Source organism: Oncorhynchus mykiss, chromosome 17 (assembly GCF_013265735.2).
Source record: "Oncorhynchus mykiss isolate Arlee chromosome 17, USDA_OmykA_1.1, whole genome shotgun sequence".
In the NCBI taxonomy this organism is placed as follows: Eukaryota; Metazoa; Chordata; class Actinopteri; order Salmoniformes; family Salmonidae; genus Oncorhynchus; species Oncorhynchus mykiss.
In genome coordinates, this window is record NC_048581.1 from 41,756,351 (window position 1) to 41,820,958 (window position 64,608).

Below are 64,608 nucleotides of genomic sequence, written 5' to 3' on the forward strand. Positions count from 1 at the left end.
TGATTGCGTCATCCATGGATCTGTTGGAGAAGTATGCAAATTGTTGTGGGTCTAGGGTGTCAGGTAAGGTGAAGGTGAAATATTCTTTAAGTAGCCTCTCAAAGCACTTTATGATGACAGAAGTGAGTGCTTCGGGGCAATAGTAATTTATAGTTCAGTTACTTTTGCTTTCTTGGGTACAGGAACAATGGTGGACATCTTGAAGCAAGTGAGGACCACAGACAGATAGGATAGATTGAATATGTCCGTAAACATTCCAGCCAGCTGGTCTGCAAACTCGTTGAAATGAGTGCACACATACAATCAAGTAGGATATCAAATTGATAAAAACTAAACAAAGTTAAAATATAACAAAGATTGAAGTTCCAGTAGCCCATGGTTTTATTTCAGAATTGTCTAAATTAATTTTGACATTAACATCAAAGATCCTTCCTCTTCACATTCACGTAAGAAAAAAATAAATAGCATCGAACCATAAACTCCCTTTTATTAAAAGGTTAGAGCTTTTACAAAGAAAAATACAGTGAATACACTATCAACATGATTTACAACCCAATCATTAAAAGTTAAAGTATTAGTTAACACCTTCATATATCTATACATTTTATTCCACTATGATCTGGGAACAGCGGCAAAAAAAAAAGAACAAGTGGTTAATCAGCCGAGTAAGGTGCTATCGCTTGTTATTTGTTAAATCTTTCCATTGTTTTCTACATTTAATTCACAAATTATGATTTAAATAACAGCAATCTCTTCCCAAGGCAGTGCACTACGAAGTGGTGAGCCAGAATGGGTGCGTGTGGCAAAGGAGTCATGAGTAATGCAGTGAAGAAATGGGACAGAATCACCCTGACAAGTCACCCAGTTATATAAAACGGTTTCAGAGTCAAGACTGAGACCAGCCATACAATAACATGGCGATTTTAAAACATTTTAAAACAAAAAAATGTGTTTCTTATTGGACAAGCTCAAGGAGTACATCCGTTTCAAAACGTTTTCAAAGTACTGAACACGACCCAGATGCTCATAGCCAAGACAGCCTGGAGTTAACATACAATATTTGCGCCAAATATGTAAGTTGGTGTCCAGTGCATTAAAATAACACACTCAGGACAAGGTTGTGTGTGTCACTTGCATGTTTGATTTGACTGCAAATACACGTGACCTAAACATTTCATGAGTGAAAGCTATATTTCATCTAACTTTATTACACTTCCACTGTTCCTGTGAAGAAATCCTACCAAGATGCCTGTTAGAGATATGCCTGAGAAGCAGAGGACACAAAAAAGGTCAGAAGTGGCAGATCTCATTCAATGCCAATCAACAGGCTAGTGTTTATCAGGTCACGAGACAGAAAAGGTTTTGCAAAATTTTGCAATGAGAAACGAAAATGAAGTCCAGGTAGCCCCCCCCCCCCCCCCTCTATTTTCTTCCACGTGGTGCCTAACACAACCTGTTTGTTTTCTGGCAAGCCTTTTTCCCTCCTCCCCCCTCCTATCAGTCTGTCTGAAACTAAGCTTAGAACTTATATTGACTTGACTCTGGGCTTGTCTGTTTGGTGTCTAGATTTTTAAGATACAATGTTGCCTATTACCAAACATATTTTTCCTCAAAACACAGTGCTGACCATTTGCGGTTGTGCATGGACATGGTTCATATTTGACTTTTGATTCACAGTCGTTTTGCTACGCTCACTCGAGCGGTTTTAAAATATAGCGTTTTTTTATTTAGCATCAAACCTTTAACAAAATATCTAGAATGACAAAACTGAACCCTATAAAACTAGGGTCGCATTGGTGTTGAGTTAATTACGTTAACACCTACTTGTTATTGTAATTCTTACCCTCTTATTCACTTAACATGAATATACAGTATATTTCTTAGGGCTATGGGCCTGGGACATGACTATATACTGTATATTCGGATTCATTCAAACTTAGCTCTACTTAATAAGTACGCCATTTAAAAAAGTTCCCTGCATCATACTGTATATGGATGTATACACGCCGAGCATTCATTAAAATCAACTAGTTTGGACACTTAATCGTTTGATCTTTAATCACGGAGTTATTAGTTATTCTCTATATGACAAAAAAAAGGAAAGTGATACCTTTCAGAAGGAGTGATTCTCACAAGCCGGTGTCTTAGTTCACTTCCTAATTATCTCATTCTTAAAATGTACTCCTAAAATATACTCTTCACCTAGCCGCTGTCCTTGACACGCTGTGGACACTCCCACGTCATTAGTAACTCACTCGGTTTGCCATAAAAAATAAAAACAAAAGTTATTAGCGTATACATTTGAACCCCTATTCAGCTCCAATCAGTACTGTGCTGAGCCTGAATTTTTTGGGAAAGAAAAGGTCCGTCGAAATGACAACAAACCAGGGTCGACTTCAGTAGGCACAAAAACAAACAGTTTCAAACGGAAAACAAAAATGGCTTGAGCACTAAGACAAAAACGTTGTCACTTTTCTTCCATTTGAGGCCTAATGAATACGACCCTGTTTTAATACAATGATTCCAGGCTATTAAAAAAAGCATTCTCCATATTCTGAGCTGAAATCAATACAGAGACTTGATTAAAAACGGACTTATAAACAAAAACTTTGGATTGCAGTAAATAATTAATGTCTGGTTTATCTATATTAAGGGCATAAACAGCTGACTAGAAAACTATGCTATTGCACGTAAAAAATATAGCTTTTCATCTTTGCAACATTCACAAATACCTTTTGCTACAACACGGTGGAGTGCCAGCAAAGTAGATGCTTTAAGTGTCAATATTTCTTTCAGAAAGAGACTAAATCAGAAAGAGGTTAAATCAAGTAATACTGTAAATCTCTATATGTCAAATTGATGAGAGGTCAATGTCTTTTTGGAAGAATCCGCAGCACTCGATCCTAACATTAATTCATCCATCCATTCATTCACTTAACAAATCAGAGCTCAGGGAGAGGAAGGGAAGAAATGACGGCTGACATTGTACTGCATATTGAATAGTCACCGTGATTATTAACTACTGTGGTGCGGTGTGGAGATGAGACAGAGACAGACGTGAGTTGGGGAGGGAACATCCCCTCTTCCTCTCAATCCCTACCTCTTTCTTCCTCCATTCCCGGACACGTGGGCTGAATAAGGCAAGCTGCAACAGGGTCACACACAATTTAGGAGGTGAAAGGTAAATCAGTCAGTATTTTAAGGGTCATCACCATGGAGACGGACTGACTCCACCTTAGGTGCAGGGGGTGTGTCTGCAATGGGGCTCGGGACTGCAGAAAGGAGTGTTTGTCAGTTTCTGCCATTACAAAGAGAGCCAGGACCTGGGGAAAAGTGCTGTTGCCTAAAACCTAGACAGAACAAAGTGCTGGAGAGCGTAACGTCGTGTGGAAAACGGCTCTTCGTGGCGGCCATTTTGGCGTCCCCATGTTACTACTCCTGTCCGAAGCCCTCAGTTTCCTCAATGGCAAACATCAGTTTTTCCTTCAGCTGCTCGTAGCTCTTGTAAGGGGGCAGGTCCAGTCGATTAAAGCTTAAAAACACAAAAGGAACACAGAAAGAGACAATTACATTGTAAATAGACAAATGATACAGACTTCCCAGTTGGTAAGAGCATGGCACTAGAAACACAAAGATTGTGGGGTTCAATCCGGCGGGGATCACAGACACATAGTAAATATTTATGTTCTCACTGTACAGAGTTGCTTTTGATAAAAGTGGCATAAAATGTATTAGATATTTGATGACAAAATTCATTGAAGAAAGAGAGGAAAGGTTCTCTCTGGTTGAATTGAAAACAACAAAGTCGTCTTGTGTGGCAGGGCAAAATGTAATATTCAGTCAGTGAAAGTGCTGAAAAACTACCTGTGAGTAACTCCATGAAGGAACTTACCAAGTGTGACTTCTTGGAAGCCAGTTTTCTTTGCCCACCTTCTCAATGCAGAACTTCTGTGGGCCATTACTCCCTAAAAAACAAAAACAAAATTATTTGATACAACTCTCATCCACACAAGTAACATAAAATTCCTCAATGTCTGTAATTGGGCCTGGTCTAGCAGTCCATACTTGTTTGTCCATTTCCATCTACAGGTAACTGCCACAACAAAGGACACATTTGAGTAAATAAGGGATACAAAGTATATTGAAAGCAGGTGATTCCACACAGGTGTGGTTCCTGAGTTAATCAAGCAATTATCATCCCATGCTAAGGGTCATGTATACACATGCCCAGTTGCCCAGTATTTTGGCTATCATGACTAGAAGAGATCTCAGTGACTTTGAAAGATGGGACTTAAAAGGAGCATAGGGGGTTGAAAGGGTTGTGTGTGTGTGTCTCAAGTCACCAGATCTCAACCCAATTCAACACTTATGGGAGATTCTGGAGCGGCACCTGAGACAACGTTTTCCACTACCATCAACAAAACACTGGGTGATGGAATTTCTCATGGAAGAACGGCATCTCATCCTTCCAACAGAGTTCCAGAGAATCTATGCCAAGTCGCATTAAAGCTGTTCTGGTATCTCGTGGTGGTCCAACGCCCTATTAGGACACTTAATATTGGTGTTTCCTATATTTTGGCAGTTACCTGTATGTCTCCACTTCTGATTCAATGTCTATATCCATCCAAATCAATTTCCACCCAAAATATTTATTTGAATCCTCAACTTCAATGGAATACTTGCTCGGTATCCATAAACAATCCCTCTGGGTGTGAGTTAGTAGAATGAATAGAACAAAACATATCTTATATTGGGACGGCAGGGGTTAAGCCAGCCTTCTCTCTAACAGTTTCAAATACATGTATTATTTATTCTCCAACGTACCCATGAGGTCAGCGAAGCCACCCATGGGGAGCCGACAGGTGCCGGTGACAAACTGCAGCAGCCTCATACGTTTCTCATTGTCCATCTCCTTCACAAACTGGAATTAACATTTTCACATCAGAACATTCACGCGTCAAACTATGCCAAACACCCCTTCACAATATTCCATAATTCATGAATTAATGAACTGCTTCATTAAAACGGTAGAGCCATTCTGACCTGCCAGAACCAGAGGATCTGCTTGCTGCTGCGTGCGTAGTGCCTGTAGATGGTGTGCCTCTGCCAGTCCACCAGGTCTATCTCCTGCATGCCACACAGCATCACCTGGTGGTGGGACCGGATATCACTTTGGGAGATTTTTTTATTTTTTTTACCCGCTACCATGGTGATTGACCACTGCTGGTTTCCAAATTGACCCCGAGAATCAACAGTCTAGGGTCGAGGCACTCAATAATTCAGTGCAAGACATTAGCACTTGAAAGGAAAAGTTTAAATACTTAAGGTAGGTCTCTGTGTAACAGCCATACGGTTAGATTTAAAGGAGGCCTCTATTTGGGTAGTCCCCTTTCAGGTGGTCTAAAAAGCACAGTGGTTTTCACGTCACATTTCTTCATTACAGAAACTAATTTCACCAGTCTACGAATTAAGCCATTGTGTACCTCCAGTTCCTTGGCGTCGAAGTACTGCAGGTACTGCTGGGGAAGGACCTCATTGAAGCCCTCGAAGAAGGCCTGGGTCTGCTCCTCCACCCCTCTGGACAACCTCCACTCTGCCACCAGCCTGAAGGAAGGACACAGACACACAGGGGGACACAAAGAAAGACAGACACAAGCACACACAATGTGTCAGAACATTTGCTTTCTTCTGTTGGAAAAAAACATCTGATAAAGAAAGTGTTCACACACACACACAGATTTCTACACTGAACAAAAAATATATATAAACACAACAGGCAACAATTTAAAAGATTTGACAGTTAGAGTTACAGTTAATATAAGGAAATCAGTCAATTGAAATATATTCATTAGGCTCTAATCTATAGATTACACATGACAGGGAATACAGATGGTCACAGATACTTAAAATAAATAAATAGGGGTGTGAATCAGAAAATCAGTCAGTATCTTGTGTGACCACCATTTGCTTAGGTTAATGCATAGAGTTGATCAGGCTGTTGATTGTTTACTGTGGAATGTTGTCCCACTCCTCTCCAATGGCTGTATGAAGTTGCTGGGAACTGGAACATGCTGTTGTACGTGTCGATCCAGAGCATCCCAAACATGTTCAATGGGTTACATATCTGGTGAGTATGCTGGCCATGGAAAAACTGGGACATTTTCAGCTTCCAGGAATTGTGTACAGACCCTTGTGACATGCATTATCATGCTGAAACGTGAGGTGATGGCTGCGGAGGAATGGCACTAAATGGCCCTCAGGATCTCATCACGGTTTCTCTGTGCATTCAAATTGTCATTGATAAAATGTAATTGTGTTTGTTGTCTGTATCTTATCCCTGCCCATACCATAACCCCACTGCTACCATTGGGCACAAAACTCACAACTTTGACATCAGCAAACCGCTCGGCCACACAACACCATAAACGTGGTCTGCGGTTGTGAGGCCGTTTGGATGCATTGCCCAATTCTCTAAAACGACGTTTTAGGCAGCTTATGGTAGAGAAATTAACATTAAATTCTCTGGCAACAGCTCTGGTGGATATTCCTGCAGTCAACATGCCAATTGCATGCTCCCTCAAAACTTGAGACATATGTGGCATTGGTTTGTGTGACAAAACTGCACATTTTAGGGTGGCCTTTATTGTCCCCAGCAAAAAGGTGCGCCTGTGTAGTGATCATGCTGTTCAATGAGCTTCTTGATATGCCACACCTGTCAGGTGGATGGATTATCTTGGCAAAGGAGAAATTCTCACTAACAGGGATGTAAACAAATTTGTGCACAAAATTTGAGAGAAATAAGCTTTTTGTGCATATGGAACATTTCTGGAATCTATTATTTCAGCTCATGAAACATGGGACCAACACTTTACATGTTGCATTTCTATTTTTGTTCAGTGTAGTCGGTTTTCAAAGCAACCCTACCTGATGTATTCCTCTTTGTTTTCCTCAGTGACCAAGACATTGCCTCCGTCTGGCTTCAGCTCGTGAGTGGTGACCTCCCCCAGGATCTCCTTGTCCACAGAGAAGTACATCTCCAGACCACACTCCTCCAAGTTGTTATCCCTGGTGGTTGGGAATCACAAGAGGGCAGTCATCCTCATCAGCTCCTCCTCTGCGCCATTATCATTATAGTCATACATTTTCCTCCATTCCTCCATTTTCCTTATCCTCACTCAATAACAATCAACAGCAGTTTCCATTTATAAGGAAAGCTGTTCACACCAATTCCCATTTCTACTCCCAATTCCCGGACTCACTTGATCCAGATGAGGGAGTTGTAGAATTCCGGGTCGATGGATTCCAGGTCCTTCAGGGCCAGGGGTTTGTTCAGGATGCGCTTGTAGAAGGGCAGTGAGAATCCCGTGTCGATGAACTTCCCATGGAACAAGGCCTGGAGAGAAACATCATGAACCAGGGATGTGAAGGGCTGTTGCGGTGACAGTATTACCGCCACACCGGCAGTCATCAGTCATGACCGCAGTAAACTTCTATGTGACCGTTGAGTCACGGTAATCTCCTCTTAGGCACTCTGGACATTCATTGGTAGTACCCAACTCGCTAACGATCATCAGGTCACTAATAGCCTGGTACTCAGGGCTCTATTGTCTCTCTAACCACCCTGACATGAATGCAAATGCGATTGAAAATCACATCAAACACTTACCATTAAAACAGTATGTGGTTTAAAAACTCACCCTCACTGTGATTGATCAATTTGAAGAAAAATGTAAAAACAACAGGTTGAAACCGGGTGGAAAACATGGTCGTTGTGGATGTTGTTTCAAAGCAGAACAAAATGGACAGCACTTTCTAAGGTGATGATTAATTCAAAACATCCATATGCATATTAGAGCTTATGCATAGGCCAATATACAGAGCATTCGGAAAGAATTCAGAACCCTCCACTTACGTTACAGCCTTATTGTAATTTTAGTATTTAAATTCTCCCCGCATCAATCTACACACAATACTCCATAATGACAAAGCAATAACAGGTTGTTTGAAATACGGAAATATCACATTTACATTTACTCAGCACTTTGTTGAAGCAGCTTTGGAAATGATAACAGCCTCGAGTATTCCTGGGTGTGACGCTACAAGCTTGGTACACCTTTATTTGGAGAGTTTCTCCCATTCTTCACTACAGATCCTCTCAAGCTCTGTCAGGTTGGATGGGGAGCTTTGCTGCAAAGCTATTTTCAGGTATCTCTAGAGATGCTCAAATGTGGTTCAAGTCCAGCTCTGGCTGGGACACCCAGGACATTGAGACTTGTCCCAAAGCCACTCATGCGTTGTCTTGGCTGTGTGCTTAGGGTCTTTGTCCAGTTGGAAGGTGAACCTTCACCCCAGTCTTAAGGTCCTGAGCGCTCTGGAACAGGTTTTTATCAATGATCTCTCTGTACTTTGCCCCGTTCATCTTTCCCTCGATTCTGACTAGTCTCCTAGTCCCTGCCACTGAAAAACATCCCCACAGCATGATGCTGCCACCAGCATGATTCACTGTAGAGATGGTGACAGGTTTCCTCCAGACGTGATGCTTGGAATTCAGGCCAAAGAGTTAAATCTTGGTTTCATCACACCAGAGAATCGTATTTCTCATGGTCTGAGGGTCCTTTGATTTTGAATAGCCTAATAATAGGTCATTTTCAATATTTTCATAATTAATAGGGTGACATTACCTTTCGCTACAGAATATCTCACCACTGAGTAACCCGCTCTCCTTAATTTCTTTATCCAGTGCGCAGAGAGAGTGGCTGTTAACAGTTTAATGAAATATGTTTAGTTGTGAAAACATGACTATTGATGTTCCCAAACAGATTTCACTTGGTTTCAAGCACTGGGTAGCTGCAGGAACAGGGTTGGAGAGTCCATGGCATACAGAGTTTGAACAGAATATCACCTGTTGTGCAGCGAAAGAGATGATTGTGGACTACAGGAAAAGGAGGACCGAGCACGCACACATTCTCATCGACAGGGCTGTAGTGGAGCAGGTTGAGAGCTTCAAGTTCCTTGGTGTCCACGTCACCAACAAACTAACATGGTCCAAGCACACCAAGACAGTCGTGAAGAGGGCACGACAAAGCCTATTCCCCCCCAAGAGACTGAAAAGATTTGGTATGGTCCTTTAGATCCTCAAGGGGTTCTACAGCTGCACCATCGGACTGGTTGCATCACTGCCTGGTATGGTAACTGCTCGGCCTCCAACCGCAAGGCACTCCAAATGGTAGTTCGTATGGCCCAGTACATCACTGGGGCCAAGCTTCCTGCCATCCAGGACCTCTATACCAGGCGGTGTCAGAGGAAGGCATATTACCTCAATTACCTCAACTAACCGGTGCCCACGCTCATTGACTGTACCGGTACCCTCTGTATAGAGTCTCGCTATTGTTATTTTCCTGCTGCTCTTGAATTATTTGTTACTTTAATTATATATATTTTGTAGGTATTTTTTCTTACCTTCTTTGGGGTAGGGGGCAGTATTGGGAATTTTGGATGAAAAGCGTGCCCAAATTAAGCTGCCTGCTACTCAGCCATAAAAGCTAGAATATGCATACAATTAGTAGATTTGGATAGAAAACACTCTGAAGTTTCTAAAACTGTTTGAATGATGTCTGAGTCTAACAAAACTCATATGGCAGGCAAAAACCTGAGAAAAAATCCAACCAGGAAGTGGGAAATCTGAGGTTGTAGTTTTTGAACTCAGCTCCTATCGAATACACAGTGGGATATTGGTCATTTTGCACTTCCTAAGGCTTCCACTAGATGTCAACAGTATTTAGAAACTTGTTTGATGCTTCTACTATAAAGGAGGGGGGAATGAGAGGGGAATGAGTCAGAGATCTGCCAGCAGCCACAAACTCAGTCTCGAGCGATCACGTGAAAGGTAGCTGCGTTCCACTTCATTTCTGAAGACAAAGGAATTCTCCGGTTGGTACATTATTGAAGATTTATGTTAAAAACACCCTAAAGATTGATTCTGTACATCGTTTGACATCTTTCTACGGACTGTAACGGAACTTTTTTTACTTTTCGTCTGAAACTAGTGAACGCGCGCCATGAATGTGGATTACTGGACTGAATGCGCTAACAAAAGGAGATATTTTGACATAAATTATGGACATTATCGAACAAAACAAACATTATTGTGGAACTGGGATTCCTGGGAGTGCATTCTGATGAAGATCATCAAAGGTAAGTGAATATTTATAATGCTATTCTGACTAATGTTGACTCCACAACATGGCGGATATATGTATGGGTATCTGAGAGCTGTACTCAGATTATAGCATGGTGTGCTTTTTCAGTAAAGTTTTTTTGAAATCTGACACAGGGGTTGCATTAAGGAGAAGTGTATCTATAAATCTGTGCATAATAGTTGTATTGTCATAATTTTCAAGGCATTATCATAATTTTCACAAATAGTGTGGAAATTCGACCTAAGTGGAAGTCAAGTTTCACCCCATAGAGAGTATTGAGGTAGGTACCATGGCAATGAATCGTCCAATGAACTTGAAGTACTTGAGGTGGTCAGGGTTGATATAGGAGGCAGGGTTGATCTGGAGACAGTAGTTGTCCTTGCCGGCATACTCAAACAGGCAGTACATTGGGTTCAGCACCTCGTGGGACAGCAAGAAGAACCACTCCCTGAGAACACACACACATCATATAAGAACATACCCCACACACACAATATAAGAATATTCCATACACGCACACATAAAAAAAATAAACATTCAATCTGCAATGATCTCTAATATGAGTTCATACTTAACCTATCAGAATTCACCTTGCCACTCCTCCGTAGTCCAAGCCTTCTTCTCCAGGGAAAATGATCCACAGTCTCCGCCTGAGATCTTGTGGATGAAAGCTCATCATCTGATGGATACAGAATTGGAAACAGTTACAACGTTCGACTACTCTTGGAACACAGCCCCTATATTCATCCGCTATTCTGTACCATGGGCAATGGTACAAAAAGAGAGTACGGAAAGAATATTACAAACTATTTCTAACTAGTGTTATTTTTTATTTATTCACAGGCCTACAAAAACAGCCAGTGCAGTGGTGTCTCAATATATTATTATTAATTTCTTTATAAAATATAAAATATTTCCTAGTTTTTTTATACACTCACTTGCTGGAATGAATCCTCAAACAGGGTTTTGCGGGTGACGGTGATCTTGATGTGCTGTGGCATTGACAGTTGCTGGAAGATGAAGAGAATTACTCAATTTACAGCCACAGGAACAAGAGGAATAACTATGGGTAACAATTCTCTCCCCTTCTGCCATAAATGACAAATCCTAACTTTCAATTAAGTCACATTTCTTAGTCATGCATTAATGTCAATAGGAAACTAAGTGAAAATTCGACCTAAGGGCAACTCCTAATTTTCACTTAAGCGTGCGTGCACATGTTCACTTCCCTTCATGGATTTAAAAGGAAAATTAGACTGGTGGAAGCCAGATCTGGGCTCCAATACTTGAGCTGTGGTTGATTGATCTTGCCTGTTGCAATGGAACAAATACAAAAGTCCCAAAAAGTGCAAATCCACCCACGAGGCATTACAGACAGGCTTAAGCAAACGCTCAAAGTATTGTAAAAATGCTTAATAATATTTTGACCCAGGTCTAGTGGAATCTCCCTTTAACCCGGCATTAAACACACCAATTCTCCTTTTAATGGCATGGGGTAGAGTGCACTTGTAAGTGCATACTTTGGGAGAATTGGGACACAATGCCAAAGACTCACTGTATATTTATTTAAAATTTAGCAGAATGAAATCTCTCGAATCTTGTTTTCAAGAGTGTCCAAATGAAAAACAAAAACAATACTTATTAGAAGGGCAGAGGTGGTTGAGGATATAAAGTTCACACTACGATCTAGTAGTGATTGAAGATGACGCCGTATTGTATGGCTGCCGTCTTGTGAGCCAACTTTGTTATTTTGCGTTTATCTTTACTATTTTTGCACAAAATGCATCCACTATGATTTCTTATGATCAACAAGAACTTTTGAACATCAGATCGGCAGTTACTACCCTCAATTCCGTCTTCAACTTAAACTAAATCTGCCCTGGGCTCTGTGTAATTCCGATCCAATTTTCAGGCTATCCACACGCCGGCCACCTACTCCCTCCATTCTATTGGGCAGTCACTTGATAACAAAATGGACTCTCGTAACTGCAATATTGTATGTTTTGATGAAACTGGCCTTTCGGACTAGATACCCGCCCCTCAATAACCCCATGGCTATCCAACTAGATGGATTCTCCATTCATCGAGCAGACAGGACATTGGATTCAGGGAAATCAACAGCAAACAGTGTGCTTACTCTAGCGCAGTGTAAGTCTCGACCCATTGTTCACCCATCTTGAAATACCTAGCTAGCACATCTTGGAATACCTCAAGTTGGCACTTAAACTGCATGAGGCTATAAACAAGCAGGAAGCCATGCACCCGAAAGCTGCTTTCCTTGCATCCTTCGTTACTAGGGGTGATAAAGTCTTATACCATGGTTACTCTACAAACAAGCAAACATACAAGGCCCTCGCTTGTCCCCCCTTCAGCAAAGCAGATCATGACTCTATACTCCTGCTTCCTGTTTACAAGCAGAAGCTGGTCCTCCATTTCGAAGGTTATGCTACAAGACGGCTTTGCTAGCCCTGACTGGACCATGTTTCGGGACTCCGCCAACAGCATCAGCTAGCTAATGAGCTCAGTCACCAGCTACATTAGGAATGCATCACCGATGTTGTCCCCAAAGTGTAGGTTCGCTGATTCCCCAATCAAAAGCCCATAGCCTTGAGGTTGGTGCTAAAGGACAGGGCAACCGCAGCCAACACTAAGGCAATGGCTGAGGACACGAACATGTACAAGAACTCCCTCTACGGCCTCTGCAGAACCATCAAACAAGCAAAAGGACAATATAGGAACGAGGTGGAATCCTATTACACAGGCTCTGATGCCCAACACATGTGGCAGGGGCTACAGTCCATTACAGATTACAAAGAAAGACCCAGCTGTGATCTGGCCAACTTTGCCTTTCTACCAGATTAACTCAATGCACGGTTCGACAAAAACAACACCGAGCCGTGCACGAGGGACCCCGCGGACTGGGTGATCTTGCGCTACGCGGCCGACGTCAGTAAGGTTTGTAAATCAGGTCAAGACTCATTAGGACTCGGAGGGCAAGACGGTATTCCAGGGCGCATTCTCAGAGCATGTGCAGGACAGGTGGCAGGCATATTCACTGTCATTTTAAACCTCTCTTTGTCCCAGTCTGTAACCCCCATGTGTTAAGCTGACCACCATCATTCCTGTTCGTAAGAACTAAGACTACCTGCCACAATGACTACCACCCTATAGCACTCACATCTGTAATCATGAAGTGCTTTGAAAGGCTGGTTATGGAACAAATCATCTCCATCGTCCCAGGCCCACTCCAATTTGCATACTGCTCAAACAGATCCATAGACGATGCAATCTCAAATTGCACTCCACACTGCACTCACTCACCTAGATAAGAGGAATACCTATGTGAGAATGCTGTTCATTGATTACAAAACCATAGTCATGGTGGCATGGGCCCTCAAATCCTCAAAATGTTCTACAGCTGCACCACTGAGGCCATCTTGACTGGCTACATCACTGCTTGGTATGGCAACTGCACCGCAAATGCTCTACAGAGAGTGGTGCAGACAGCCCAGTGCCTTCGCAAAGTATTCAGACCCCTTGACTTTTTCCACATTTTATGTTACAGCCTTATTCTAAAATTGAATAAATAAAAATGTTTCCTCAGCAATCTACTCACAATACCCCATAATGACAAAGCGAAAACAAGTTCTTAGAAATGTTTGCTAATTTACAAAATATAAAAAACAGAAATACCTTACATAAGTATTCAGACCCTTTGGTATGAGACACGAAATTGACCTCATCGAAGGAATTGTCCGTAGAGCTCCGAGACTGGATTGTGTTGAGGCACAGATCTGGGGAAGGGTACCAAAAATTGTCTGCAGCACTGAAGGTCCCCAAGAGCACAGTGGCCTCCATCATTCTTAAATGGAAGACATTTGGAACAACCAATACTCTTCCTAGAGCTGACCGCCTGGCAAAATCGGGGGGAAAGGGCCTTGGTCAGGGAGGTAATCAAGAACCTGATGGTCACTGACAGAGCTCCAGAGTTCCTTCTGCAGCACTCCACCAATCAGGCCTTTATGGTAGAGTGGCCAGACGGAAGCCACTCCTCAGTGAAAGGCACATGACAGCCCGATTGGAGTTTGCCAAAAGGCACCTAAATACTCTCAGACCATGAGAAACAAGATTCTTTGGTCTGATGAAACCAAGATTGAACTCTTTGTCCTGAATGCCAAGCGTCACCATCTGGAGAAAACCTGGCATCATCCCTACGGTGAAGCATGGTGGTGTGGGGATGTTCTTCAGTGGCAGGGAATAGGAGACTAGTCAGGATCGAGGCAAAGATGAATGGAATAATGTACAGAAAGATCCTTGACAAAAAACATGCCCCAGAGTTCTCAGGACCTCAGACTGGGACGAAGGTTCACATTCCAACAGGCCAACAACCCTAAGCACACAGCCAAGACAACAGAGGAGCAGCTTCGGGACAAGTCTCTGAATGTCCTTGATTGGCCGAGCCAGCGCCCGGACTTGAACCTAGATAGAACATCTATGGAGAGACCTGCAAATGCAGCGACGCTCTCCATCCAACCTGACAGAGCTTGAGATCTTCAGAGAAGAATGGGAGAAACTCGCCAAATAAAGGTGTGCCAAGCTTGTAGAGTCATACCCAAGAAGCCTCGAGGCTGTAAATGCTGCCGAAGGTGCTTCAACAAAGTACTGAGTAAAGGGTCTGAATAGTTTATGTATAGTTTTTTATTTTTTATTAATTAACATTATGGGGATATTGTGTGTAGATTGATGAGGGAAAAAAACTATTTAATCAATTTTAGAATAAGGCTAAAACCAACAAACAAAATGTGTAAAAAGTCAAGGGGTCTGAATACTTTCCGAAGGCACTCTACATCAGTGGCGCCGAGCTCCCTCCCATCCAGGACCTCTATATCAGGCCATGTGAAAAGGGCCGGAAAATTGTTAAAGGCCCAAGCCATAGTGTTCTCTCTGCTTCCGTTTGGCAAGTGGTACCGGAGCATCAAGTTTGACACCAACAACTCCTGAACAGCTTCTATCCCCAAGCCACGAGACTGCTAAATAGCCAACAAAACAGCTACATGGACTTTCTGCATTGATGTTTATATTTTTGCACCGTCTCTATGCACGCACACACACTTTACGCACATTTTACACACTCACACGCTCTTCATTTACTCACGCACACATATTCATACAGACTCTACACCCACACACAATCATCGAATACGCTGCTGCTACTCTGATTATCATTAATCCTGATACCTAGTCACCTTACCACCCTACATATCGAACCCTACCATGCCAGTATCCCTGCACATTGTATATGGTATTGGCACTGACCCTGTATATAGCTTACTTACTTTGTGTTATTATTTATATTTCCTGTGTTTTTGTTCAAGTTGGCTTTTTCTTATTTAAAAAAAAATGTATAGTACTACTGCATTGTTGGGAAAGAGCAAGCACGTGTACTAGTGCACGTGACAAACTTGAAACTAGGATTCAGGGTGTGTAGGGTACATACCTGACACCAGAACCTGAAGTACTGCACTTTCGCTTTGAAGTCCCTGACGTAGGTAATCTGGGGCCCGTTCTCACTGTGGGAAGCAAAGATGAAATACATTTTACATCTTTGAATTGAGTGACAATTGAACCTTCGCTAAGCCCCACCCCAGAATTTGGGGCAACAAAATCGCAGCGCTACGGTGGATAGCAAACGTTGCTAACCAAGCCCGAGTCATGACAATTTGGACAAACTTACGTTTCAAAAGCATGGAAGCCAATGAGGACAATGGCAAAAACAGTTTATTTAAAAAAAATATATATTTTTAAATGGCTAAATTAATGAACAGTTCACCAGGGAAAGAAAGGGAAAGGGGATAACTAGTCAGTTGCACAACTAAATGCATTCAACCAGAACGTGTCTTCCGCATTTAACCCAACCCCTCAGAGAGGTGTGGGGGACTGTCTTAATCGACTTCCGCGTCAACAGCACCCGGGTAGCAGTTGTTGTTGGGGGTTAACTGCCTTGCTCAAGGGCAGAACGGCAGATTTTTCAAACTTGCCGGCTCAGGAATTCAAACCAGCTACCTTTCAGTTCCTAGCCCATCGCCCTTAACCGCTAGGCTACCAGCCGCCCCAGGGGTAATTGCGACTGTTATACCTTAAAATGCATTGTTTGCTAACTGGTTACCTAGCGCTCCTTGAGTCTAGGGCTGGGCGATACGGCCAAAATATCATATGGTATTTTTCACAGTATTTTATGTTTTTGATTAATAAAAGTTCTACATTTGCTTTATGAGTAGTGCGTGGCCCTAGGGTAGCAACACATATATTCTCAATGGGTCTTTCGCCATTCTGATTGTTTTATACTGTTCAATTCAACTTCAACCTAAAATAATTTCCTCCGTTTCCATCAATTTCTGCATTTCCTGCACTCGTTTGAGATCACTTCCACACTGCCACAATATGGGAAAAAATACTAGGCCTTATTTTTAACCAAATGTTGCAATTGTGATTTAGATCAAAACACTTGGGTGAACTTTTTTAATCATGGAAATAGAATGTTTATTATAATTCTATAGTTAGAATAAAAATAATAGTGGGCAATTTGAATACAGTGTTGTTTGACATGACAACGAATTAAAATGCCATGGACGAGTTATTGTGACAGGTTAGGAACCCATGTGATGTTCCGTGTTTCCTAGTGGACGCTATAATCTTTGGCTACATTAAATCTTTATTCATATAGCCCATATATATTCATGCTTTGCCTATTCCTCTTTGATTTAGCAGATACTGTTGCACAAACAACATGCTGATTTAAGCCTCCACCAGTACTGGTATCAGGCTGTATTAGCTAGCTCCGTTCGCTCTGACTCTGCCAGCTAACTGCCAGCTAACTAGCGATTAGCATTAGTAAAATACAAACTAGCTGTTTGCAGATGTAAGAAACACAAAGTAATATTGTAATTATAGAACGCTTGTGGATTTATATTAAGATCAAAGTGTAAACATCGTTGTCATCAACATTGCTGCATGTACCATGCAGACTGAACGAACGTGTCTCGTGGTCAAGCAACAACAAATGCGCTCCTTGAGTGACAGGGGGTGGGACTAGGTCTGTGTGGAAAACGGCACGAAGAGAGAGAGAGAGAGCGGAGGGATGACTCAAGTAGCGGAGTAAACTATAAACTTGGACATTACACACGGCGTATCACATTTAACAAACCAAACATTCAAATAACGTTATAGAAGGTAAAGTAAAAACCCAAACCGGTCCGTGCATAAATACTGGTATATAGTAAAATATGGTATACCGCCCAGCCCTACTTGAGTCACCATTGAAACCTTTGCTAACACTAGCTAGCCAAATTAATATAACATATTTTCTCCTAATGCATGTTAGCTAGCCATATTAGCTATTATGAATATAACTTTTACACTGCATTCAGAGGCATCCAGTGACTTGCCATAATACAAACTTCATTTTACCAGGTTCACGTGAAGCAATTGTAATGACTGTCCACCACAACATTCCCAGGAGTCTCCTGATCCACAAGGGGTAGTCTGTGTTTAATTTCATTGCGTATTAAAAACAGTTTGCGATCATTGTGAGGGGTTTTCTCCAATGGTTTGAACTAGGATTTGGACTTCCTGGAAAATGGAGGTGGGCTTAGGGAATGGTCAATTAGGTGGGTGAGTGCACCTGTGAACTTTGACTAATGCGATTTGTGGATTAAAATTAAGTATTTAAAATATGTGGGTGTGTTAGCACGTAAATCAATGAGTAAGTGAGTCTAGAGATTAGAGAGCCGGCCAGAAATCAAAGGGAGAGTGAACACTTGAGAGTTTACTAGACTCACAGGGAGGATTTGCCCGTGCGAGGGTCTATGTAGGTGGTGGTTCTCCGGTTGTGGTCCACAAAGTAGGGGATGCCATCCACTGTGAACCTCATCTCCCAGCCTTCAGGTAGGGGCTTGTCATTCAGCAGCCTACAGGAGGGACAGACACACACACTTATTTACAGGGCATCGACAGTCATGTAAGAGTTTTGAGTAACAGTACAATACTTGTGTTGTTTGTTTAGAAGTTCAACTGACCCTTGTGTCCGTGGGTCCTCCCACTGAGTCATCCGCGTTGTGTGGTGAACAAAATAAACCCTGCCGTTGGTGTCTGTTCGCTTCTCTGCAGTAGACAAAAACAAACAGAAGAACGACACTTAAAAAAAAAGGGCTGCCTTAGGGCTCTATTTTTATATGTACATTTAATATTGCAGATAGATTGTAGCTTCCATTAATGTAAATGTCTGCATCATTTCCAATCCCCCATAATGCTAGAAAAGTTTGGACACCTACACATTCAAGGGGTCTTCATTGTTTTATTACTATTTTATACATTGTAGAATAAGTGACGACATCACAACTATGAAATAACACATACAGTGGGGCAAAAAAGTATTTAGTCAGCCACCAATTGTGCAAGTTCTCCCACTTAAAAAGATGAGAGGCCTGTAATTTTCATCATAGGTACACTTCAACTATGACAGTGAAGATGTAGCAGTGAAGACGTTTTGTTCGTGTCTCGTGCACTTTTGTATTTTTTGTATATACAGTGGGGCAAAAAAGTATTTAGTCAGCCACCAATTGTGCAAGTTCTCCCACTTAAAAGATGACAGAGGCCTGTACTTTTCATCATAGGCACACTTCAACTATGACAGACAAAATGAGGGAAAAAAAAAATCAAGAAAATCACATTGTAGGATTTTTTATGAATTTATTTGCAAATTATTCCATTCTAGGAATTCCATTCTAGGAATGGATCATCCATAAGTGTCATTGGAAATAGGACCTTGTTTACCATAGCACAGCTCAATCTTAAAATAAATACTCTGTTGGCCGCAAATGTATTCTCCTTAACTGTACGAACTACCAGCCACTAACAATACATCAGGGGAATTATGAGGTCTTTAAAGTGCTGCCACTGGAGAAAATGAGCACTACCGGTATATTTCGGAACAAGGAAAGAGATTACTTCACAATATTGGATCTCTTCCCCCTAAACTTGCAGATACCCTAAGAAGTGTCAATATACAAATACTATGGGTCTTTTGTTGATACAACTGAACTGGATTTTTGTTAGGGGTATTTTGTATTCTATATACACTACAGCCACACACTTTGCAACAGTCAAATTAAGGAAGGCTTGTATAGAACAAAAATCGTTAGAGGCAATGAAACATTGTAAGAGAGCAGAGACCTCAAAGTGAACGTACAATTGTTAGTGTGTTTTTGTTCGCTCTCATTGTTTTGTTGTTTGTTATGCTGTTTTATGTTACCTGGTTATGTTTTTTGGAAATCAAATATATGTACAATTTGTTATGATGTTGACCTGAAACAAGGAAAGATTTTTTTTTAAACTTTAGAACATGCTTTCATTGACCAGTGAGTAGTCAAGCCCTCGTCAGACCAACAACGGTTTAATTCATAGAAAGCCTGCCTCTTTACACTAACGGCAGGTGTGCGCCCATAATTCCCGCTTTCAAAATAGAACAAATATTTCTGACACACACACAAAGCAACAGCGAGTGCATTTATGCTTGCATTTGGATTGTTAAAATAGAGCCCTCAAGGCATCTACAAACTAGGTTCGGCTTGTTCCTAGCAGAACTCGGTTAGGTGAAGTGAACGTCTGCCTCGCATACTCCCTCAAAAAACAGGAACAAATCTGCAATATTAAAGTTGTTTGTCCCACTTGAGACTAGGCCTGGGCGGTATACCGTATTTTATGATATACTGGTATTGATGCAGGGACCGGTTTGGGTTTTTATTTGAATGTTTGGTTTGTTAAATGTGATACGCCATGTGTAATGTCAATTTTTATAGTTTACTTCGCTACTTGAGTCATCTCTCTCCCCTCTTTCTCTCCGTGCCACTTTCCACACAGACTTAGCCACGCCCCCTGTCACTCAAGGAGCGCATTTGATGTTCCTCAACCACGAGACACTTGCGTTCAGTCTGCATGGTCAACGCAGCACATGTAACAATGTTGATGACAACCATACTGTTTTCACTTTCCTTCTTAATATAAATACACTAGCGTTCTATAATGACACTATTAGTTTGTGTTTCTTACATCAGCATGTTGTTTGTGCAACAGCATCTTCTAAATCAAAGAGAATATGCAAAGCAAGAATATGTTAGCTACATGAAGTAGCTAAGAGAATACATGCAATGTAGCCAAAGCTTATAGGCTTCCCTAGGAAACACTTATCAGTGTTTAGTTCCTACCCTGTCACAAAAACTCCTCCCTGGCATTTTAATTTGTTGTCATCTCAAACACTGTATTCAAAGTGCCCATTATTATATTCTAACTATAGAATTAGAATAGTCATTATATTTCCATGATTCCAACAGTTTTGCTCTAATTAGCAAGTCAAATTGCGATTGCAACATTTGGTTAAAAATAAGCCCTAGATTATTTGCCCATACCGTGCAGCCCTACGTGTGGAAATTATCTCGAGCAGTGGTGTAAAGTACTTAAGTAAAAATACTTTCAATTACTACTCAAGTCATTTGTTTTGGTATCTGTACTTTACAATTTTTATTTTTGACAACTTTTACTTCAATACATTCTTAAAGAAAATAGTGTACTTTTTACTCCATACATTTACCCTGACACCTAAAAGTACTCGTTACATTTTGAATGCTTAGCAGGAGAGGTAAATGGTCAAATTCACATACTTGTCAAGAGAACATCCCTGGTCATCACTACTGCCTCTGATCTAGAGGACTCACTAAACACAAATGCTTTGTTTGTAAATGTCTGAGTGTTGGAGTGTGCCCCTGGCTATCCTAAAATAAAAATACAAACAAGAAAATGGTGCCATCTGGTTTGCTTAATATAAGGAATTTGAAATTATTTATACTTTTACTTTTGATACTTAAGTACATTTTATCAATTACATTTACTTTTGATACTTAAGTATATTTAAAAGTAAATACTTTTAGACTATTATTCAAGCAGTATTTTACTGGGTGACTCACTTTTACTTGAGTAATTTTCTATTAACGTAGCTTTACTTTTACTCAAGTATGACAATTGGGTACTTTTTCCACCACTGCAATTGAGTGCAGGAAACGCAGAAATGATAAAAGTGCTGAAATTTATTTTGGTTGAAGTTGAATTGAACAGTATAAAACAAATCAGAATGGACAAAGACTCATTGATATCACTTAGAATGTATGTGTTACCACCCTCGGATCACTCACTACTCATAAAGCAAATGTAGTACTTTTATTATTCAAAAACTACAAATATTGTCATATACCGTCATACGTCCATTTTTTCTTTAAAAATACCGTGATATAATATTTTGGCCATATCACCCAGCCCTATTTGAGACACTGTATCAATAACATACCCAGTAAAACTTCCTAAAAATAGCCAGAAACAATTAAGATAAATGAAGAAATTTATCAATTGAAATTTTTGCTGAGGCGGTCTTCATTCTCACAATATTAGATCTAACTAAGGTGTTTGGGTAAATATTTCTCAAGCTAAAAAAAAAAAGAAAAAAAAAATAGTCTCCTCTCGTTGAATGACAGCAAACATTTAATTGAAGAATCCTTACTGTTGACCACTCACAGACAAAGGGGCATAGACATTGACTACCGAACTTCGGCTTACCTCAAGAAAAAAATGTGCACTCGAACAGCCGGAAAAAAAACTGCCGAACACCAACACTAACAAATACTTTACAATATTTCTGCAAACTGTGTCAACTGGTAAGCATAGAGTAAGGTTTAGAATCCCTCATCGTACCACATATAGATTTCCATTGCAGTTGTATGCTTAGAAAGTTAATTGAATCCTAATCTGTCAAAATAAACCCAACTGGAGACACGTCAATTTTGGGGGTAAAGCGAAAGTGTGAGCAGTTGCTAACTAACTGGAAGTAATTGAAGCTAGTTAGCTAACTAACCTGGCTAACGGTGGGGCAAAAACAATTTATAGTTAGTTAGCTATAACACTGCTAGCAAACATGATGCTGCCTCCAAAACTGGCAAGGCATTTCTAGGCAATGTTTACCTTTTGATGTTTTGTCTGCACTTTCCAAGCATAGTGACATAAGTTACAGTTGAAACGCATTGTTGTGGAATGAGCCACTTACCCCAGCCGTGTGGCAGCGGCCCAAGTGGGTCAAACTCTTTGTTTGCTGCAGCTATTTGCTGATCCTGGAGCTATAATGGAGAAACAAGGAGGTGAAAGAGTTTACAGTACGTGTTGAATAATGCTTCTTTACAATAGTAGAAGGGAGGGAACCTGTGTGGGGGTTGACAACTCACACCCTGCCGTATATGTAAGTATAAGAGGACTTCCAGTATTGGCGAAAGGAATGTCCTTAGTTAACAGACACCCGCCGAAACTCTAACACGTTAAAAAGTGAATACTGGATCAATATTTCTAACATAAGAACGTGGGGAATTGTCAGATGATCTACAGAAAACAAATGTCATACAGGCTGTTATTTTGTGATGTCATAAAAATGATGAGGATATACTGTAACTTGAAAAGTATATGCACTATATGCACAAAGTTTTCATTCAATACGTTGGGCATTTGAACAATTATGAAAGTGTTTTTGTTAAGAGAGGGCTGACTGGCCTAAAAATCCATGCTGTAGCTTTGTTCAAGACAACATGACAAGTCTTGGAGCCATGGGCAACTAAGGAGGACATTGTGACCTCTTGTGGACAATCAGAGCCTTACAAGCGCGCCGAATGAATATCCATCGAACTACCTTTCCAGGGTGGCCCGGTTCTTAGAGCTACACGGCGGCATCCCACAAAAATACATTCATGAATTCGTACTCCAAGCGGGCAGCGGGTCATGTGCAAAGTATATGATTACTGTGAGAGTAGGTTCTAAATGTACCAAAGTATTATGTGTCTGTCCCTCTCTCCATCTCTGTTGTAACAAGCTGTCGTATTATGTCAGTCCGCTAGGGACCTGTTTGCTTCGTATTAAGTTTCAAGTCAATAATCTATACAGTGTATGTGTTTATCCTTTATTATTTAGTTAGATAGTAAATAAATAATTAAACAAATTTGTGTAGTGCTGAATCATAAGTAAGGCTGGGGTTTTTGCAGATGCAAGGAGGCTACAACGTTCAGAATGATGATTAATAAGTTGACTGTTATCAATGTAATAGATCTATACCTTTACATATATACCTATACCTTATACCTATACCTTTACATGATGAATTTAAAACCGGGTAACAATTAAACATAGTTAGTTAGAGACAACAGTCCTGAGATTAATCAAGGTCATGTCACGACAGTGACCCAATCCCAAATCCACCCCTAGACCATATACACATCTGAGATGATTTGACAGGTGTAAGCAATTTGGTAATAGTTTCAACTTGGCACTTTGATAAGCTAGGAGGTTCTAAGGCCAAGTTTCACCATATTGCTTCCACCTTACAAATAATCTCAGATCTCCACAATTTAGGATTGTGCCAGTGCAGGGAAGTGAACAAGTGCACACTTTGGGAGGAAGAATAGAGTATTACAAGGTAGCCTGTGTCGTACCCCAAAAATGAACCTCTGGTTGAACTGCTGCATGGCCCCCTGCAGCTGGCTGCGCTGGTGCTGCCACTCCTCATAGTTGCGCACAGACTCCTGCGTGGGGCGCTGCCATGTGGTGGTCCGGGTGATGTGGTCCACGAAGTACACCCTGCCCATGGGGTCCACACGCCGCTCCCAGCTACATGGTACAGGGGGGGAGAGGCGAGGGAATTTTGTATGCCGGCAAAATAATGAAGGCCCTATTTGAATAGTTCAGAAATAAGGATCCATTTCCAGTCCACCTTTCTTGAAGTAATCACAGATCTGAAACGGTTGGATTGGTGTAAGTAATAGGGTGGTAACCTTGCTTACATTACATCCATTAACTTATACACCATGTATAGAAAACATTAAGAACACCTTCCTAATATTGAGTTGCACCGCCACTTTTGGCATCAGATCAGCCTCAATTTGTTGGTGAATGGACTCTACAAAGTGTTGAAAGCATTCCACAGGGATGCTGGCCCACATTGACCCCGGTTCCCACAGTTGTGTCAAGTTGGCTGGATGTCTTTTGGGAGGTGGCCCATTCTTGACACACAGGAAACTGTTGAGCATGAAAACCCAGCAGTGTTGCAGTTCTTGACACCTACTATCACCTGGCACCTACTATAATACCCCGTTAAAAGGCAATTAAATATTTTATCTTGCCCATTCACCCTCTGAATGGCACACATACGACACGTCTCAATTGTCTCTAGGCTTCTTTAACCTATCGTCTCCCCTTCATCCACACTGATTGAAGGGGATTTAACAAGTCACATCAATAATGGATCATAGATTTCACCTGGATTCACCTACCCAGTCTATATTGTGGAAAGAGCAGGTGTTCATAATGTTTGGTACACTCAGCGCACAGTGCCTTCGGAAAGTATTCAGACGCCATGACTTTTTCCACTTTGTTACTTTACAGCCTTATTCTAAAATGCAAATAAATAAAAATCCTCAGCAATCTACACACAATACCCCATAATGAAAAATGTAAACAGGTTTTTAATTATTTAAAAAATTAAAAAAGAAAAAAGAAAAACTGAAATAGTTTATTTACATAAGTACTCAGACCCTTTGCTATGAGACTCAAAATTGAGCTCAGGTGCATCCTGTTTCCATTGATCATCCTTGAGATGTTTCTACAACTTGGAGTCCCCCTGTGGTAAACTCAATTGATTGGACACGATTTGGCAAATAAACACCTGTCTATCTAAAGTCCCACAGTTGACAGTGCATGTCAGAGCAAAAACTAAGCCATGAGGTTGAAGGAAGAGATCCGAGAAAGGATTGTGTCGAGGCACAGATCTGGGAAAGGGTACCAAAACATTTCTGCAGCATTGAAGGTCACCAAAGAACACAGTGGCCTCCATCATTCTTAAATGGAAGAAGTTTGGAACCACCAAGACTCTTCCTAGAGCTGGCCACCCAGCCAAACTGAGCAATCGGGGGAGAAAGGCCTTGGTCAGGGATGTGACCGAGAACCTGATGGTCACTCTGACTGAGCTCTAGAGTTCCTCTGTGGAGATGGACAACCCTTCCAGGAGGACAACCATCTCGGCAGCACTCCACCAATGAGGTCTTTATGGTAGTGGCCAGACGGAAGCCACTCCTCAGTAAAAGGCACATGACAGCCGCAATGGAGTTTGCCAGAAGGCACCTAAAGACACTCAGACCATGAGAAACAAGATTCTCTGGTCTGATGAAACAAAGATTTAACTATTTGGCCTGAATGCAGTGTCATGTTTGGAGGAAACCTGGCACCATCCCTACGGTGAAGCATGGTGACGGCAGCATCATGTTGAGGGAAAGATGAATGGAGCAAAGTACAGAGAGATCCTTGATGAAAACCTGCTCCAGAGCGCTCAGGACCTCAGACTGGGGCGAAGGTTCACCTTCCAACAGGAAAACAACCCTAAGCACACAGCCAAGACAACACAGGAGTGGTTTCGGGACAAGACTCTGAGATGCATACAAAGCTCTTCCCCGCCCTCCATTTGGCAAATCTGACTATAATTCTATCCTCCTCATTCCTGCTTACAAGCAAAAACTAAGGCAGGAAGTACCGGTGACTCGCTCAATACGGAAGTGGTCAGACAACACAAATGCTAGGCTACAGGACTGTTATGCTAGCACAGACTGGAATATGTTCCGGGTTTCATCCAATGGCATTGAGGAGTATACCACCTCAGTCACCGACTTCATCAATAAGTGCATCGACAATGTCCTCCCCACAGTGACCGTACGTAGATATTAGAGGTCGAACGATCAGGATTTTTCAACGCTGAAACCGATACCGCTTATTGGAGGACCAAAAAAATATAATAATACCGATTACTTGGACGATTTTATATATATTTGTAATAATGACAATTACAACAATACTGAATGAACACTATTATTTTAAATTAATATAAAACAAATAAAATCAATTTAGTCTCAAATAAATAATGAAACATGTTCAATTTGGTTTAAATAATGCAAAAACACAGTGTTGGAGAAGAAAGTAAACGTGCAATATGTAAACGTGCAATACCTCCCCCTCAATGTGAGCAAGACAAAGGAGCTGATTGTGGACTACAGGAAAAACAGGCCACCTTTAACATCAACAGGGCTGGAGTGGAGCGGGTCAAGAGTTTCAAGTTCCTTGGTGTCCACTTCAACGAACTATCATGACCCAAACACACCAAGACAGTCATGAAGAGGGCTCAACAAAAGCGTTTCCCCCTCATGAGACTTCTACAGCTGCACCATCGAGCGCATCATGACTGGTTGCATCACCGTCTGGTCTGGCAACTGCTCTGCATCTGACCGCAAGGCGCTACAGAGGGTAGTGCATACAGCCCAGTACATCACTGGGGCCAAGCATCCTGCCATCCAGGATCTATATAATAGGCGGTGTCAGAGGAAAGCCCATAAAATTGTCAGACACCAGTCACCCAAGTCATACTGTTTTCTCTGCTACTGCACGGCAAGTAGTACCGGAGCACCAAGTCAAGGTTCAAAAGGCTCCTTAATAGCTTCTACAGTGGTTCCTCCTTTTAAAGTTGTGTCATACTGCAGCACACCCTGCCATTTTCTACATTAATGCAAGTTAGTGCTAGTTTGAACACCAGAGGGCAACTTTGAGAAGCATTTGATAGTCTCCCATATTGGCATAACTAGAAAATGTAAAACCTTTTTTGTAATAACATAGTAGATGGGATTAGAATTGAATAAATTTGGCTTAATTAAGTTGATTAATATTATTGTGTTCCTATTCCGAAAAACTCTGGGTTTCCATGAGGATGGAATGGAAAATATTGCGTGGTGGTTGGGAGTATGTTACAGCATAAGAGGATTGGAGAATTCTAAATTAATATCTAAGGGACATAACATTTCCACAGCCTAATTGTAAGTGTAACAAATACTAATTTCACCTATGGTAGGACTAAAGTATATCTAATATCTAATCAATGACGTGACTCTCACCCAATAATAACATTTAGAGGATTGGAGGACTCTAAATTAATATCTAAGGGTCATTTTCTGTTAGGACCTGTGAAAATATCTAAGGGGCTTCCATATAATTCAAAGTTAATTAATAAATCGCTTTGTTTAAAAAGTAACGATATTTGGAGATCTCGTTTTCATTTAAGCTAGAGTGAGTGAGAAAAAAAGCCATTCTTGAAAATGGGGTGAGACATTCTCACTCATTTCTAAATCAATCCAGTTCGTTATTTATAATTATTTATTTCTGGAGAAACCTAACTTGATTATTAAGCAGACATCACTTGCTTATATTCAGTCAACACATACAGTTGAAGACAGAAGTTTACATACACCTTAGCCAAATACATTTAAACTCAGTTTCACAATTCCAGACATTTAATCCAAGCAATAATTCCCTGTCTTAGGTCAGTTAGGATCACCACTATATTTTAAGAATGTGAAATGTCAGAATAATAGTTGAGAAAATGATATATTTCAGCTTGCATTTCTTTCATCACATTCCCAGTGGGTCAGAAGTATACATACACTCAATTAGTATTTGGTAACATTGCCTTTAAATTGCTTAACTTGGGTCAAACGTTTCGGGTAGCCTTCCACAAGCTTCCCACAATAAGTTGGGTGAATTTTGGCCCATTCCTCCTGACAGAACTGGTGTAACTGAGTCAGGTGTGTATGCCTCCTTGCTTGCACACACTTTTTCAGTTATGCCCACAAATTTTCTATAGGATTGAGGTCAGGGCTTTGTGATAGCCACTCCAATAGCTTGACTTTGTTGTCCTTAAGCCATTTTGCCACAACTTTGGAAGTATGCTTGGGGTCATTGTCCATTTCGTAGACCCATTTGCGACCAAGCTTTAACTTCCTGACTGATGTCTTGAGATGTTGCTTCAATATATCCACATAATTTTTCCTCCTGCAGCAAAGCACCCCACAACATGATGTTGCCCCCCCCCCATGCTTCACGGTTGGGATGGTGTTCTTCGGCTTGAAAGCATCCCTCTTTTGCCTCCAAACATAACAAAAGGTCATTATGGCCAAACAGCTCTATATTTGTTTCATCAGACCAGAAGACTTTTCTCCAAAAAGTACAATCTTTGTCCACATGTGCAGTTGCAAACCGTAGTCTGGCTTTTTTATAGGGTTTTGGAGCAGTGGCTTCTTCCTTGCTAAGCAGCCTTTCAGGATATGCCGATGTAGGACTCGTTTTACTGTGGCTATAGATACTTTTGTACCGGTTTCCTCCACCCTGTTTCCTCCAGCATCTTCAGAACGCGCCTTCCTGAGCGGTATGACGGCTGCGTGGTCCCATTATACTTGTGTAGTATTGTTTGTACAGGGTACCTTCAGGCGTTTGGAAATTGCTCCCAAGGATGAACCAGACTTGTGGAGGTCTACAATTTATTTCCTGAGGTCTTGGCTGATTCCTTTTGATTTTCCCATGATGGTAAGCAAAGAGGCACTGAGTTTGAAGGTAGGCCTTGAAAGACATCCACAGGTACACCTCCAACTGACTCAAATTATGTCAATTAGCCTAAACCATGACATCAAAAAGCTGTTTAAAGGCACAGTCAACTTAGTGTATGTAAACTTCTGACCCACTGGAATTGTGATGCAGTGAATTATGAGTGAAATAATCTGCCTGTAAACAATTGTTGGAAAAATTGTGTCATGCACAAAGTAGATGTCCTGACCGACTTGCCAAAACTATAGTTTGTTAACAAGAAATGTGTGGAGTGATTAAAAAACGAGTTAATGACTCCAACCTAAGTGTATGTAAACTTCCGACTTCAACTGTACATCTTAAGAATATCATGGAATATAATTTAACATTTGCGTTTCTCCATGCTTGCCTCAGAGCAGCGCGAAACGATGCTGAAATAGATGTCCACAATGGGAAGGCGATATATAACGATATTTTGCTAATAGCAATAATGGCGCAGTACAACGTGACCATGTGTTTGAAAGAGTATTTTCCAGTAAGCAACCATTTGTTTGCCTTCATTAGACAACTTTGTTCCAATATTTCTGAAATTCAGTGATATTTATTCCCATAGTAAGTAATTCGTTATGGATCCATAACTAAATCAACATCTGCATCTTGAAAGAGTGTTTTTATCATTATTTTATTAACGAAAGCATGAAGACGCTGATGAAGAAATGTAGTACTGTACCATATATGCTTTTATGTTTGGATAATAAAGCATTTAGAAGATATAAGCCACCTGCATTTGTTTATTAGGCTACTGTGCAGTCTGACAAGTAAATATAACCTACAACACATACTGTAGTAAACATGGAAAGTGCCTAATTCCTTAAATAAGGGAGAGCAGGCCCTGTCCAGACTTTCTCGGGGACCTGAAGTACCTTCAATAATGGCTGTACTAGAGAATGCGGGTACGTGGGAGACCGGGGTTCTATTCCCCGACAGGGAGGAAGTCGGCTGTCCTTGTAAATAAGAACTCGCCGCCAATAATTACATACAGATGATTGCAGGATTCTAAATTAAAAACCAAAACCCACCTTATGGGTCTCAAACCTGCATTTGTAGCAACTCATTTTGCATTGTGAGAGCCCCCATCAACAAAGTATCAAAATACAGAGAGGTGTTGGTAAAGGTATATCGTTCTGCTAATGGCCCTATTATAATACTGTACATGGTGTCCAGGTCAGGATAACCAAACAATTTCTTTATTAAAAGACTAATCAGAAAGAACATTGTTACTTATTTATTTTGATCCAAAGCCATGAATGAGTGAGTCACTCAGCTTTATGTAGGTGCTGCTATATGACTGTGTCATCAACTTGATAATATATAACGATATTTTAAGTTAATTCGTTTTCAAATAAACGAAAGAGAGCGATTGTAACCTCAATAAGGGCCAAAACATTAATTTCTGTTTTTAGAGGGAGAGAAACGCTGGGCCAATGAATGGTGCGCAGAAAGGCCAAAATATAGCCCTACTAATAGCCATAATGGCGCTGTACAACATGACTGTGTGTTTGAACAAGTATTTTCCAGTAAGCAACAACTTGCTTACCTTCATTAGATAACTTTGTTCCAATATTTCTGTAATTCACTTATATTTATTCAGTCATTTGTAATGGATCCATAACTACATAAACATCTGCATTTTGAAAGACTATTTCTCATTTTATTAACGATAGCAGAAAAGAGGTTGATGAAGAAATACTGTACTGCTGTTTTGAGTTAGAAATGTAACACTTATGCATCGAATACATTGCAGGTAGGGGGATGTTCACACCTACAGTAGCCGGGCTATAAAGAGTATTGTCCTGCTAATGATATACAAGTGTTTGAAAACCTGTTTCAAAATGTCACCAGCTATCCATCACTACTGTAAATAAAAACATAGCATCTTGTTTACATTCTTTATTGTAACCACAAGATCACAAATCATTTGTATCCACCTTTCCATTTACTTTTAGAGTTTGGGATTCATTTGATTAATATTATGGTGTTTCTATTCCAAGGAAAACAAAAAACCCTCTGGGTTTCCGTAAGGATGGAACGGAAAATATGGAGCTGTACAACGTGACGGTCAGGAGCACAGAACTGGGCTATTTAGCTAAAGAATCCAGTGTCCTGCAGGAGACCGGGGTTCAATTCCCCGATGGGGAGGAAGGAGTAGGCTGTCCTTGTAAATAAGAATTTGTTCTTAATTAACTGACTTGCCTAATTAAATAAAGGTTACACTAAGAGCATAACATTTCTACACCCTAATATTCAAATTCTAGTCTAACCAATACCCAAACGGAGATTCAGTGAAAATAAAAATCTCATTGATTCATCAAGACCAGTCCCAATGCTTGTCTCAGAGCAGTGCGAAACAGTGCTAAAATAGTTGTAGGCTATTACTAACTTCAATATGCTCTTTAAATAAATAAGACCTAGACCACTTTTAACAGCATATTACTCAACATGTCTACGGTAGTCCTACAGTGTATCAAAAAATATAACGTGACTCTCCGCAAATAACTACATAGAGGATATTTCTGTAATTGTGATATTTATTCCCATAGTAATTCGTAATGGATCCATAACTAAATAAACATCGGCATTTTGAAAGAGTATTTTTATCATTATTTTATTAATGAAAGCATAAAGATGCCATTATTAGTTACATTGTTTTAGTTTGAACGTGCAGACTGGCAATAAGAACAGAACAGCGGAAACATTTCCCTAGTCAGCGCCATTATTAGTGCAATGTCCCTTAAATATTTTGGAGATTATTTTATTTTCAAATAACGTAAAATGACTGAGAAAAAGGACATTCTTGAACATGGGGTGAGACATTGTTACTAATTTGTAAACAAAGCCCGTTTGTTATTTAGAATTATTTATTTCTGTTTTTAGAGAGAGAAAAAAAAATAAACATAGTCATCTCATGGGTCTCCCATTTGAGGCCGGCACCAGCATCAACACTATGCAGTGTCTTAGACCGTTGCACCACTCAGGCACTGTACAACGTGACCGGTCAGGATAGGCCTACAGGACTACAGTAAGAAAAGAAAAATCCTAACAAAATAAAATAATAAAACCTTAGTGTAACAGTTTCTACTTAGGTTTATGTTGCCCATTCAGTTAGAGACACAGTAGGAGCCAATTGCATAATCAGTGCTCTAACTCCCCCTTGTGCTGGTCTGGAGCAATGAAGTGGTGACGCAGGGTACCGTGTTAACCCACAAATTAGCGTAAGCCCGCAACTTTTAAAGGAGGAACCCCCAAGCCATAAGACTGCTGAACAATTAATCAAATGGCCATCCGGACTGTTTACATTAAACCCCCCCCCCCCCCCCCCCCCATTTGCTTTGGACAATGCTGCTACTTGCTGTTTATTATCTATGCATAGTCACTTCACCCCTACCTACATGTACAAATTACCTCAACTAACCTGTACCCACGCACACTGACTAGGTACCGGTACCTGCTGTATATACCCTCGTTATTGTTATTTTATTGTGTTACTTTATATTATATTTTACTTGGTAAATATTTCCTTCTTCTTGAACTGCACTGTTGGTTAAGGGCTTGTAAGTAAGGATTTAACAGTAAGGTCTTGTTGTATTCAGCACGTGATGCATATGGGTAAGATCGCCTAGTCAGCTACATTTTCAAATATTACATGATTCAAATTTTTACAAAGTTGTTTTGATTTCAAGTTAAAGTGTACTGTTAGCTAGCTAGCTAACTGGTACGCTAGCGAACGTTACATGTACGATCTTATTATTCGTATCTCAAGAGCCATTTTCTTGGCTAGTTATAGCCTAATGTTAGCTAGCTAACATTGCACTTGGTTGGTTAGCTACCTGCACATTCATGCACATTCATAGTAACGTTATGAGTTGTGAATATGGTTCATTGTTTCACTAGCTAGCTACATGTCTTAACAAAATACTCCACTATGCAAGTTTCCATTTTAATAAAATGTCACTGCGACAACTGTTAGTTAGCCAGTAAGCTTGGGTGCTTGACTGCTGTTAGGACAGAAAGCTCAGATCAACCCTTAAAGAGATTGGTGGAGCTAAAGCTTAAGAGGGTGTGAACGATGCTGAATGGGTGTAGACAAAGGATAGCTCTCCAGTCGGTACCAAGACATTCAAAGGCAGTCGGTCAAAACTTACCTCAAAGAAACAAGTAGGGAAGGTATTTCTAAAGTATTACACCAGGGCTGATATTCCTCTAAAGAAGAATTTAGCATTACAACTGAGCTAGAACTGGTACTATGCAACATTCCTAGTGCCACATCATGTCAAACTAGTAGTTGTGTCCTCTTTGTGCAGGTGCTCTACTGAAACTAATTGAACTAAAATTATTAATCATTGTACTGACTTTTTTTAATACAGCGTAACATACACATTAGTTACTGTAATCCAAAATACATTGGTTACTTTTCAAAGAGTAGGCTCAGTTATACACTACTGTCTTATGGAAGCCAAACATACAGTATATGAAAAATGAAATAAGGATTTGATGAATAAAGTATTTGTTTCTTAAGCGTTAGTTACCCAGAGGGGAGAGAGTCTGGTCGGTCCCATGTCGTCCTCTTCTCAATGTGATCCACGAAATACATGCGGCCATTCTGGTCCACCCTCTGCTCCCAGCTTCATACAAAAAACACACAGAACAGTCAGCAACTACATTTGACGGGCAACAGGCTTGCACAAATGTAATCGTAATACCTAAAGGAATGTTAAGTTCCTCATAAAAAGCATAGCAAAAATGTGGTTTCACATTCATTGAAATTTCAAAGGATATTATTACTAGCAACTGACGTATATTTTACTACTTATACTTATTACATGTAACTACCCACGTTATGCATTAAACAATAGGGATACCTGCGCTAATGTAACATACTAACTCTGACTACAGTAAATCTATAATTTTTTCTACTGACTGTCAAATGAGGGAGAAATCTCTCAAGTCCCATCTACTGGCGGTTGAGAGGTTGTTTGAAATATCAAAATGAAGTGTCAACCGTTATTCATAACCAACGTTAAACATGGAGTTAAACATTTATTTAACCTTTATTTAACTAGGCAAGCCCGTTAAGAACAAATTTTTATTTAGAATGACGGCCTACCCCAGCCAAACCCGGACGACGCTGGGCCAATTGTGTGCCGCCCTATGGGACTCACAATCGCATCCGGATGTGATAAAGCCCGAATCTCTTACATGATGCAGGTACACAGCGTAAGGATATATTGCACAAAACATACAATAGGCTATATAGGAAATACAGTCAACTCCTGACATATGCAATAGCTTGGTTGGTGAATATGTGCATTAAAACGAAGTAATGACTCTACAGACACGAACCCACGCGCACATTTTCTATAGACGGAGCTGGTCAGGGCTTTTTTTGTTTTGTTCTTTTTGTACTTTCTCATTATAACATCTGGTTAGGCATCTATGAGTCCCCTTACCCTGGAGGCAGTGGGCCGTTAGGGATGACTCGGGGGGGCCCACCGGATGGGGGTGCACCGGCCGGTGCCCCGATGCCTGGGGGGGCGCTGGCTGCCTGTGTGTGTGCTGCTCCGTTCTCCTGAGGGGGGTCTGAGGAGGCCCCGCTGGCCGAGGCCAGGGACGAGCCGTATGAAGCCGGGGGCTCACTCACCTCGCTATGGGTAGAGCTGCTGGAGGAGGCTGGACGGAGGAGAGAATGTTAGCTGTGGTCGCTAGTAGGAGATGCCGATGAGAATCTAGTAAATAAGGCTAAAAGGTTACTAGAATGCATATCTGTGTTGAATACCATATCTGGCCAGCACTTATTTCTTTCAATTTCACAAAATGGCATGAATAGCGAATGGCATGAAACCATGACAGTTTCATTACATGAGAACGCAATAAATGGACATGGCATTAGCATGTCAACACATGAAAGGAATATCTTTCAATAGTTCTGTCAGAGAATTCTATGTTTATCTATTGTATTACTATGGTTTTACTTTTTCTATAGTATTTCTATAGTATGGCTATGGTATTGCTGTGGTATTTCTACCATATATATCTAGGGTAATACTATGGTATTTCTAAAGTATTTTTTTGTGTGGTGCCCACCTGGGGATGCGGCTGGTCTGCGGGGGGTGGGTGGGGGAGGCCGTGCAGGTCTGGGGGGACGTGTGGACTTGGAGCCCCCTGGGGATGGGGCAGGAGAACCCATGCTGTTGACCGTGTGGCCGTTGGGGACGATGACCCAGTCCTCTGTGGAGTCACTGGAGGGGGAAGTGTCCCTGCTGGATCTGGGTGGTATGTTATCACTAAAAATAAAAAAAATAGAAACAAAAGTAACATAGCCAATGGCTCCTAGTCCTTTTTCAACATATACTTTTTCTTTGATGTTTTGTCTGTAATGTAAGCCAGGTGGTGCCTATTATTTTTTGCTTCCCTTAGTGCCGTTTTTTTTGTGATCAACCTTTTTATTTACTAATACTACTACTATATTTAATTTTACAATATACACATACCGGAGGATCACATCACTGACATCAACAATTATAAAACTAAAAAAAATACTTTTATGAAAGCAATATAAATATTTGCATACTGTCAAGTGTTAACGTCATGTAAAATAAAATTGTCCTCCCCCCTCTCCCTTACCAAGAATGTGAAGTAGGATCAAGAATTGTTAAGAATTGTTAAGATATGTTCTTTGTTAAAGATAATTGCAATCAGCAAGCAGTTATCAGGACTTCATCGATATAGTATTGAAAAAAATTCAACTGATATAGATATAGTGGGGCAAAAAAAGTATTTAGTCAGCCACCAATTGTGCAAGTTCTCCTACTTAAAAAGATGAGGCCTGTAATTTTCATCATAGGTACACTTCAACTATGACAGACAAAATGAGAAAACAAAATCCAGAAAATCACATTGTAGGATTTTTTATGAATTTATTTGCAAATTATGGTGGAAAATAAGTATTTGGTCACCTACAAACAGAGGAGCCTCTTCTTTAAGAGGCTCCTCTGTCCTCCACTCGTTACCTGTATTAATGGCACCTGTTTGAACTTGTTATCAGTATAAAAGACACCTGTCCACAACCTCAAACAGTCACACTCCAAACTCCACTATGGCCAAGACCAAAGAGCTGTCAAAAGACACCAGAAACAAAGTTGTAGACCTGCACCAGGCTGGGAAGACTGAATCTGCAATAGATAAGCAGCTTGGTTTGAAGAAATCAACTGTGGGAGCAATTATTAGGAAATGGAAGACATACAAGACCACTGATAATCTTCCTCGATCTGGGGCTCCACGCAAGATCTCACCCCGTGGGGTCAAAATGATCACAAGAACGGTGAGCAAAAATCCCAGAACCTGCAGAGAGCTGGGACCAAAGTAACAAAGCCTACCATCAGTAACACACTACGCCGCCAGGGACTCAAATCCTGCAGTGCCAGATGTGTCCCCCTGCTTAAGCCAGTACATGTCCAGGCCCGTCTGAAGTTTGCTAGAGAGCATTTGGATGATCCAGAAGAAGATTGGGAGAATGTCATATGGTCAGATGAAACCAAAATATAACTTTTTGGTAAAAACTCAACTCGTCGTGTTTGGAGGACAAAGAATGCTGAGTTGCATCCAAAGAACACCATACCTACTGTGAAGCATGGGGGTGGAAACATCATGCTATGGGGCTGTTTTTCTGCAAAGGGACCAGGACGACTGATCCGTGTAAAGGAAAGAATGAATGGGGCCATGTATCGTGAGATTTTGAGTGAAAACCTCCTTCCATCAGCAAGGGCATTGAAGATGAAACGTGGCTGGGTCTTTCAGCATGACAATGATCCCAAACACCGCCCGGGCAATGAAGGAGTGGCTTCGTAAGAAGCATTTCAAGGTCCTGGAGTGGCCTAGCCAGTCTCCAGATCTCAACCCCATAGAAAATCTTTGGATGGAGTTGAAAGTCCGTGTTTCCCAGCAACAGCCCCAAAACATCACTGCTCTAGAGGAGATCTGCATGGAGGAATGGGCCAAAATACCAGCAACAGTGTGTGAAAACCTTGTGAAGACTTACAGAAAACATTTGACCTCTGTCAAATTTGCAAATAAATTCATTAAAAATCCTACAATGTGATTTTTGGGATTTTTTTTCTCATTTTGTCTGTCATAGTTGAAGTGTACCTATGATGAAAATTACAGGTCTCTCATCTTTTTAAGTGGGAGAACTTGCTCAATTGGTGGCTGACTAAATACTTTTTTGCCCCACTGTAGATTTTCCATATCGGTGCCCATATCTAGTATTCACATTGGGAAGATATGCTACTTTGACTGAGTAATATTACAAAACAGTATTTTGCTGACTCAATACCTTAAGGACATTTCCAAAAAATGTCAAAAGTAGGTTTGTTCAATTGAACTTACAGAAGACATAAAACAATTGTTAGAAAATATTTTAGAAGTATAAAAACACAATACCTGTTGACACTATCTCTGTTCTGTCTCACCTCCCCGTTTGGAACAGCAACTGTTGAAATGTTATTAAAAATCAAAACAAAGAATACAATTCTGAGGGGAGAAATAGAATAATACAATTCTGAGGGGAGAATTGATCCCATTCTATCCAGGGAAACATATTAAAGGGATAGTTCACCCAAATGACATACTGGTTTCCTTTCCCTATAAGCTGTCCATTGACAAAGTATGACAGCAATCATGCTTTGATCAGGCCGCTGTTTCAAATGCTAACCTTTTAGCATTCGTGGCACAAATCCAATGCAAGTCAATACCGGTCTAAAGTTTTAGAACACCTACTCATTGAAGGGTTTTTCTTTATTTTTTACTATTTTCTACATTGTAGAATAATAGTGAACACATCAAAACTATGGAATAACACATATGGAATCATGTAGTAACCAACAAAAAAAAGTGTTAAATCAAAATATGTTATATTCGACATTCTTCAAATACCACCCTTTGCCATGATGACAGCTTTGCACACTCTTGGCATTTGGGTTACTACATGATTACTACATGATTTTGGGTTACTACATGATTCTATATGTGTTATTTCAAAGTTGACGTCTTCACTATTATTCTAAAATGTAGAAAATAGTAAAAATAAAGAAAAACCCTTGAATGAGTAGGTGTTCTAAAACTTCTGACCGGTAGTGTATATTAGCATTTATGCATGATACACCAATACGTAATTTTGTTATTCAGGTGAACAATCCCTTTTAAAATCACATGACCCTCACCATGGTCCCTCTCTGCAGAGGTGAATGTCTCTGGGTCCACCTGCATGCCGTCCAGACAGACTGACAGGTCCCCCACCACGTCAGTGTGGTCTCGGTCTGAACACAGCTGCAGGGTGTGCACCACCTCAGAGACTGACACACAGGAGAGGAGAGTTGAGAGATATGGCATGCACGCCACACATACATGCCCACACACACAGGCATGTAAGCACGCGCACACATACACACAGGCATGTAAGCACGTGTACGCACATGCTAGTTTGTAAACAAACTAAAGACAGTATAAGCATGGATGTGGTGGATTAGCTTGAGTTCTAGCCTAGATCTATTCCCATCTCATGTGAGAAATATGACTTGTGTTCCTGAAAAAGCTATGGCTGGGATAACAAGTATGAATATCATTTATGTACCATATTATCATTTTTATTCATTAGCTTTGATAGGTGGTGTGTCTGGTTCCTTTGACCTCTGACTGTAGAGCAATAATTTATGAATCGGGTGTGAGGCTCACATGCCGACCATGACCGAAAGGGCTCACTGTATTGGCAGAGTAAGCCCATTCACCTGCTTGAGTGAAAGTCAAGAGTGGGCTAATATAAGCTGGAGTGAGGGTTGCGTTGCAAATAATACCCTACATGTATGAAATAGTGGATTAGAGAAGAAAATCTCATTCTTCCATAACGTGTGTGCACAGTCAGACAGATATAGGCCTATATGAAGGCCTTGACAAGACAAAAAGTATGTTAGTATATAAAGGACTATATGTAAATATATATTGCAAAGACCTTGTACAGTGCCTTCGGACCCCTGGACTTTTTCACATTGTTTATCCATTAGAAGAAGGCTGTAACGTAACAAACAAGAAATCCTGGGCAATCTACACACACTACCCCATAATGACAAAGCGAAACGTTTTTTTTTTATATAATGTTATTCAAAATTTAGCTCAGGTGCATCCTGTTTCCACCTGTGGTAAATTCAATTGATTGGGCATGATTTGGAAAGGCACACGCCTGTCTATATAAAGTCCCACAGTTGCCAGTGCATGTCAGAGCAAAAACCAAGCCATGAGGTCGAAGGAATTGTCAATAGAGCTCCGAAACAGGATTGTGTCGAGGGACAGATCTGGGGAAGGGTAACAAAAAATGTCTGCAGCATTGAAGGTCCCCAAGAACATAGTGGCCATTGTTCTTACATGGAAGAAGTTTGGAACCGCCAAGATTCTTACAAGAGCTGGCCGCACGGCAATCTGAGAAATCGGGGGAGAAGGGCCTTGGTCAGGGAGGTGACCAAGAACCTGATGGTCACTCTGACAGAGCTCTAGAGTTCCTCTGTGGAGATGGGAGAACCTTCCCGAATGACACCCATGTCTGCAGCACTCCACCAAATGGTAGTGACCAGACGGAAGCCACTCCTCAGTAAAAGGCACGACAGCCTGCTTGAAGTTTGTCAAAAGGTGAAGGTTACCTTCCAACTGGACAACGACCCACAGCCAAGACAGGAGTGGCTTAGCGACAAATCTCTGAATGCCTTTGAGTGGCCCAGCCAGTGCCCGGACTTGAACCCGATCAAACATCTCTGGAGAGACCTGAAAATAGCTGTGCAGCAACGCTACCCGTCCAACCTGACAGAGCTTGAGAGGATCTGCAGAGAGGAATGGGAGAAACTCCCCACATACAGGTGTGCCAAGCTTGTAGCGTCATACCCAAGACTCAAGGCTGTAAACGCTGCTTCAACAAAGTACTGAGTAAAAGGTCTGAATACTTAAGTAAATGTGATAAAGTAGATTTTTTATACATTTTCTAAAATGTCTAAAAAACTATTTTTGCTTTGTCATTATGTGGTATTGTGTGTAGACTGATGAGGGGGAAAAACGATTTAACATTTCAGAATAAGGCTGTAATGTAACAAAATGTGGAAAAGATCAAGGGGTCTGAATACTTTCCGAAGGCAAAGTATCTTACGTCCCAATGCATCACACTTTTCCAGTATCAAAGAGTCAGAGATTTCAGATCATCATATTTCATACTACCTGCTCTGTGCCTTATAGGGAAAAGAGAATCAACTCACGTTTCATATCATTGGACTTTAGGGTTTCACTGATCTCCAATGTAGCCATTCCCAATAAGATGTCGGCTTTCAGCGTCTGATGACTCCATACCCGGAAAATGAGCTTACTGAAAGGTGTGAGAATTCTGTGTAGAGGGAAAAAGTATATTTAGTTAGGGTTTAAACACTGCACGTAGACTATACAACAGTACACAAGGAAGAGACAATAGTGTTGTCACGATACCATAATTTTGACTTCGACACCAGGTTTAGTATCACGATACTCAATACCACGGCAAAAAAAAACAAAGCGCATTAGCCAGTCACAGAATGGCACTTGATCCAGACAGATCCTTTGAGATTAATATCATTACATTTGACATTAGAATGTATGCATTAATGAATAAAATCATGCAAATCAATGTGATTTTTTTATTTTACCAATCCAACTACAAAAACAACATAATGGTAGTAATTTATTTTAATGGTAAATCTCTATTGATAAACTGGGTAAATCAAAACGTATGCCTACATTTGTGAGCAGGCCAGGTGGCCTATAGGGCTACTTTATGTGTGTGCGTCCTTAGTCAACATTGACAGGAGCGCGCCAAACAAAAAGACAATGACTGAATTGACAAAGTCGTTTCTCACAAGTGTAGCATAGGTTGTACACTGTGCAAACAATGTGTCCACTCCAACAATGATAACAGGAAGACTGGAATAATAATATTTAATGCATTAACAGCAATTACGTAACCAAAGCAAGAAAGTGTAGATTAGGAATTAAGAGTAAATGTACTCCTAGTGATATACAATGCATTCTCAAAGCATTCAGATACCTTAATTATTTCCACATTTTGTTACGTTACAGAATTATTCAAACATTTACAGTGCCTTGCGAAAGTATTCGGCCCCCTTGAACTTTGCGACCTTTTGCCACATTTCAGGCTTCAAACATAGACATAAAACTGTATTTTTCTGTGAAGAATCAACAACAAGTGGGACACAATCATGAAGTGGAACGACATTTATTGGATATTTCAAACTTTTTTAACAAATCAAAAACTGAAAAATTGGGCGTGCAAAATTATTCAGCCCCTTTACTTTCAGTGCAGCAAACTCTCTCCAGAAGTTCAGTGAGGATCTCTGAATGATCCAATGTTGACCTAAATGACTAATGATGATAAATACAATCCACCTGTGTGTAATCAAGTCTCCGTATAAATGCACCTGCACTGTGATAGTCTCAGAGGTCCGTTAAAAGCGCAGAGAGCATCATGAAGAACAAGGAACACACCAGGTAGGTCCGAGATACTGTTGTGAAGAAGTTTAAAGCCGGATTTGGATACAAAAATATTTCCCAAGCTTTAAACATCCCAAGGAGCACTGTGCAAGCGATAATATTGAAATGGAAGGAGTATCAGACCACTACAAATCTACCAAGACCTGGCCGTCCCTCTAAACTTTCAGCTCATACAAGGAGAAGACTGATCAGAGATGCAGCCAAGAGGCCCATGATCACTCTGGATGAACTGCAGAGATCTACAGCTGAGGTGGGAGACTCTGTCCATAGGACAACAATCAGTCGTATATTGCACAAATCTGGCCTTTATGGAAGAGTGGCAAGAAGAAAGCCATTATCCATAAAAAGTGTCATTTAAAGTTTGCCACAAGCCACCTGGGAGACACACCAAACATGTGGAAGAAGGTGCTCTGGTCAGATGAAACCAAAATTGAACTTTTTGGCAACAATGCAAAACGTTATGTTTGGCGTAAAAGCAACACAGCTCATCACCCTGAACACACCATCCCCACTGTCAAACATGGTGGTGGCAGCATCATGGTTTGGGCCTGCTTTTCTTCAGCAGGGACAGGGAAGATGGTTAAAATTGATGGGAAGATGTATGGAGCCAAATACAGGACCATTCTGGAAGAAAACCTGATGGAGTCTGCAAAAGACCTGAGACTGGGACGGAGATTTGTCTTCCAACAAGACAATGATCCAAAACATAAAGCAAAATCTACAATGGAATGGTTCAAAAATAAACATATCCAGGTGTTAGAATGGCCAAGTCAAAGTCCAGACCTGAATCCAATCGAGAATCTGTGGAAAGAACTGAAAACTGCTGTTCACAAATGCTCTCCATCCAACCTCACTGAGCTCGAGCTGTTTTGCAAGGAGGAATGGGAAAAAATGTCAGTCTCTCGATCTGCAAAACTGATAAAGACATACCCCAAGTGACTTACAGCTGCAATCGCAGCAAAAGGTGGCGCTACAAAGTATTAACTTAAGGGGGCTGAATAATTTTGCACGCCCAATTTTTCAGTTTTTAATTTGTTAAAAAAGTTTGAAATAGCCAATAAATGTCGTTCCACTTCATGATTGTGTCCCACTTGTTGTTGATTCTTCACAAAAAAATACAGTTTTATATCTTTATGTTTGAAGCCTGAAATGTGGCAAGAGGTCGCAAAGTTCAAGGGGGCCGAATACTTTCGCAAGGCACTGTATATTCAAATGTTTTTTCACCCTTATCAATCTACAAACAATACCCCATAATGACAAAACAAAAACAGTTTTTTTGAAATGTTTAAAATGTATTACAAATAAAAAACTGAAATCACATTTACATAAGTAATCAGACCCTTTACTCAGTACTTTGTTGAAGCACCTTCAGCAGCGATTACAGCCTCGAGTCTTTTTGGGTATGACGCTACAAGCTTGGCACACCTGTATTTGGGGAGTTTCTCCCATTTTCCTATGCAGATCCCCTCAAGCTCTGGTCAGGTTGAATGGGGAAACTTGCTGCACAGCTATTTTCAGGTCTCTCCAGAGATGTTTGATCGGGTTCAAGTCCGAGCTCTGGCTGGGCCAGACTTTGGGTCTTTGTCCTGCTGGAAGGTGAACCTTCGCCCCAGTCTTAGGTCCTGAGTGCTCTGGAGCAGATTTTCATCAAGGATCTGGCAGGATCATCCCCACAGCAGGATGCTGCCACCACGATTTTGCCACCATGCTTCACCATAGGGATGATGCCAGGTTTCCTCCAGATATGACGCTTGGCATTCAGGCCAAAGAGTTAAATCTTGGTTTCATCAGACAACAGAATCTTGTTTTTAGGTGCATTTTGGCAAACTACAAGCTGCCATGTGCCTTTTACTGAGGAGTGGCTTCCGTCTGGCCACGCTACCATAAAGGCTTGATTTGTGGAGTGCTGCAGAGATGGTTGTCTTTCTGGAAGGTTCTCCCATCTCCACAGAGGAACTCTGGAGGTATGTCAGAGTGACCATCAGGTTCATTGTCACCTCCCTGACCTTTCTTCAAATCCTATTATAACAATTGGATGACTTTGGGTGTTCCAGTAAGAAACAATGTTGCCTTCATTAGCCCAATTTATTCCAATATTTCTGTCATTCAGTGATATTTATTCCCATAGTAATTCGTTATGGATCCATCCAGATGTGGTTAGAAAACAATGCATTTGGTGGACTCAGTAAGATGGACTCAATGATGGTTGAAGACGATGAGCCCCGGCAAAGGCAATCAACATCGCTCTAATCACAGTCAGAAGACAGTTGAAGAGATTTTATATATTTTTTTCTCCCCAGAACAGTAAACATGCGTGTTCTCTTGTTTTGTTCTGTAGTTTTGACGCAATGATTTGTCTGACAAACAAAGAACTTTGTGTGCAGCAGGCCCAGGCATGGACCAAATGCAGACAATGGCCCAAAACACATTTCCGCCTGGATTTGCATTGCAAATGAGGGCATAAACTAGGTCAAGACACCAGCAGAGTAAGTAGACCTTTATGTAGTAAAATAAAATGTTAAATAAAAATAAATAAAATACCTACAACACTTTTAACAGCACATTATTCAACATTAGTGAGACTAATGTCGCCTACGGTAGGCCTACAGTATAACATCTCTACTCTGCCAAGCCTACAAGGAAAGATGAACTGGTGATGCCCATCAAGACGTTTTGGCTTGAGAAAATTACGATACAATAATGCAACAAGTACATTGATCATCTCAGCTAGGTTTTACCCGTGGTCGTGGAGCTGGGGGAAGTGCAACTAAAATGTAGTTGAAATAAACATGGAATATATTGCAAGTTTGGGGGGGGGGGGGGGGGGGTTCACACCTACAGTAGCCGGGCTATTAAATGACCATTTTGTAATAAATCACACATAAAAAAGAGGTGGCATTCCAGAGCTCACAGGTGACTCTCCTGGCTCTGGACCAATGCATCAGCCGATTCATTTTACAATCACGGCTTAAGCGATTTAATTAAAAGGTTTCAGTTAAGAAAATATGGCGCTGTACAACGAGATAGGTCGAGAGTACTGTAGGCCTAAGCTACTAGGTGACTGCAAGTGAAGAGCAAAATAATCCTTATATTCCAAAATAGAAATCTGATTGATTTATCAAGACCAGTCCCCATGCTCTGTAATTCAATAATAATAATAATAATAATAGTTGGATAACAGATCGGCTATCGGAACTCATTAAGCGGTGGCTTCTATCTTCAATATAATCATTAGTTCAGAAGATTAAACCCATAGGTTTTGGGCCTGCAGTAGGTTATAATAAATGGAAAATTGCGTGTCCATTAATACGGTACATAAAAAAAAAATAATAATAATAATAATCTCTTCCCAACTAGTTTGCAATCTATATGGCACAGCTGTCAATTTTTTGGTCCTTAAATTAAACTGGTGTCATGACATTGGCCTGTTGGTGAGATTTACGACCCCCATAAATACCTTTCCCCCTTTCCACTCTCTCAAACATAGAGAGTGACTCTTGGAAAGCCCTTTGTTAACATAGAGAGTCGGGTAACATCAAAAGGGTGGTGAACATAACCATAATTCGGTAATCCAACTAGTTGAAAATATGCGTTGGTACTTAAAGAAAATGATATCAGATCAGTTGTCATCTGAGACATTATTAATGATGATAGGATGACATGAACTGTATCTTGGAAAGTCTACACATTATAGTTTTCACATTCACATGGAACTGTTGTGCAATTTAAATGTTTAAATATGAAACTATTTGTGAACAGATGAAATGTAATTTTAGCTTCTAAATGAGAGAATTGGTTTTCATAAGTGAACTAGGCTCAACTCAGTGGCCCCGCGAGCCGACATTGGATGTGAACTATGAAACACTCCCTTCTCTCCCTACTACATAAGCCCTTTACGAAAATGTAACATTTGTGTTCCCGAGGACGACGGTCCATACATTAAAAGGACTAATATCAAATTACAGAACTAAGCCAACTTCAGCGTGAGCTCAAAGTATGGCAATTTAGTTTAAACGTTGAACTCTTATTCACAAAATAAGTGACACCTCCTAGCCGTTGAGTTAGCAGCACCAGATGTAAACGTGGGCTAGGAAAGGACGGACAAAGTATCTGTTCTACCACACGACGACGGTACTACAGCGTATCCGTTCTGCCACAAGACATATTCTTCAATGGACAAGGGAGATCTCTGTTGGGTAGCATGGCCTTCCTTCTATGACCAACCTATTGAAGCACAGCTCAGAGTAAATATTTCTTGCATTTTCCTTTTCCAAATTGGCGGTTATTTAGAATGCATAAGATTCTGTATTTACGATAGCATAGCTTCACAAGGTCCAATCAGAGACCAAATGATTTGTTCCTCAGTCTTCCCGCGCTTTCATTCGAACCCCAACCCCCTTTTTTTATGTAACCAGCCGTCAAATCTGTTCCGTCCGCTAGGGACATTTTCTTTAATGACAATTAGCAATCAATGTATGACCCATCTTGTGTATATGTAGTTCTGTGTGATTGTTTAGGTCTTAGTAAATAAATAAACCAAATGTTGTATTGCTGATTCAACTTGTTAGCCAGGGTTAGTGAAGATAACCAAGAGTTTACGATGTTCAGATGAGACTGAATAAGGTGACGATTAATAATTGACTGCTATTGATGTAAAAGATTACCAGGTCTTTAAGAGTTTATTCGGAAGATAACAGCTCAAACATTCTTTTGTGGTGCCCCGACATTCTAGTTAATTACATTTACATGATTAGTTTAATCAGGTAAAATTAATTACAGAGAAATTATTTTATTAGAATAGCAAGTCATATCACTTAATCCGGCATAGCAAAGACACGACACTGGTATATATTTTTATTTATCACAATTTTCTTTAACTTGTTATGGCTGGAATCCCGTTAACGGGATAATTGTCATCTAACAATCGCTGAATAGCATAGCGCCACACTCAAACAATATTACTAAAAATAGCTAAGCCTTTTGTTAATCCACTTGTTGTGTCAGATTTTGAAATTATGCCTTACAGCGAAAGCAATCCAAGCGTTTGTATAAATTCATTGATCGCTCAACAAAACATTAAGTACACTTAGCATCAAGCAGCTCGGTCACGAAAATCAGAAAAGCTATCAAATTAATCGTTTATCCTTGATGATCTTTGGATGTTTTCACTCACGAGACTCCCAGTTACACAATAAATGTTCCTTTTGTTCCATAAAGATGATTTTTATATCCAAAATACCTCTGTTTGTTTGGCGCTTTATGTTCAGAAATCCACAGAAAAGAGCGGTCATGACAACGCAGACAAATTCCAAATAGTTTCCGTAATGTCCACAGAAACATGTCAACCGTTTTTTATAATCAATCCTGAGGTTGTTTTTAAAATATATAATCGATAATATATCAACCGCAAATGTCTTGTTCAGTAGGAGAGGGAACGGCAATGTCTGCCCAAACTCTGTTGCGTCAGCAAAACTCCTGCGAACACTTGACGCGATGTTATCGTTCTGGCTCATTTTTCAAAATAAAAGCCTGAAACTATGTCTGAAGACTGTTGACACCTTGAGGAAGCGATAGGAAAAGGAATCTGGTTGATATCCCTTTAAATGGAGCAAAGGGAGGCTATGGAACATGGAGATTTCAAAATAGAAGCCACTTCCTGGTTTGATATTCCTCAGGGTTTCGCCTGCAATATCAGTTCTGTTATACTCACAGACAATATTTTGATAGTTTTGGAAACTTCAGAGTGTTTTCTATCCAATACTAATAATAATATGCATATATTAGCAACTGAGGAGCTGGCCGTTTACAATGGGCACCTTTTCATCCAATCGACTCAATACTTCCCCTGCAGCCATAAGAAGTTAAACTACTTTGGTTTTTAATGCAGGGCCGACAGACAAGTTCCTTAATTATTATAGTTTTTTACTGAAATTACAATCAACTTTCTATGTCTTGTTTAAAAAAATAACAATATTTTGATTAGCGTTTTAACTCCCCATTGTGATAGTGTGGTGCAATGACAGAATGCCACCATCTACCACTAACAGTCGCAGCATAAGCTCGTAACTTTATAAGGAAGAACCACTGTATGCTAAATGAATATACATTTAAATTTTAATGCAAATAATTATTGCTGTAGTTACACTGTCAGTGACTGCTTCCATTTGGGGTTGTGTGTGTTGTTGCATTTCTCGGTCTTCTTCGACTGGCCGTCCACAGCCACCTCCACGTACGGACTGGGGCCAAACCAGTTCTTTTTGTTCTCCTTCAGTTTGGCCGACAGCACTGTGTGCAAAAGAGGACATAAAACACACAAATAGCATGGTAAGCAAAAGTGTAGTAAATGCTCATCAGCACTGAAGTGAGATATAGAAATAAACCTTGAAATGCGAGAACTACATTCACTTAGGCCTAACCAATAGACTTGTTTTGGGGTCTGACAATATCCTACCATGTTATTTATATTTTTTTGAACCACTGAAAAGCAAAGTTCCCTCAAAATAAAATTATTCTATACACTATAAGTACTTGATCAGAGCCTGTGCCATCAGCTAGGCCTATAGAGAATAAGCACTGCCCAGTCCCATTCAAAGGTGTCTTCTGCCTCCTCGGGTGTCAGCGGCTGATTCTTATTTCCATTCTATCCACAAAACGATATTAAATGCCTACTGAAAAAAAGAAAAACATACCATCACTTTACTATTAGCTACTCAGGGCTACAAGTTAGGGTGTAACAAAAGGTCAAAACTCACCAGTAACTTGAAGTTGGGCCTTCATGGTTCAGCCATTAACACTGAAGCCCACTTCGGTTACGACAGGCTCTGCAGAGAAAGCAAACGTGACATCAAATGTAAACATTAGAAAACAAGACACTCGTCTATATTACAGGTGTTCTTGTTTACACAAGGGATTATCCCACTGCAGTCAACGGAACGTTTAAATATACTACTATACTTAGGCCTATAACAAACCTATGGAGACTTAAACTAAACAAGGCAATGAAATGCTAACATTGAGCATTTTGTTGTACAGAGAGTAAAAAGTAGCCACATAGCCTACCTTGGCATACTAATAGGCTAGGCAATCCCAACTACCATGTTCCTGTTCTACCATAGAGCCGTGACATTGGTGGTCACAGCTACATCAGAAGGATAGGAAAAGTTAAATCCCTCCTGGATTACGAGATTACGCAAACTAGTACATCATGAGTCACCGATAGTTTTAGGCCCTGATTGGTGTCCTCAGATAACCGTTTGGCCTAGCGGCTCATAGGTGACAGTTACAGACTGTGGGTCCTTGTTAAAAAAAATAATAATTTAATCTGACTTTTGGGTTTATAGATTTCATTATATCTTAGATTTAGACCTACAGTGCAGTCGGAAAGAATTCAGACCCCTTCCCTTGTTACAGCCTTATTCTAAAACGGATTAAATACATTTTTACCCTCAATCTACACACAATACCCCATAATGACAAAGCAAAAACAGGTTGAGACATTTTTGCAAATGTATATATATAAAAAAAAATAAAAGCGGAAATATGACATTTACATAAGGATTCAGACCCTTTACTCAGTACTTTGTTGAAGCACCTTTGGCAGCGATTACAGCCTTGAGTCTTCTTGGATATGACACTACAAGCTTGGCACACCTTTATTTGGGGAGTTTCTCCCATTTTCCTCTGTAGATCCTCTCAAGCTCTGTCAGGTTGGATGGGGAGCACCGCTGTACAGCTATTTTCAGGTTTCTCCAGAGATGTTCGATTGGGTTCAAGTTCAGGCTCTGGCTGGGCCACTCAAGGACATTCAAAGACTTGTTTTGTTGGAGGGTGAATCTTCACCCCCAGTCTGAGGTCCTGAGTGCTCTGGAGCAGGTTTTCTTCAAGGATCTCTCTCTACTTTGTTCCTTTCATCTTTCCTTCCATCCTGAATAGTCTCCCAGTCCCTGCTGCTGACAAACATCCTCACAGCATGATGCTGCCACCACCATGCTACACCGTAGGGATGGTGCCATATTTGCAAAAATACCTAAAACCAGTTTTTGCTTCGTCATTATGGGGTATTGTTTGTAGATTGAGGGTAAACATGTATTTAATCCATTTTAGAATAAGGCTGTAACGTAACAAAATTGGGAAAACGTCAAGGGATTTGAATACTTTCCGAATGCACTGCATCTACATAGCCTAATTTTGCTAAGAAATATCCTACCTAGCATGTCAACATCTCATGTCTGACTCACTAATGTGAGCAGAGTTGTATCCAAAGCAGACCCAATACAATTAAATCAAGTCGATTTTATTTAGGTTTAGGAAACCTGTTCCTTCGATAACAAGCTATGAAAACGCATTTGTATGCGACTTTCCAAGAGAATTGTAAGATTTAGCCTAAAGTTATAAGTATTCAATGGGGCCTTGTTGTCTAGGATTGGCTATATGCACGGCATACCTTTCGTAAGGCCAGTGTATACATTCAAATCTGCCAACAAGTTAAAAATTCATGTATAATAATATGCCAATGGCACAGTCCACGCCATTGAAAATAAATCAGTGCTGGGGGAAACAAACACGGAAATCTGAGACAAACATATTAGTTTAGGACAGTTCTTTTTGATTGGGATAAAAGCTTTGGTATGATGAAGCAGGATGGAGCAGTCAAAAAAAAAAAAATCATACATCTGCTAATCATCAATGCAGTAACTGCAAATTGCAGGAAAAACCAAGGAGAAAATGTATAGGATATTGCACTAATAATTTATTACACTTATAAAGCGCATTTTTCATATTACAAGAATAATATCAAAGTGCATCAAATATATATTGTTTTAAATAAATAAATATTTATACAAACAAACTGAGTGTACAAGACATTAGGAACACCTGTTCCTTCCATGACAGACTGACCAGGTGAAAGCTATGATCCCTTATTAATGTCTAAGGCTGACCCCATTTAGTCAACTGGTTGATTGTTTGGTTTATAGACTGTTGGTCGACCGATATATATTTTTTTTAGTCGAGCCGTTGCATAAAAAAAAACATCTTGATTGTCGCCTGTCTCAGCAGACTAATCCATTGCAGACGTCGCGGGGATGGCACACCAGTAGTACATTCACCCTTAATTCCCAGAATTATGTATGTTTGATTACCATAATTTCTGTTAATGCAATCAATATATTATTATTATTTCAGTCTTTTACTCTTCTCATTGTCAGAGTGGACGCATTGTTTGCAGAGCGCACAACCTAGGCTACACTTGTGAGAAACAAGTTTATTTCATTCCATTTAGGCAATGAGTTGTCAATTTATTGTCTTTTGTTTGAAACGCTCCTTGAAACGCACTCAATGTTGAGTAAGGACGCGCACCTGATTATGCATATAAGTAGGCTTAGGCTACCTGGCCTGCTTGCAAATGTAGGCTTATAAAATGTGCCCATCTGGGGAGCTGATAGTATTTCTGATTCTCTTAACTCACCACCACTAATGAGCTGTGGAGCTTCTCAAAGTAATTTTTCTCCACCTCAAATAGCAAGTAAATTAAGTCTGTTTTTACATCCATTGAGAATTACAGTAGTTCTTCAATGTAGCCTATTTGAACAATATTTCCAGGTGTCTCTCTTTCGATAACCACTCTGAAAACCATAACATTTCTACCGATCTGCATGTCAGTTATGATAAATTGGCACTCCAAATGGAAAAAAAGGTTGCTGACCACTGGTGTAGCCTATTACCGGCAACTTCGGGACCGTAATAGCAGAATCTGTGAAGGCCAGCAGCAGCGGGAGGTGGCGGTTCGGGAACAAGTTATCTTGATTTCTGTCTCCCTTGAGTCATTTGTGTGTTTTAATTATTTAATCACAGTGTGCTTAACCTTTTCACGCACGAGATCCAAATATCTCTAACGGTCATCCAAACATTAGTTTTTTTTATGTGCGCGATGTCAGAATGGTCTCACTCACTGTTCCAAAATGTGATTGTTACGCAACAGGACAGTTAACCCACACTGCCCTCAAGCTATTTATATATAGGCTGTTTCAACTAGTCAATTTCAAATGATTTTCTAACAAGTTTCAATGAAGGTGTGTTGCCCCTACTCATTAATTCACATTGGTAGCCCATTTCACTGGACAAATTATGTTTGAGGCTTTATTGAGCCTGACAAACTCTTCAGCGAGAGTTCAAGCACTTCCCCAGTGTTTCCCCAGATTAAGTATGAAGACATTTGTGCATCTCTAGTCAAAACAGGTCTTGCACAAACTTTTCCCCCCTGGCATATTTTCTGGCTGGTGTCTGCATTGCCTTCATGGTTGTTTTCCTTACAACTAATAACGTAGGATGTGTGCGTTCCTATCAAAGGGCCTTATCTTCTGTGCATTGTGTTGTCGTTTCTACTGTAGCATTCCGTATGCATGTACAGTACCAGTCAAAAGTTTGGACACCTACTCATTCAAGGGTTTTTATTTTTACTATTTTCTACACTGTAGAATAATAGTTTAGACATCAAAGCTATGAAATAATACAAATTGAATCATGTAGTAACCAAAAGTGTTAAATCAAAATATTATATTTGAGATTCTTCAAAGTAGCCACCCTTTGCCTTCATGACAGCTTTGCACACTCTTGACACTCTCAATCAACTTCATGAGGTAGTCACCTGGAATGCATTTCAATTAACAGGTGTGCCTTATTAAAAGTTAATTTGTGGAATTTTTTTCTTCTTAATGGCTTCGAGCCAATCAGATGTGTTGTGACAAGGTAGGGGTGGTATACAGAAGATGGTCTTTTACAAAATAGGGTTAAAACCTCTCTAGGGTAGGGGGCAGCATTCGGAATTTTGGATGAAAAGCATGCCCAATTTTAACGGCCTGCTACTCGGCCCCAGAAGATATGATATGCATATAACTGGTAAATTTGGATAGAAAACACTCTAAAGTTTCCAAAACTGTTAAAATAGTGTCTGTGAATATAACAGGACTGATTTAGCAGGCGAAAACCTGAGAAAAATCCATTCAGGAAGTAGTTTTTTTTTTGGTTTTGTAGTTTTCTATTCAATGCCATTACAGTATCCATTGACATAGGACTCCATTTGCAGTTCCTATGCCTTCCACTAGATGTCAACAGTCTTTAGAAATCGTTTCAGACTTGTATTCTTATAAATGAGGGTGTAAGACCAGTCTGAACGAGTGGACCCAAAGTTCAGGCGCATGTGCATTTCTTGTTTACCTTTTATATTGACAACGTTATTTTCCGGTTGAAATATTATAGATCATTTAGGCAAAAAAAAAAAAAACCTTAGGATTGAATATAAACATCGTTTTACATGTTTCTATGAACTTTACGGATACAATTAGGATTTTTTTGTCTGATTGTTTTGACTAAGTTTGAGCCTGTGGATTACTGAAGAAAACTCGCTAACAAAACTGAGGTTTTTGGATATAAAGAGACTTCATCGAACAAAAGGAACATTTATTGAGTAAATGAATGTCTTCTGATTAACACCATATGAAGATCATCAAAGGTAAGGGATTAATTTTATCTCTATTTCTGAGTTTTGTAACGCTTCTGCTTGGCTGGTTACTGTTTGTAATAATTTGTCAACTGGGCTATGTTCTGGGCTAGGTATGTTCCGGGCTAGGTATGTTCTGGGATAGGTATGCTTTCGCCGAAAAGCATTTTATAAATATGACACTGTGGTTGGTTTAACAAGAAGTTAATCTTTAAACCTATGTCAAATATGTTTTGTTTTCTGAATTTTTATCATGAGCATTTCTGTAATTGAATTTGGCGCTCTGCAATCTCACTGGATGTTGGCCAGATGGGACACTAGCGTCCCACATACCCTAGAGAGGTTAAGTCAATATTACGGAAGAACAGCTCAAATAAGCAAAGAGAAATGACAGACCATCATTACTTTAAGACATGAAGGTCAGTCAATCCAGAAAATTTCAAGAACTTCAAGTGCAGTCACAAAAATTGTAATGACTTAAACAAATAAACTAAAAACCATAAAGCGCTATGATGAAACGGGGTCTCATGAGGACCGCCACAGGAAAGGAAGATCCAGAGTTACCTCTGCTGCAGAGGATAAGTTCATTAGAGTTACCAGCCTCAGAAATTGCAGCCCAAATAAATGCTTCAGAGTTCAAGTAACAGACACATCAACATCAATTGTTCAGAGGAGACTGCGTGAATCAGGTCTTCATGGTCGAATTGCTGCAAAGAAAACACTACTAAAGGACACCAATAAGAAGAAGAGACTTGCTTGGGCCAAGAAACACAAGCAATGGACATTAGACCGGTAGAAATCTGTACTTTGGTTTGATTAATCCAAATGTTATATATTTTTGGTTCCAACCGACGTGTCTTTGTGAGACGCAGAGTAGGTCAATGGATGATCTCTGCATGTGTGGTTCCCACAGTGAAGCGTGGAGGAGGTGTGTGATGGTGCTTTGCTGTCTGTGATTTATTAGAATTCAAGGCACACTTAACCAGCATGGCTATGACAGCATTCTGCAGCGATAGTCCATTCCATCTGGTTTGCGCTTAGTTGGACTATAATTTTTCAACAGGACAATGACCCAACACACCTCCAGGCTGTGGTCAAATAGCCTTTCCAAGAAGGAGAGTGCTGGAGTGTTGCATCAGATGACCTGGCCTCCACAATCACCTGACCTCAACCAAATTGAGAAGGTTTGGGATGAGTTGGACCACAGAGTGAAGGAAAAGCAGCCAACAAGTGCTCAGCATATGTGGGAACTCCAAGACAGTTGGAAAAGCATTCCAGGTTAAGCAGGTTGAGAGAATGTCAAGTGTGTAAAGCTGTCATCAAGGCAAAGGGTGGCTATTTGAAGAATCTAAAATATATTTTGACTTGACACTTTTGGTTACTTCATGATTCCATGTGTTATTTTATAGTTTTGATGTCTTCACTATTACCCTATAATAATAGATTAATAGGGTAAACTTCATTATATTTGCTGACATCCTACAGTCAAATGTTGGCACCAGAGTACAGTAGTCATTTAGCTATATGAACCATGGCCCTCTACAAAAACACCTTCTCCAATGTTGGTTACAAGGCAGTACTTAAATTAGGTAAGATAATATCATGTTACCATTGGCGTAATAAAATGAGAGTTAAGGTGATTTCACCTTTTCCCCTTAATAATGAATCAAAGTGTTTGACACTGGAGGGGTAACTTTCTGATCAAACATTTTCAATGTAGAAGCAGACATTTTTCATACCTTTAGTCATCATAATTTGATCTGGTTTTCTTCAAATATCCTCCAACTTCATGAAAAACATGATTTTGACTGTCCATGACCTTTAAAGACTGCTTTAAAAGCCCCAATAGCTTTGAGCAGCCCTGAGACTGTCAGGATTGGAGCGCCAAAGGCACGGTGCTTGGGAGGAAAAGGCACAAAACCCCATTGTGCAGAGCCATGTCCTATTGGTATGGAGCAGTTTGGCATGGCCTGAACGTAGTGTGCATGGAGGTTTATAGGGTGAGAGTAGATCTGACAAGTATGCAGGTACGGTGCTATTTAAGGCTTTGTAGACGACGAAGTGAATTTGAAAGGCAATTCAGTGAGGGACAGCCAATGGAGGCCAGCATGGATGGGGGAGATGGGGGTAGACTTTTTTGTTTTCCAGCATTGTTTTGGATGAGCTGTAATTTATTAATTGAATTTGCAGGCAGGCCCCCAAGTACTGTGTTCACATAATCAATTCTAGAGAAAGCAAATGCATGGATAAGCTTTTCTTGATCAGAAATGGTGAGAGGGTTTTAGGCGGGAAATGTTCCTTCAGATGAAAGAATGCAATTTTACAAATGTGACTAATGTGGGTATTGTAGGAGAGAGCAGGGTCGAATTTCCCAATCAAGTTTATGACTGAGGAGATGGGAATGATGTGGCCTCTATCGCAAGACAGATGCTGCAGGAGTTGTTGATCTGCTGGGGGGTGAGTATCAGAATTGCCTCTGTGCTGCTGTTGAGTTGAAGGAAGTAATTCTGCAACCAAGATTTTACCTCTTCCAGACAGGATTTGTTTAAAGGTACACTTGAGCGACATCTGCATAGCAGTGGAAATGGGCACTGTGCTGTCTGAAGATCTGGACAAGTGGGAGCATGTAGACTAGGAAGAGAATGGGTGCTAGCGCCAACCCTTGTAGGACCCAACAGATTATGGTGGACTCCTCTGAACTTGTATCACCGAGGGTGACATCCTGCTTGCAGTTAGAGAGGTAGGTGAACCAGTTTAGGGCAGTCCCACAGATGGCAGTGTGCTCTCTTAGGCACTGCAGTAGAATGGTGTGATTTACTGTATCAAAAGCAGCACTGAGCTCCAGAAAAATCAAGATGATCCTGAATCTGCAGCCATGAGCAGGTCATTTGCAATTTTCACCAAGGCTGTCTCAGTACTGTGCATGGGTCTTAAGTCTGACTGAATAAAATACACCCAAATCAATAGAACCAAAACGTTTTTGCCTAAATGTTCATATCTGTTTAATAACATGTTTTGGAATGACAATGGGTCCCACAGTATGGAAGCCCATTCCCACCACCCCCAAAAAATATTAAATGAGGATACTAACTCACAATTTAGAGACACACAACTCAAAATGTTGAGATACTAAGTTGAAATGTTGAGATAGTAGACCATACTTATACATGGTTTTTCATTTGTAACATTATGTGGTGATGCACGACAAGGTCCCAGAGTGGGGAGAACCCTAGTTGTAGAGTAGAACATTGTAATAAACCAGCTGTAAAATGGTTTTATATGGGCTATGATGGGGCCAGATTGGACAATAGAACTAACAGGGCTGAGCTTACTTCATGCTGGGTTGCATCGTGTAGGCCTTTGCATTTCCAATTAAAAATGTACTCACACAGTAGGTCATCACTACTGTGTTTATTAATTCCAGTCAATAATGTGATTGATAACGTCTAGGTAGCCTTGCCACCTGAAGTTTGAATATAAACCAAATTTGATCACATTAACATTTCTCTTAACACAAATAAATAGGCCTATTTTAGGCTATAAATCCATAGCTTAGGCTATAAATACATGACGTTACCGCTTCGCTTCCCCTGGCCAAAGGGGATCAGAGCGCATAGGCATCTCTAGGCTACCTGCAGCTGTGGTTGTTATCAGTAGGCTACAGTTGATCAGTCTGAAGCACAGATTAATTGTGCACAAGTTCACAAATCACGAGGCAAATCAGTCTAAACAACAGTACTTTGTCCCCTTTTCAACGCGTTTGTGTCAATATTTGTTGGGGCAAATGCCAGCTCGCCAGATGTTTGCCAGCGACCCTGCTGTGCTGATCTCTGCAATGTATTTAGATGGATTGACTTGCGCATCTCAAAATGTCTATTTAGTATCAGAACATTTCTAGATAAGCAAGTCAACATTTTGAAATACTTGGTCATAATTTCAAGATGTGAATTTGACCTTTTACATCAACCTTTTAAACAAATGTTGGTAGTGGCAATGGGCTTCCGAGGAAACAAGGCAGTCTAAAAAATAAAGGATGCTGGCCTATTGTTCCCCTCGCCTCATTTCTTTAGTTACTGTTACCTGGCTCACACTTTTCTGTCTGGGTTGAAGGCAAACATTGACTCGTCCCTTGGTTTCCTAACGTGACATTAAGTATGTCAAGGTCAGAAGTTGCCACAAAACCCCCTTCCATAACTAAAGGTTAAATAATAATAATATTTTTTTATTAAAATATAACGTTCTCTCACTACAAAACGCAAATCCGATCTTACATAATTAACTAGCTAGCTAGTTATGGTAGAAAGACAAACGCGTAGTAACTAACGTTATTAGTATTGCTTCATATTTTAGTTTGTGTGGGGGGGGGATATACGGCTAAATTAGCTAACAAACTAATCCACGTTTTAGTGTTAGCAAAATACAACCATGTAGACCTAACCACGTTAGATAACTAAATTATCTACTGTATGTTTGCTAGCTAAATTAGCTGCCCTGTAGATACTATTTGAATCATTTCTAATTCAACAGGGTAACGATACAACAATGTATAGCCTACTGCTACATGGAATATGAGCAATAAAATAGGAAAATGTCAAGCGAAAAGCAAAACGGAGATTACAATAACAATCCCTGGTCGCTCTGTCTGGTTGAAAGCAGGCCAAAAAAGCTAGCTAGTTACTAACAGCTAACAACAACAACTCTAGTAGTTAGCTATCATTACATATTAGCTTCACAACATACATAATAACAAACACTAGATTATAGTTAGCCATCTTAATGATTAACTAGCTACTTAGTCAGTAGCATGTGTCGCGAAGTTTTGCACAGGTTTGCTAGCTTTGAATTTTGCTGTCACACAGGTGAGATAGCTAGCTAACGTTAGCTAGCTAGCCTAAGCTAAATAACTAGCTACGGATATCTTTGAAAATGTACAATTATTCCATAAAAACGATTGGATTATGTCTTACCCGTGACGGTTAGTAGCAAATGTTTCTGTAATGTCCCCTCACGCCCACCAAGGCATATGTGGACGGTAAACGATTTCTCAGAAAAACTAGAAAGATGTCTGACAGGTAGCGCTCACAGCCCTTGGCACGGTTTCCACCAGGTTTGCACAAGCCCATTCACTTCTTCGTATATGGTATTACGGCGGTTAGCAAACAAACACTAGAGGTGCATGCCACCACCTACTGTACTGGAGTGTGTAGTCGATCACAGTTTAATAAAGACAGACAAAAATAATAAACAAACACAACCTGACTTCCGCCTACATAGACATACCCAAAAGCACTGTAATTCGTTATAATGAGAGGGCCATAAACAAAACCTAGTAATGCTTATACTACCAGAAATATTACAATCTCATAGTTATGTTATCTATTTATCAAACATAGTTATACATTGCTGAGGTGTAGTCATTTTTAGGACACAAGGTCAAGTACACAGTACAAATATGATTAAAATGTAAAAATATAAAAATCATATAATTTTTCCTATTCAACAAAAGTGGGGGAATAGGGGTTTAAATGATTGAAATGCTTTCTAAATATAGTAACAATCAAATCACTTTCAAATAACTTTCAAATAAATATGATCATACTTAGTTACAGTACAAATTGTAACTGATGACAGAGCATTTTCTGCCCAGTGTTCTCCGCCATTCAAATGCCTGCTGACTCGTTACAAACTTCAGCTCTAAGGACAAGTTGATTTTGTCTCTCTGTGACCAAGAGAAGGTGATCTTGTTTCAATACTGCAAAATTATTTTGTATTTTTTCATATTGAAAGCTCTAAATCCACCAGAGAATATTACAGCGAGATGAGACTGCGTTTGCTGCCATTGCTAGTCTCCCGTCCCATATGTTGTATTTTAAGCAGAGCTGCCATGTTCACAAACAGGGGTATTTGATCCTTTGTCTGGATAGGCCAGAAAATGTGAGGTGTCGTTCCTTATGCAAATTGGGTGTCAGATTTTACATACAGCTACAGCCGGAAGTGACTTTTCGTAGCAGATTAGAAGAGAATTTTAGCAGACCCTAACCCTTTTCCTAACCTTAACCTCATTCACCTAACCTGCTGTGTAAATTCTCATAATCTGCTCCGAAAAAGTCACTTCCGGTAGTAGCTTTATTCTGCATCTCAGATGAGAGTAGAGAATGGCATGCGAAGCAGGACAACCAGAGCTGTCACGGAGTTCACATCAGTTGATGTTGTTCTGTTCACAGAGCACTTTGTTCACAAAAATGTGCTGTATGCATTATGGTGAAATGCTTACTTTCGAGCCCATTCCCAAAATGCAGAGTTAAAAAGTAAGACAAATATTTGCTAAATAAAAAAGGAAATAGTAACACAATAAAAAACAAAAATGAGGCTATATACAAGGAGTACCAGTACCGAATCAGGGGTCCAAGGTAGATGAGATCCTTGAGGAAGAACTGAGTGATTTCCACAAGATGGGCCGGTTGCAAAGTCAAAATTGGATATAGCCTGTTGTAAACAAATAAGAAAATAAATATATTTTTTCTCTTAATATAACATTAGGGTTAGGAAGTGTGGTTAAAGTTAAGGTTACATTTAAAGTCAGATTTTATCACTTTGTGGCTGTGCCAGCTACTAACCTGCGCCTTTTAATGGGAAAGTAATCTAAAAGTAATCAGATAACGTTACTGAGTTTGGGTAATCCAAAAGTTACGTTACAGATTGCAATTTTGGACAGGTACAGTGCCTTGCGAAAGTATTCGGTCCCCTTGAACTTTGCGACCTTTTGCCACATTTCAGGCTTCAAACATAAAGATATAAAACTGTATTTTTTTGTGAAGAATCAACAACAAGTGGGACACAATCATGAAGTGGAACGACATTTATTGGATATTTCAAACTTTTTTAACAAATCAAACACTGAAAAATTGGGCGTGCAAAATTATTCAGCCCCTTTACTTTCAGTGCAGCAAACTCTCTCCAGAAGTTCAGTGAGGATCTCTGAATGATCCAATGTTGACCTAAATGACTAATGATGATAAATACAATCCACCGGTGTGTAATCAAGTCTCCGTATAAATGCACCTGCACTGTGATAGTCTCAGAGGTCCGTTAAAAGCGCAGAGAGCATCATGAAGAACAAGGAACACACCAGGCAGGTCCGAGATACTGTTGTGAAGAAGTTTAAAGCCGGATTTGGATACAAAAAGATTTCCCAAGCTTTAAACATCCCAAGGAGCACTGTGCAAGCGATAATATTGAAATGGAAGGAGTATCAGACCACTGCAAATCTACCAAGACCTGGCCGTCCCTCTAAACTTTCAGCTCATACAAGGAGAAGACTGATCAGAGATGCAGCCAAGAGGCCCATGATCACTCTGGATGAACTGCAGAGATCTACAGCTGAGGTGGGAGACTCTGTCCATAGGACAACAATCAGTCGTATATTGCACAAATCTGGCCTTTATGGAAGAGTGGCAAGAAGAAAGCCATTTCTTAAAGATATCCATAAAAAGTGTCGTTTAAAGTTTGCCACAAGCCACCTGGGAGACACACCAAACATGTGGAAGAAGGTGCTCTGGTCAGATGAAACCAAAATTGAACTTTTTGGCAACAATGCAAAACGTTATGTTTGGCGTAAAAGCAACACAGCTCATCACCCTGAACACTGTCAAACATGGTGGTGGCAGCATCATGGTTTGGGCCTGCTTTTCTTCAGCAGGGACAGGGAAGATGGTTAAAATTGATGGGAAGATGGATGGAGCCAAATACAGGACCATTCTGGAAGAAAACCTGATGGAGTCTGCAAAAGACCTGAGACTGGGACAGAGATGTGTCTTCCAACAAGACAATGATCCAAAACATAAAGCAAAATCTACAATGGAATGGTTCAAAAATAAACATATCCAGGTGTTAGAATGGCCAAGTCAAAGTCCAGACCTGAATCCAATCGAGAATCTGTGGAAAGAACTGAAAATTGCTGTTCACAAATGCTCTCCATCCAACCTCACTGAGCTCGAGCTGTTTTGCAAGGAGGAATGGGAAAAAATGTCAGTCTCTCGATGTGCAAAACTGATAGAGACATACCCCAAGCGACTTACAGCTGTAATCGCAGCAAAAGGTGGCGCTACAAAGTATTAACTTAAGGGGGCTGAATAATTTTGCATGCCCAATTTCTCAGTTTTTGATTTGTTAAAAAAGTTTGAAATATCCAATAAATGTCGTTCCACTTCATGATTGTGTCCCACTTGTTGTTGATTCTTCACAAAAAAATACAGTTTTATATCTTTATGTTTGAAGCCTGAAATGTGGCAAAAGGTCGCAAAGTTCAAGGGGGCCGAATACTTTCGCAAGGCACTGTAACTATTAAATGAAAACGGGTTACATTTAGAAAGTAAACTACCCAACCCTGTGTGCTTCGAAGACCTGTTTGTAAGCGTAACTGGGGAGGAAGATTAGTTTGTCGCTTGGAGGCACACAGCATGTGGGTGTGTGCAAAACTGCTACAGCGAGTGAATATTTTTTATTTAAAATATTCATTATAGCCAATAGGAAAGACAAGGGCCATATGTTACGAAAATTGTTTTGCATGCGAGGATTACTGATGTTTCTAAATGTTAAAACACAGCATCGGGACTGTGTTCTTATTTTTTTTATTTCACCTTTATTTAATCAGGTAGGCCAGTTGAGAACAAGTTCTCATTTACAACTGCGGCCTGGCCAAGATAAAGCAATGGCAGTGCGACTGTAACAGTATAACTTTAGACCGTCCCCTCGCGAACCAGGGACCCTCTGCACACATCAAGAACAGTCACCCACAAAGCATCCTTACCCATCGCTCCACAAAAGCTGCGGCCCTTACAGAGCAAGGGGAACTACTACTTCAAGGTCTCAGAGCAAGTGACGTCACCGACTGAAACGCTATTCAGCCGCTAACACCACCGCTAACTAAACTAGCCGTTTCACATCCGTTACACGACAAAAACAACAACAGAGTTACACTTGGGATAAGCAAACATACAGTCAATAACATAATAGAAAAATATATGTACAGTGTGTGCAAACATAGTAAGATTAGGGAGGTAAGGCAATAAATAGGCCATAGTGGAGAAATAATTACAATTTAGCATTAACACCGAAGTAATAGATGTGCAGATGATGATGTGCAAGTAGAGATACTGGGGTGCAAAAGAGCAAAAAAATAAATAACAATATGGGGATGAGGTAGTTGGGTGTGCTATTTACAGATGGGCTGTGTACAGCTGCTCTGACAACTGATGCTTAAAGTTAGTGAGGGAAAAATAAGTCTCCAGCTTCAGTGATTTTTTCAATTCGCTCCAGTCATTGGCATCAGAGAACTGGAAGGAAAGGTGGCCAAGGGATGACCAGTGGCTTTGGGGATGACCAGTTAGATATACCTGCTGGAGTGCGTGCTACAGGTGGGTGTTGCTATGGTGACCAGTGAGCTGAGATAAGGCGGGGCATTACCTAGCATATACTTATGGATGATCTGGAGTCAGTGGGTTTGGCGGCAAATATGTAGTGAGGGTGGGTAGTATAGGGGGCTTTGGTGACAAAGCGGATGGCACTGGGATAGACTATATCCAATTTGCTGAGTATAGTGTTGGAGGCTATTTTATAAATGACATCGCCAAAGTCAAGGATCGGTAGGATAGTCAGTTTTACGAGGGTATGTTTGGCAGCATGAGTGAAGGACGCTTTGTTGTGAAATAGGAAGCCGATTCTAGATTTAATTTTGGATTGGAGATGCTTAATGTGAGTCTGGAAGGAGAGTTTACAGTCTAACCAGACACCTAGGTATTTGTAGTAGTCCACATATTCTAAGTCAGAACCGTCCAGAGTAGTGATGCTAGGCGGGCGGGCGGGTGCAGGCAGCAATCGGTTGAAGAGCATGCATTTAGTTTTACTAGCATTTAAGAGAAGTTGGAGACCATGGAATGAGTGTTGTATGGCATTGAAGCTCGTTTAGAGGTTAGTTAACACAGTCTCCAAAGAAGGGCCAGGTGTATACAGAATGGGGTCGTCTGCGTGGAGGTGGATCAGAGAATCACCAGCAGCAAGAGCGACATCATTGACATATACAGAGAAAAGAGTCGACCCGAGACTTGAACCCTGTGGCACCCCCATAGAGACTGCAAGAGGTCCGGACAACAGGCCCTCCGATTTGACACACTGAACTATCTGAGAAGTAGTTGGTAAGCCAAACGAGGCAGTCATTTGAGAAACAAGGCTATTGAGTCTGCTGATAAGAATGCGGTGATTGACAGAGTCGAAAGCCTTGGCCAGGTCAATGAAAAAGGCTGCACAGTACTGTCTTCTATCGATGCTGGTTATGATATCGTTTAGGACCTTGAGCGTGGCTGAGGTGCACCCATGACCAGCTCGGAAACCAGATTGCGTAGTGGAGAAGGTATGATGGGATTCGAAATGGTCGGTGATCTGTTTGTTACCTTGGCTTTCGAAGACTTTAGAAAGGCAGGGCAGGATGGATATAGGTCTATAACAGTTTGGGTCTAGAGTGTTTCCCCCTTTTGAAGATAATTTTTGGTCCTTAAATGGAACTGGTATACTTACTTATTTATCAGAATTTTCTTTAACCAATTTTGTTTTTAAATGCAGGGCCGACAGACAAGTTCCTTACTTTTCCCCCCTTTCTGAAGTAATGCTGCAATTAGTTGGTTGTAATTTTGGATAGAGCAGATATTTCCATATATTTTAGTTAGCTGCATGTGTGACAACTCCACCAGTCCTATTTATGATATAATTAACAAAGATTGTACTCGTTTGTTGTTGTTGAAAAAAAGGTTAGGGTTAGGGTTGGACATAAAGTTAGGGTTAGGTTTAATATCTGATTTTAAGAAGACACATTTGATAAATGGGCGGGAATTAGCCATAATCATGACTTTGTGGCTATGTTAACAAAGGAAGACCACTTGGGAACCATCTGTGTCATGTGACCAATGTAAGGCGATGTGAGCAACAACGTAGCTAGTAGGCCATATTTTTTTTTACATGATAAATGAGAATTTCTAGAAATTAGAGATTCACTTCCAAAATGAAAATAAAATATTTTTACACATGGAAACTAAATCTTATGGGAGCCAAAACAAGATACAATAAAAAATGTTAAACAAGCAACATTTATTTATTAACTAGAGTTTGGGTTTTGCTTGTTTGAAACAGGATTACAGTAATACATATTCATAAGAGTACACAAATCACAAACTCTGCACTGGACCTTTGGTGACAAAAGCTCTCCCCTGCACAGGTTGGGGTGCATATGTGAGAATTAAAAAAATATTATATATTAGAACACAAATAATATGTTCTGTTATTATCTACAATGTATTGTTATCCATAGCCTATACTTTGTGTGTGTGTGTGTGTGTGTGTGAGAAAAATATATATTTTATCTCTGGGATAGCCTTGTAATGACGTTCGTCTGTACGAGAGGCGGACCAAAGCGCAGCGTGGTTGTTTTGATTCATGTTTTTAATAAATAACTTCACATGAACAAACTAACAAAAACAAGAAATGTGAAAACGCAAAACAGTCCTATCCTGTGACAACAAACACAGTGACAGGAACAATCACCCACAAACACAGTGACACCCAGGCTACCTAAGTATGATTCTCAATCAGAGACAACTAATGACACCTGCCTCTGATTGAGAACCATACTAGGCCGAAACATAGAAATACCCAAATCATAGAAAAACAAACATAGACTGCCCACCCAACTCACGCCCTGACCATACT

General features: G+C 40.3%; 1 protein-coding gene across 5 annotated transcripts; it reads right to left on the reverse strand.

Annotated features, from left to right (window-relative positions):
- Positions 1-363: 363 nt before the first annotated feature.
- On the reverse strand, positions 364-58,030 carry LOC110493899 (E3 ubiquitin-protein ligase Itchy). Of its 5 annotated transcripts, none has more exons than XM_036949889.1 (25): positions 57,819-58,030; positions 48,107-48,175; positions 47,883-48,019; positions 47,498-47,639; positions 40,073-40,197; positions 38,003-38,134; positions 37,224-37,272; positions 34,869-35,068; positions 34,235-34,454; positions 33,314-33,409; positions 23,771-23,945; positions 22,345-22,414; positions 18,275-18,359; positions 18,038-18,166; positions 15,697-15,769; positions 11,138-11,209; positions 10,790-10,878; positions 10,488-10,647; positions 7,260-7,393; positions 6,925-7,065; positions 5,484-5,604; positions 5,044-5,148; positions 4,825-4,921; positions 3,893-3,965; positions 364-3,532 (listed from the first exon to the last, which is right to left on the reverse strand). In XM_036949889.1, coding segments are annotated over exons 3-25 (2,589 nt in total). In that variant the 5' UTR covers positions 47,884-48,019; positions 48,107-48,175; positions 57,819-58,030; the 3' UTR covers positions 364-3,432. The 5 variants fall into 5 exon arrangements, with proteins under 5 accessions (XP_036805784.1, XP_021424156.1, XP_021424159.1 ...); XM_021568481.2 differs by having other exon boundaries at positions 47,883-48,022; XM_021568484.2 differs by having other exon boundaries at positions 47,872-48,022.
- Positions 58,031-64,608: the final 6,578 nt, after the last annotated feature.

What these genes read in the sequence shown, in the direction of transcription:
- LOC110493899 (XM_021568480.2), bottom strand. Translation starts at nt 48,131, where the DNA reads ATGAAGGCCCAACTTCAAGTTACTG. An exon ending in GGCCCAACTTCAAGTTACTG is followed by an intron (nt 47,640 to 48,106) that starts GTGAGTTTTGAC and finishes TTTTGCACACAG; the next exon opens with TGCTGTCGGCCAAACTGAAG. An exon ending in ACCAGAGGTTCATTTTTGGG is followed by an intron (nt 22,415 to 23,770) that starts GTACGACACAGG and finishes TCTCCATTATAG; the next exon opens with CTCCAGGATCAGCAAATAGC.